At 57.6% G+C, this 70,390-nt stretch overlaps 1 protein-coding gene across 1 annotated transcript; it reads left to right on the top strand.

Moving 5' to 3' along the window:
• The first annotated feature begins 12,473 nt into the window (after nucleotides 1–12,473).
• MUC5AC (mucin 5AC, oligomeric mucus/gel-forming) lies at nucleotides 12,474–53,453 on the top strand. Its single transcript, XM_031653843.1, is given in 56 exon segments — nucleotides 12,474–12,588; nucleotides 14,646–14,738; nucleotides 15,620–15,685; nucleotides 16,025–16,286; nucleotides 16,660–16,774; nucleotides 17,084–17,174; nucleotides 18,011–18,120; nucleotides 18,233–18,446; nucleotides 18,534–18,659; nucleotides 18,986–19,103; nucleotides 19,304–19,442; nucleotides 20,398–20,508; nucleotides 21,003–21,072; nucleotides 21,161–21,298; nucleotides 21,381–21,545; nucleotides 22,986–23,080; nucleotides 24,789–24,831; nucleotides 24,834–24,871; nucleotides 24,873–24,915; nucleotides 25,192–25,447; nucleotides 25,527–25,646; nucleotides 26,766–26,817; nucleotides 27,070–27,091; nucleotides 27,094–27,220; nucleotides 27,483–27,621; nucleotides 27,793–27,831; nucleotides 27,833–27,907; nucleotides 28,017–28,196; nucleotides 29,367–29,606; nucleotides 30,022–30,178; nucleotides 31,474–31,602; nucleotides 31,822–31,984; nucleotides 32,609–32,652; nucleotides 32,741–32,929; nucleotides 33,625–34,821; nucleotides 44,249–44,767; nucleotides 45,030–45,229; nucleotides 45,744–45,918; nucleotides 46,361–46,611; nucleotides 46,742–46,925; nucleotides 47,288–47,525; nucleotides 48,114–48,292; nucleotides 48,626–48,713; nucleotides 48,856–48,959; nucleotides 49,114–49,145; nucleotides 49,682–49,853; nucleotides 50,115–50,216; nucleotides 50,488–50,525; nucleotides 51,125–51,247; nucleotides 51,338–51,436; nucleotides 51,632–51,751; nucleotides 51,955–52,030; nucleotides 52,121–52,235; nucleotides 52,754–52,997; nucleotides 52,999–53,233; nucleotides 53,236–53,453. Coding segments are annotated over 56 exon segments (8,592 nt in total). The 5' UTR covers nucleotides 12,474–12,515; the 3' UTR covers nucleotides 53,295–53,453.
• Nucleotides 53,454–70,390: the final 16,937 nt, after the last annotated feature.

Here is a 70,390-nt window from a genome sequence, read left to right as displayed (position 1 = left end):
TTTACCATGAATGGAAAACAAACCCATTGATTTTCCTTTTTCCTTTTTTTTTTCTTAAATAATTTTATTATCTTTATTTTATTTTTCCATAAGTTACCGGGTGGCATTTGGATACATGAGTACGTTCTTTAGCGGTGATTTGTGAGATTTTGGTGCATCCATTACCTGAGCAGTACACACTGCACCCTATTTGTTGTCTTTTATCCCTCGTCTCCTCCCATTCTTCCCTCCAAGTCCCCAAAGTCCATTATATCATTCTTATGCCTTTGCGTCCTCACAGCTTAGCTTCCACTTATCAGTGAGAACGCACGATGTTTGGTTTTCCATTCCTGAGTGACTTCACTTAGAATAATCGTCTCCAATTTCATCCAGGTCACTGCAAAACCTGTTAATTCATTCCATTTTATGACTGACTAGTAGTCCATCTCATATATATATATATATATATATATATATATATATATATATATATATAAAATTCCATCTCTATATATACATATACATATATCTATATATACACATCCCTCTCTCTCTCTCTCTCTCTCTACATATATATATCTCTATAAAATCACAGAGCAGGCAAACCTGTAGAGTGCAAAACAGATATGTGGTGGTCGGAGACTGGGAGAGGGGATGGAGTCGGCTGCACAGGGCACGGGGGACCTCGTGGGGTGACAGAGCGATTGTCTCTGGGTGTGGTGATGGTTACCTGACTGTGTGCTCATCAAAGCTCCGAGAACTGTAACCCTAACAGGACCGTGGATCTTACTATATGCAAATTACATCTTAATAAAAAATGAAAAATATATGTAAAATTGAGGTAGGAAAAAGTGCAGAGAAATTGTAAAAAGCTCAGTTATAGTATCTCACTCCATGACAGATACAGTAGGCAAGATGTGGAGAGAAGATTTGAATTATGTAATTAATAAGATTTATTTACGCATTTATTTCAAACTTTGTTCTCTAATACAAATAATACTCCTTCATCTTAGGCATCCATAGAATGGTTACAAAAATTAATCTTTTTTACATGTATTTTGCATTTTCAAGGTATAATTTGCATACAGTAAAATTCACTCTTGTTAGCATATAGTTCTGTCCAATTTGTTGTCTAACGAATCGGCTGCAGTTTTCTCTGGGGCCTAACATGAGATTAATTTTTGTGGCTATGGTCTCTAACCAAATACAACTGAAAATTGATAACAAACATGTGAATAAGACAAAAGAGCCTAAGTGACTGGGGGTGGACCCGGCAGGGCTGTCTCTGGCCTCTCTCCTGTCTCTAGTCTCTCTCCTCTCCCCTCCCCGGCCCCTCCTTAGTCTGCAAAATGGGCCATGGGCACTTTCTGGGAAACGCCAGTTTGCTCAAACCATGTATGCGGATCCAGGACCCCTTAAGAGATGTTACTTTGCATAAATGTTTGCCACTTAGGTATTCCCTGAGGGATGCTACGTGTTTAAGCTGCCGTTAAGGTGCAGAGTGGTAAACCCGTTACAGTCATGTGTGGTCCCCAGTCGCGACCAAGACCGTCCTGGCTGGGTGGAGCCTGGCCGCTGCCGTGGCAAAGGGTCACAGCTCTGTGGCTGAGCACAGCACGCTCACTGCCATGCGGTCCGGATGTGCGAAGTCTCCAGGGAGCTCACCAGACTTCGTTCCGTCTGGAGGCTCCAGGGGAGGCTCCACGTCCTTGTCTCTTCCCGCTCTGGAGGCCACGTCTCTTCGCCGGTGGACCATCCTCTACCTGCGGCACCACTGGGAGCCTCTGCTCTCCCCGACTCTGCTTCCCTCTCCTCCCGCTGTCTCTGCACAACCTCTTTCTCTGATCCTCTTGCCTCTTTCACAAGAGCTCTTGTGATTACTTCGGGCCCACCCAGATAATCCAGGACAACCTCCCCACCCACGGTCCGTCCCTCTGTCCACCAGGTCCATTCCACCATGGTTCCAGGTTCCAGGGTTTAGAACATGGGCATCTCTGGGGCCATTATTCAGACGAATGCTCAGTCTCAAAAAAAAAAAAACAAACAAACAAACAAAAAAAAAAAACTGCATTTCTATATGCTAGCAACAAACTAGTAGAAAAGAGCACCAAAAAACTTCTACTGTGTAGAAATAAATTTAACAAAATGTCCCCATGACCTTTACACTAAAAACTGCAAAGAACTGCAGAAATCCAAAAAGACCAAAATATATGGAGATGTAGTAACAGAGTTGAAGACTCAATATTGTTAAAACGTCATTTTCCCCCAAACTAATCTGTAAATTCAATCCCAATAAAAAGTCTAGTTACTTTGTGGGAGGACATTGACAAGTGCATTCTAAAATTTATATGGCCATGGAAAAGACCTGGGATAGCCATGACGATCTTGATGAAGCAGAAAACAATTTCCAAGACTTAGAATAAAGCTCTGTTAGTCGAGACAGAGTGACATTGATATAAACGTAGACATTTGGATTAACGAGACAAACTGAGAGCACAGGAATAGGCTCTCACCTGTACTGGGCAAACACACCGAGGAAAACCAAGAGGGCCAGTGTGTGTGTGTGTGGGGGGGAGGGGGGGTGTTCACAGGGTTGTGTGTCTGTTTGCATGTATGTTTACATGTGTATGTATTTGTAGGCTTGTGTATGTGTTTCTGTGTTTGTGTGTTTGCAGGGTTCCATGTGTGTGTGCATGCATGTATATATAGGTTGTGAGTATGTGCTTGCGTGTTTGTGTGTTTGCATGGTTGCATGTGTTTGCAGGGTTCTGTATGTGTTTGCACATCTGCTTGTTTGTGTGTGTGTTTGCAGGGTTGTGGGTCTGTTTGCATGTGTGTGTGTTTGCATGTGTGTGTTTGCAGAGTTGTGTATGTGTGTTTCCATGTTTGCTTGTTTGCAAGTTTCTGTGTGTGTTTGCATGTGATTGTGTGCAGGTGTGTATGGGCTTGTGTGTTTGCGTGGTTATGTGTGTTGTATGCGTGCCTGTTTGCATGTGTGTTTACATGGGTGTATGTGTTCATAGGGTTGTGTGTATTTGCATGTGTGTGCTTGCAGGGTTGTGTGTGTGTGCTTGCATATGTGTGTATGCAGATTGTGAGTATGTGCTTGTGTGTTTGTGTGTTTGCATGGTTGTATGTGCGTTTGCATGTGTGTGTACGCAGGTTGTGAATATGTGCTTGTGTGTGTGTCTGTGTGTTTGCATGGTTTGTGTGTGTGAAACTGCATGGTTGTGTTTGTGTTTGCATGGTTGTGTGTGTGTGTTTGCAGGGTTGTGGGTCTGTTTGCATGTGTGTGTGTTTGCATGTGTGTGTTTGCAGAGTTGTGTATGTGTGTTTCCATGTTTGCTTGTTTGCAAGTTTCTGTGTGTGTTTGCATGTGATTGTGTGCAGGTGTGTATGGGCTTGTGTGTTTGCGTGGTTATGTGTGTTGTATGCGTGCCTGTTTGCATGTGTGTTTACATGGGTGTATGTGTTCATAGGGTTGTGTGTATTTGCATGTGTGTGCTTGCAGGGTTGTGTGTGTGTGCTTGCATATGTGTGTATGCAGATTGTGAGTATGTGCTTGTGTGTTTGTGTGTTTGCATGGTTGTATGTGCGTTTGCATGTGTGTGTACGCAGGTTGTGAATATGTGCTTGTGTGTGTGTCTGTGTGTTTGCATGGTTTGTGTGTGTGAAACTGCATGGTTGTGTTTGTGTTTGCATGGTTGTGTGTGTGTGTTTGCATGTGTGTATGCAGGTTGTATGTGCTTGTGTGTGTTGCCATAGTTGTGTGTGTGAGTTTGCATGTGTGTGTATGCAGGTTGTGAGTATGTGCGTGTGTGTGTATGCAGGTTGTATTTGCTTGTGTGTTTTTGTGTTTGTATGGCCGTGTGTGTGCATTTGCATGTGTGTGTATGCAGGTTGTGGGGATGTCCTTGTGTGTGTGTGATTGCATGGCTGCGTGTGTGTGTATGTATGCAGGTTGTGGGTATGTGCTTGTGTGTCTGCATGGTTTTGTGTGTGCATTTGCATGTGTGTGTATGCGTGTGGTTGTATGTGCTTGTGCTTGTGTTTGCATGGTTTATGTGTGCATTTGCATGTGTGTATATGCAGGTTGTATGTGCTTGTGTGCTTGTGTTTGCATGGTTGTATGTGTGCATTTGCGTGTGTGTATGCAGGTTGTGAGTATGTGCTTGTGTGTGTGTGTGTTTGCATGGTGTGTATTTGTGGACTGCTACTGCTGCCATGTCACAGTTCAATGGGTTTGTGTGTTGTGATCACACGGTCCTGCCCGCAGAGCTAAAGGGACTATTGTGGTTTCCTTGGGTGAGTCCCAGGCCGTGTGTGGGGTGAGTGTGGGGCCTTCTTGCACCGTTCAGCCTGGCACGGGCACCACCCTCTGTCTTTCTCCCAGGACCACGTTCAGGTGCCAGGGCCTTTAATCCTGTGTCCCTGGTCCTACTTACTCCCTCTCCTCAGACTCTGGGACAGGCACCTGGGGCGCACTGTGGGGGCTCTGAGATGCAGGTGGGTGGGCCAGGCCTGCCAAAGGGAGGTGAGGCGAGCAGAGCCCTTTGAGGGTGATGGAGCTTGGCTGGCCCCGTGGCCGGAACCCACCTGGCCTAGGGGTATGTCTCAGGGCAGGTGCACACAGGGCTTATTCACCTGCACATTCTTCAAACAGTCCAGGTGTGAGCATGAGGCTGTGAACAGTGGGTGTCCCTGGGCCTGTCTGCTCCTGGAGCTGGGCTCGCACCGGCCCTGGGAAAACTCAGCCTCCCGCTGGGCATTCTGGGGACGCTGGGCCCAGCCCAGACCTCGCGGCTCAGCTCCCCTCAGGCAATACTTTCGAGAACATCCCTGGAGACATGGCCAGTGTATTTGTATTTTATATGAACCCAGAAGGCTGGACCTGAGGAGGCCCCCCTGGGCGAGGGGTCGGGCTGAGCTCGAGTTCCCCAGGGCCTCCAGCAAGAAGGGCACCCAATGCTTCCTTACAAGAGGAGCAAGTGTGTCCACAGAAGATATGAAAAGACTCCATCAAAATATTAGTGGGTGTTTTCTCAAGATGCGGGGGGCGATTTTCGCTTCAAATTTTGTTCCAATTTTTTGTTGTTGTAAAAAACACATAACATAAAGTTGACCATCTTTGCCACTGCTGGGTGCACAGGGCAGTGCTGTCAGGACATTCACACTGCCGTGCAGCCCGCAGAACCACCGTCTCCAGCACATCTTCGTCTTGCAGAACTGAAGCTCTGTCTTGTTAAACACCAGGTCCGCACCCCCCGTGCCCAGCCCCTGCCCAGCCACGGTGGCCACCATCTGCATTCTGTGTCTATGGATTCAGCAGCCCCAGACCCTGCCCAACCCTGGCAGCCTCTGTCTGCTTTCTGTGTCTGTGGATTTGGTGGCCCCAGCCCCTGGTGTGGTGGAACCGAGGGGCATTTGCCCTTCTGTGGCTGGCTTGTCTCTCCGAGTCAATGTCCTTGGGTCTGCCCGCGCGGCCGCCCATGCCAGGGTCTCCTTCCTTTTGGTGGCTGCCTGGTGCTCCCTGGCATGATGGGCTTCACCTTGTTTTCCCGCAGATCTGAGGACAGACACTAGGCTGCTTCCGCCTCTTGGCTCCTGTCAACATGACTGTGGACCCTGCTCTCAATTCTTTGTGATTTTGCACTGAGAAAAATATCTTTTAAATGCATTGTCAGCATTTGGTGGGAAGGCACCCCACCGTGCGCACGCATTTGGTGGACGATGCCCCACCCTGCGTCGATGCCCCTCTGTCCTCCCAGGGGTCAAAGGTGCTAACCTGTGCCCCAGTGCCCTGGTTGATCTGGGCCCCTGGAAACTGCAGCGAGGGCAGCATGCTCTGGCTGGTCCTATCCCTGAGGCCAACCAGGATGGGAATCCATGGTGCACACAGCCTGGCAGGGCCCCCCACCCAGGAGGGGCAGTGTGTGCACGGCGGAGTTGAGGGGGGGACTTGTTGGCAGTGTCCCCTGACTCTCATGGGCCTTTGGGGCTACCGGAGTCAGGGGAGTGGCAGGATCCAGGAAACTGGCTGGGTAATGGACTGAGGGGGATTTGGGGTCCACAGATCTACCCCATAATCTGTGATTCCCCCCAGCCCCCAGCCCCAAATTACTCACAGGCGTGTGTGCACTCAGGAGCCCTGCTGAAGGTGCCTGGGGTCCAGGAGGTGTGAGGGCAACGGGGGAGCCAGAGGCATGGGGCTGAGGAGTGGGGGAGGGGGATGAGGAGCTCCCAGGAGCCGAGCTGGACCCAGGCACAGGAGGGCCCCCAGCACGGAGCATCACCCGCCCGTGCGGGTGCAGATGAGCGGCTCTGCCACGTGGGAGGCCCACGGAGCCAACGGCCACTCCCGGGGGTCAGTGTGGCCCTTGCTGTGGACACGAGTGCAGGGAACTGACGCTTTGGCCAGAACCATGGGCCTTGGGGACCAGAGCTTCAGCAGCCCCGGCCAGATCTTGGGAGGAATTCTGTTTGTCCAGTGATTCAGAGAAAATAAATAAACGTAGGAAGGCTCCAGATCACGCAGCCCCGCCACAAAATCAAATTTACTCTGCCCCTTCCCCGCCCAGAGGGCCCAGCGGGGTCTCAGCTCCCTCCGGGCAAGGGCCACCTAACCCTGCCATGGGCACGGCCGCCACGGCTCTCCCTCGGGCCCCCTGGGAAAGCCAGGAAGAAATTTAAGACTCCTTCCTCCTTATTGTGTAAGTTCCTGGCTTGGTAAAAATCCGCCGCCGAAGCCCGCTCTTCCTGTCAACAACCTTAGATAATTCCTGTGTCAGTTTCCCGGCCCCGCCCGGGGCACCTCCCCTTCCAAAGCCAGACCTACCCCGGTCCCGGCGCTGAGAAACTCTGTTGTCTTTCTGTGAAATCATTCTCCAGTTCCCACATGAAGCCTGATCAGGCTTCCTGATTCTGCCACATCCCCCAGAACACGGACTGTCAGAGGCCCAGTCAGGGCTGTCCTGGACCCCATGGCCCGCCCTGGCCTCAGCGAGACTGAGGGTCACAGGTGCTAAGTTACCGTTTTCTGAATCACCAGGCACGAGACAGGCTACGTTCAGAGCGTGGAAGTAGCAGAAACGGCCGAACATGGTGGCTCCACCCGTTTTGTGGGTGAGGACACAGGCGCTTTGCAGGCCCCCAGTGGCCCCAAGTCTAGGAGGAGGGTGGGGAGGGCTGGCACCGAGCTCCCATCTGGACCCAGCATGCCTGGGTGCTGTGGGGGTGCATGGCTGGGTTCCTCCTAGGGCAGCAGGGCACTGAGCAGTGGGCTCTAAATGAGCCATTTTACAGCTAGTACAGGAGGGTAATGGTGGGCTCAGGGCCCCACAGCAGGTGCTGTCCAATGCCACCCCCCCACCTGGAGGGGGAGATGTCTGCTCCACAGAGCCCTGGGGTCCCCTGTGGGCAGGGTGTGTGGAGCTGCCCTCCCCTGGTCTCCCCAGGACAGACCCCCACCCTCCACTCTGGGTGCCTTAGCGCGGGTGTGGCCTCCCCAGGTCCTGCCAGCCAGAGCCAGGCTGACCGCAGTGGCCCTGCAGGTGACCTCCTGGGGGCTGCGCCCAGAAACTGGGATGGAAGTGACAGGCTAGGGGCAGGGTGTGAGCCCAGCCCAGGGCTTGCGATGTTGAAACCAGTGATTCCCTCCCCTGCTCACCTGGCCAGTAACCACTGATGCTGCTGGAAGGCAGACTGGGCCAGGTGCCCCGAACAGTGTGCGCTGGGCCTGGTGGGGCTGAGGAACCCGGGACATACACACCTGTGGGAGTCTTTGAGAGGCTCCCAGGGAGTTCTGGGGTTCCTGGGGAGTCCTTGGGAGCAGGACCCTCTTCACTCCCTCCTCCAGGGGAGGTGGCCCCGGGCCACCCCAGGCTGTTTCCCCAGCTCTGTGGGGTCGAAGCCATCCCCAGGGGGCTTTCCCCACTGGGTGTGGTGCGGATGTGGTGCGGGCCGGGGTTAATCTCACATGAGTTAGTCACCCAGGGCAAACTGTCTGACGCAATTCCTCCCAAGTCCGGGGGGCTGGAGGTGGGGTCAGCACCTGGTGGCAGGAGACAGCGCGGTCCTGGGATGTGGCCGGGCCTCCCTCCGCTCCTTATCCTGTTGTCTCTGTGGCAACACCTGGCTGGGAGCTCCTATCGGGGCCGTGACCCCCGCCCTTTCTGCAGTGCCCTCTTGTCTGCATTCACCTGTCAGACCCCGGGGAGAGAGGGCACTGGCGGCCACCGAGGACCAGAGCTGTGGGGCCTCTGGCACCAGAGTGCAGAGGGAGGGTTTGTGGGCTGCGGTCCCAGCGGAGCCCACGTGCCGCCACCATGCACAGACTTCCTCCTGCACATCCCACAGAAGCAAGCTCCCACCGCCCGGCACTGTCCCTGCTCTGGCAACCCTCCTCCTGCAAGCACTTTCCAGATGACAGGCAGCTGCTGGTCCCGGGCACACACCTTCCCTGAAGGTGCCTCTCACCTGAGCATGCAGGCTCAAGTCAGGAGGGTGGACTCCTGCCCCGTGGGGTCATCACCGTTCTCAGGGGCTGAGGCAGGGTCTGCTTTAAGGGATGCACCTGCTTTTCAGATCACCGGCCCCCAGGCCCCTGCTGCAGCCCCACCCGGACTGCACATGCAGCCATGCCTGCTAAGTGGTCGGTGCTGCGGGCAGGGTGCCCGGGGCATCAGGGTTCCGAGATGCAAGTGCCATGCTCGGCTACCTCGGGAGGTCGGGAACTCATGGGGGAAGAGTGATCCTGATTTTGAGACCAAGTCACTGGCCTTACACCTGTGCTGGCTGCTGGTCTCAGAGCTGACACTGGCCCCAGACTGGGGGAAGGTATCCAGCCGACCTGGCCAGGGCCCCTGCTGGGAGGCAGCAGGAGTTACTGTGCAGGCTGGGGGGCTGGGAGCTGAGGGGGCGTGGAGCCCTCCGGTGCGTGGGACTCCTGGGCATATGCTGAGAGCTTTAGGCCTCAGGGAGGGTTCTCAGGAGCCAGGCAGCTGCGCCGGGGCTCGGCCGACCCTGCCTGCACCTTCTGAGAGGTCCCAGGAAGCCTGCAGTGACCCTTAGATTCCCCTCTGAAGCTGGTGGCGTGGCCGGGACCTCACTGCCCCTGGGGACAGACGGAAACCCCTACAGGGCTCGGAAACAAGGCCCAGTGGGTTTTCTGGAAAGTTCTGGGTGTGTGGAGCTTGGGGCTGTAGGCTCTGGAACTGTAGGCACTGGCTTAAGGCCTCCTGAGGCCTTGGCCTGGTGGGGTTTTCATGGGACCAGGCGGTCGGCCCGTGGCCCATGCCCAGAGGTTTGGGTGCCGGAACCAAGGTCCCAAGAGGAAGCCCAGCACAGCCAGGGGTCACCAACACTGGCGGGGGGAAGTCCCCCCCAGCCTGGACCACAGTAGCGGCCCTGGGTGACATCTGGTTGAGGGAGGAGAAAGCTGTGGCTGGGGCTGCAAGGCCTGGGTGGCCAGTTGGCCAGGTGCCCTGGGGCTTGGCCCAGCCTTAGACACGCAGGGGGCACTCCCCTCTGAGGCCCAGGCTGGTGACTCAGACTGTTCAGAGGTCATGGTATGAACTGGGCCAGTGACTCAGGGGAACCCTGGCTATACCTGGTCAGGTCAGACCTCCTGAAGCACCAGTGGCTGGGGTGGTCCACCTAACCCTGTCAGCCACTCAGCTTCCAGTGTGATCACTCGCTCAGTCAGTCATTCACTCACTCACTCACCCACTCACCACTCATCCACTCACTCACTCACCCACTCACTCACCCATTCACCACTCACTCACCCACCCACCTCATCTCACCACTCACCTCATTCACCAATTTTTCACCCATTCACCTCACCACCCACCCACTCCACCTCTGCCTCACCACCCACCGCTCACACACCCACCCACCCACTCACCTCACCCGCACCCACCACCCACCCACCCACCCACCTCACCACCCATTCACCTCCCACTCTATTCACCCATTCACCACTCACCCACTCACTCATCCACTCCACCACTCCACCACCTGCTCACCTCACCCACTCACCACCACCCACCGACGGCCCACCCACCCACCACCACCCACCCACCTCGCCTCATCCACCACCTCACCCACCCATTCACCTCACCACCCACCACCTCACCCACCCACCTCACTCTACCCACCTGCCACTCACCCACCTCACCCATTCACTCTTACCACTTTATTCACTCACTCACCCATTCACCTCACTCATTCATCCATTCACCCATTCACTTACTCACGTACTCACCTTACTCACTTGCATTCTCACCTCACTCATTCATTCATTCACCCCATCTCACTCACCTACTCTATTCACCCAAACCACTCACCTGCCTCATTCACTCACCTTCACCCACCTCACCTATCCATCACCCATTCACTCACCCACTCACCCACTCACTTATCTACCCACTCACTTATCCACCCACTCACTCACCTAATTTGTTTCATCTACTCATCACTGTTCATTAATTCACCCATTCACGCAGCTCACTACCTACTCACTTATTCATCTATACACCTTTATTCACTCTCATATATTCATTCATTCTATTCATCATTCACCCACTCACTCACTTATTCACTCACTCACTCATTCACCCATTCACCTCACCTTCACTTACCTATAGACTTCATACACCTGTCTACCGCTCACTCATTGACCTACCTACCTATTCACATTCACTCACCCATGTACCACTTCATTGACTCACTCACTCACTCATTCACTTCCACGCGATCCACCTGGTCTTACCTATCTACTCACTCATTCTCTATTCACTTACTTCACCTATTTACCATCTATTCACCCATTCACCCACACTCATTCACTCACTCACTCACTGACTCATTGACCTTTCACTACCTCATTCATCCATTCACTTAATGTCACCTATTCACTCACTCACCATTTACTCATTCATTCACCCATTCATTCACTCACTGACTCATTGGATCTATTCACCTACTCATTCTCCTATTCACTTCTATCACCATTTACTCATTCATTCACCCATTCAATTAATCACTGGCCCACTCATTCATTCACTCACCACCCACTCATTCATTCACTCACTCAATCATTTTCCTTTCCCACACTCCTGCCACATATGAAGTGCTCTTTCAGGAACCTTGGGCCAAGACAGGACCTGGGGAAGGAAAGGCACAGAAATGGAGACGTAGGTGATCAAGTAAGGAGCTTGGGATGGGTCCTTGAGAGCTGGAAGCAAGTGCTCAGAACAGCCTGGAGGCACCTCTTCGATCCTAATCCCTCTGCAGCAGGGCAGATCGCCCAGCCCAGCCTCTCCCTTTCCTGCCATTCCTCCCATGGGAGACTTCCTGGTTGGACCCTCCATGTGGGCAGTGGAGCTGCTGACCTTGGCTGGGGAGTATGTGGCTGCCTGCGAGGGAGAGTCCAACCCCAGTGTCCTACCACACACCCGTGATCTGGGCGAGTGTTCATCACACAACAGCACCTTTTCAGCCAGAGCCCTTCAGGCCAAAGACTCACTGGGATCTTTCTGTACTGGGACTGCTGGGCCCAGTCATCAGCTTCCTGTCCGGAGGGTACTGAGCATTTCTGGATCTGGGTGGCCCAAGACCATCATGTGAATGGAACTGGCCCTGCCCACCTGGGACCAGGAGACTGAAGCACAGGTGGACTCCTGGGCAATGCTGGGAGGGGCTGCATGGTGAGGGAGGGGTTCTGACACTTGCCTGGAGGCTGCTGCCAGTAGCCTCTCTCTAGGAAGGGTGAGGCTGGCTGGCACCACTTCAGTGGCAGCATGTGGCTGGCTTGAGGGACGCCTTGGCTCACTCACTCACTCATTCTCTCATTCATTCACTCACTCAATCATTTTCCCTTTCCCCACACTCCTGTCGCATATGAAGTGCTCTCTCTCCAGGCACCTGGGCTAAGACAGACATGGGGAAGAAAAGGCACAGAAAAGGAGACATAGGTGACCATAAGGAGCTTGGGACTGGGCTGGGGCTGGCCTCTCCCTCCCAGGCAGCCACACATTCCCCAGCCAAGGTCGGCAGCTCCACTGCCCACATGGAGGGTCCAACCAGAAGGTCTGCCATGGGAGGAATAGCAGGAAAGGGAGAGGCTGGGCTGGGCCCCCCGTCCTGCTGCAGAGGGTTTAGTGTCAAAGAGGTGCCTCCAGGCTGTTCTGAGCACTCACTTCTGGGCACCGGGAACTCACAGGTTGCTGGGCATGGCACGGTGCCCAGGAAGAGTCTAGGGTGGGGTATGTGGGGAGAACCCCTGCAGGCCAGGGCTTGGGGGAGCCCTCGGAAACTGGCAGACACACCCATCTCTGCCTGCCACCGGCCGCGGGCCAGCCCGCAGTGAGCACCCACTGTTTACTCGGGTGAGGGGGAACCACAGGCCCTGCCCCGCCCACCCATGTGAAGCTCGGGGCCGGAGCCAGCTCTGGGGCTACAAAAGGCTCCTGCAACCTTGGGTCCCTCCTCAGAGGCTGCCGAGGGACAGGGCACTCTTCCCCGCCGTCCACACGATGGGTGTCGGCCAGAGGAAGCTGGCCCCACTCTGGACCCTGGCTCTTGCTCTGGCCTGCACCCGGCACACAGGTACGGCTCGGTCCCTGGCCGCTCTACTAGTCCTGGGTGGCGCGGTACTGAGTGGGCCTCGGGCAGCTCAGTCTTTGCCCTGGGTTCCGGGCATGTGCCATGAACGGCGCCCAGCAGCAGAGCCCCTGCTTGTGGCCCTGGCCACCAACGAGCAGTTTCCACCTCGTGGGGTTGCTAAGGGATCTCCGGGCTTCAGGGACCTCTGAGGCTGGGCCATTCCCTGAGGCAGGGAAGCAGGAGCTCAGGTCTCCGGCTTCCCCTCCCCGCCTGGATCCCTGCACTTATCCCCGGCAGCCGACAGTGCCTGGCCCACAGTATCTCCAGCGGCTCACGGCCCCCGCTGGGCCTGGTCAGGGCATCAGCCCCAGGCACCTGCCCTTGCACACCCCACACGTGCCCAGTTTACCAGCTCATGTTCCCTGTCTGGGCCTCTATGGGGGTCTCCTGGGGGGGTCTCAGCCTCTGAGCAAGGATGTAATGATGAGGTCCACAGGGGAACTGTTTCACCCCCGGCCTAAGGCTAAGAGGGTGATGGGGGCTAAGAGGGTGATGGGGGCTAAGAGGGTGTTGGGGGCTAAGAGGGTGATGCGGGAGGCTCCAGGCCCTGTGATCTGAACGGCCCCTCGCTGGGCCAGTAAGTCCCTGCCTCTGCTTCTAGGGGACACCTGGGCCTGGGTCTGCTGGTGACCATGTGCCCCTGTCAGGGGAATGCCTGGGGTTGGGTTGGGGGAGTGGGTGCTCCTGGGCTCCTGGAACAGCAGGGCAGGGACCTCAGCACTGCTGAGACGGCCACATGGCCCACCCAGGTCCCTCGCCCAGCCCTGTCCCCAGCCTCTGGCCCTCTGCCAGGCAGTCCCAGAGCAAGAACTGTCTCCTGGTGTCTCCGTGCTGCCCTTGGCTGTGGCCCAGCCGGACTCTGCACCCCCCCCAACCCTCGTCTGTACCACTCTCATCTCAGAAGCAGGAATTCTCTCCCAGGGCTGCTCCCAGGAGAGGGCAGGGCTGGGGCTGGGCCTGCGGGGCTCAGAAGATGGGGGCAGGCCTGGGCCAGGACTGGGTAAGTGAGGCTCAGGCCACTGTCTCTGTCTCTCCAATGGGGCTTGCAGATGCTAAGGGCCCCTCTGCCCACTGACATTTGATGCATTGGGCCCCACTGGGGGCAGAGGGTATGGGGGTGAGGGGGGTCTCCCAGCCTGGCCTGAGGACCCCACGTCAGGCGTGGGAACTGGGAAGCTGGGGCTGGGATGCAGGCGAATCACAGCTTTCCCCAAGACCCCCTCTCTGCAGGGTCCTGGGCTGGGCCAGGCGCCCCTCCCACCATGCTGGCACTGTGTGGGGCTGTGCGAGGCTGTGCGGGGCTGGGGGCTGGTCCCACCATGCTGGTTCTGTGCGGGGCTGTGTGGGGCTGGGGTCTGGTCACCATGCTGGCTCTGTGCAGGGCTGTGCAGGGCTGTGAAGGGCTGGGGTCTGGTCACCATGCTGGTTCTGTGCAGGACTGTGCGGGGCTGTGCGGGGCTGGGGGCTGGTCCCACCATGCTGGTTCTGTGCAGGGATGTGTGGGGCTGTGCGGGGCTGGGCTGGGATCTGGTGACATTCTGCACAGTCTCCATGGACCCTGGAGATCAACCTCCTGCAAGATCTGCTGCTTGTAGGGAGGCAAGGTCCTCCAGGCGGTCTTGGGGCCGACCCCTCCCATGCGTTTGACTGCTCCAGCCCCTCAGTGGGATCACTGTACTGGGTGGGGGTCCCGAGTGTGGAGGCCAGGGCCTGGCATGCTCTGCAGTGAGTGCGAATGAATAGATGGGGATGCCAGCTTGGGGCAAAGGGTCCCGACACCACCTGCTCCATGGGGCCAGGTTGAGGGGATGCTCCTGGAGGGTCTGGGCTCAGACTTCTGACTCACATGGACAGAGGCCCCCTAGGACCTCCAACCCAGCACAGAGAGAGCCCTCGCCACAGCCACCTGCACACACCATGGCCTCCCGATCCTCTGGTGTCCGCGCTGCATCTGTTGGTCGCAGCCTGAGCCCCCTCAGCCACCCTGCATCTGGGCTCAGCCCCCCTCCTCTTTCTGCAGGCCATGCCCAGGACGGCTCCTCCGAATCCAGCTACGAGCACCACCCTGCCCTCTCTCCCATCGCCCAGGGACCTGGTGGTGAGTCTGAGCATCCGGCCCCCACCCTAAGCCTGTCAGATTCCACCCTCCACTGAGTGGCACGGCTCCCAGGGGCACTGGTTTTAGGGAGGCTCCCCAGTTGGCCACCGCTGAGGACCAAACCTGGGAGGACAGGAGGACACCCCACATCCATGACCCTGGTCGGTCACACTACCTGCTTGTCCTTGGGCCAGCCCTCTGCAGCGCTCAGACTCTGAAGGAGTTGCAGGGCGGGGCAGGCTGGCTGTGCCCATGTCCTGTGGGTGCCAGCCACCCTCCAGGGATCTGGAGCTGGGTCCTGCCTCAGTGTCCCCCCGTTCACCTCCTGGCACTTCAGCAACACAGGTATCTCCCTTGGCGCTGGCCGTCCCGGTGTGGATTGTGCTAGCGGGAGCCCGTGGGGGCCCAGCAGCCCTGGCAGAGGCGGGGCAGGCGAGGGCAGCCAGAGTCGGGGGCTTCTGGCAAACTCTCAGATTGCATTTCTCCAAATCGGGCCAGATGTGCCTAATCTCAGCACCCAAGAGACTGACTTGAGCCGCTGATGCAGACTCAGGTTCTGAGGCCCATGGGTGTGAGAGAGCTGGCAGCCCCTGAGGGCTTCTTCCTGGTGACAGCCGGGAGGAAGCAGAAAGTCACACTGAACTCAGGGTGTGCGGCTCAGGGTTCGTGGCCGCAAACACACAAGGTGCAGATGGAACTCAGGGTGTGCAGCTGCAAACACACAAGGAGCAGATGGTGGGGGGGGAGGCAACACGCGGCAGAATCCAGAGTTGGTTTCAGAGCCAGGAGCCGGGACCCACGGACGCTGGAACATCTCTGGCTGCAGAAGCCCCACCCCACCTGGGGGCCGTGTGTGTGTCCTACCAGTCCCTGTCTCCGCAGGGGTCCCGCCCCGTGGGGTGACTCTCTTCCCGCCTCTGAGGACCATCCCCGTGGTACGAGGTGAGTGGAGCCCCGAGGCCTGGGTGGGGAAGGGGCCTAGCTTTGCTGAGCTCCCCGCTCAGGCCTGGAGGTGCCTGGTGGAGAGGGGCCCCAGCTTTCCAGGTGGCCACTGGGTAGGTATTGGAGCCACTGGGTAGGTATTGGAACCAGAGGGCCTAGCACCTCCCTGCACACGTTTCTGGGACTTCTCAGACACAGGAAGGACCCCTGGGTGCCCTGTCCAGGGCAGCAGCACCTCCTGCAGGACGCTGGGGTGGGGCAGAAAGTGCAGGGCAGGGGAAGGGGTACAGGACGAGGGTGAGGGCGACGCTCCCAAACGCCATGCTGCTTCCACCGTAGCCTCCAACCCGGCACACAACGGGCGGGTGTGCAGCACCTGGGGCGACTTCCACTACAAGACCTTCGACGGCGACGTCTTCCGCTTCCCCGGCCTCTGCAACTACGTGTTCTCCGAGCACTGCGGCGCCGCCTACGAGGACTTCAACGTCCAGCTGCGCCGCAGCCAGGAGTCAGCAGCCCCCACGCTGAGCAGGGTCCTCATGAAGGTGGATGGCGTGGTCATCCAGCTGACCAACGGCTCTGTCCTGGTCAACGGCCGCCCGTGAGTCTGGGCTCTCGGATGGTGGGGGCCACGCGGTGTGTGGGGACGGCATTCCTGGGGGGTCACGGGGGCATGGCAGTCCTGGGGAGGATGTGTACTTCTTGGCAAGCCCCTGAGAGTGGAGCTGGACATGGGTCCTCCCTGGTCCCCCGAGCTGGTCCACCGAGCTGGATCCCCTCCTGGGATCCCCAGGTTCTTATTCTGCCCCTTCCTAGCTTCTTGTGACCCCAGAGCTCCAGAAGTCACTGTCCCCATCCCAGACGTGACTTCATGGTCACGATGACCGTGTCCCATTTGCGACCACAGGCATCTCCCCTGCCTGGGATCTCTCCTCACCGTGCTCCCAGCCCCTCAGCCCTGCCTCCCTCCGCAGGGTCCTGCTGCCCTTCAGCCAGTCTGGGGTCTTCATTCAGCAGAGCAGCAGCTACACCAAGGTGGAGGCCAGACTGGGCCTTGTCCTCATGTGGAACCACGATGACAGCCTGCTGGTGAGGCTGGGGGGTGGGGGTGTCCCGGTGTGCACCTCCAGCCCTCGAGGGCTGACCCGCTCCCACAGCCTCTCCAGAGGGTAAAAGGCGCCCTGGGCCCAGTCAGGATCAGACCCCACCCCACACAGCGGGCAAGAACAGGTGCCCAGACACCAATGCTGTCCCGGGGTCTGTGCCCCCAGGATGGAGGCTGCTTTTGGGGGTGTCTCCTCCGTGGGCCTCGGCCCCTCCTCGGAAATCTCAGGCTTGAGCCTCATCTGTCCATCCGCCCTTGGTGGGGACGGGTGTCTGATGTCTCCTCCGTTGCAGCTGGAGTTGGACGCCAAATATGCCAACGAGACCTGTGGGCTCTGTGGAGACTTCAACGGGATGCCCATGGTCAGCGAGCTCCTCTCCCACAGTAAGGCCCCATGGCGCCATCAGCCCCTTCCTCAGCGTCCCCTGGGGGCTCAGTGTTGTGTGCACACACACCCTCCGACACTCCGGCACACACATGCACAGATGCATGGAGGCAGCTGCCCTCCCTCCCAGCACAGCGCATACACGTGTACACACGCGATCCCGAAATGCTGGCCTGTCTCAGGGTTGCAGGCTGGGAGCAAATCGCCCGTTGAGCCCCTTGCTCTGTGTGGCTGCTCTGGGTGGCGACCCCTGACCGCACGCCCTCTCCTGAAATGACAGACCTGCCTCCTTCTTGGTCTTTGAGTCTTTGCCGTCAGGCTGTGGCCTTGCAAATGTGACCTGCACCAGCCAAGGCCCCACTCCCCACCTCCCCCTGCCAGGCCTGTGAAGCCCCATACAAGCCCCGAGTACAGGGTGTCCCTCTGTGGGGAACTGAGTCTGCCTGGGTGTCCAGCAGCCCTTGGCAAGGCAGGCCCAGAGCTGGGTTGGCTGGGTTCTGTGGACTGGGAGGTACTCAGGTTCCCGCCAGCCTGGCAGGAGGAGACCAGGGTCCTGGGTCAGTTGAGGACTCAGCCGGCAGTCCCCTGTGACTTGGACACCAACCTCCTGGGCTGTTTCTCTCCATCATTCCAGACCCCCTGAGGGTCCTGCAGCATGCATGGGGTGGCCAAGCAGGTGCAGCCAGGACAACTCAGGCATCCAGAGGGGACAGGAGCCACCGATGGCCCTTCTAACCCCACCCCAGGGATCCAGCCGTGGGGGCTCTGCTGCTTGGGTGCTGGGCTGAGGGGTACCGGGACCTGCAGGCAGAGCCCACCTCCGTGCTTCCCGCAGACATCAAGCTGACTCCCATGGAGTTTGGGAACCTGCAGAAGATGGACGACCCCACGGAGCAGTGTGAGGACCCTGTCCCTGAACCCCCGAGGAACTGCTCCACTGGCTCTGTAAGCCCTGGAGGGAACAGGGGCCCGGCACGGTGACGAGGAGGGGTTGTGAGCCCGGAACCGGTCCAGATTCCCCACTGAGGACTCAGTCGGGCTGTGGCCTTTGTTCTAGGGCATCTGCGAGGAGCTCCTGAATGGTCAGCTGTTCTCCAGCTGTGTGGCCCTGGTGGATGTCGGCAGCTACCTGGAGGCCTGCAGGCAAGACCTCTGCTTCTGCGGAGGCACCGACCTGCTCAGCTGCGTCTGCCACACCCTCGCGGAGTACTCCCGGCAGTGCGCCCACGCCGGGGGGCTGCCCCAGGACTGGCGGGGCCCTGACCTCTGTCGTGAGTGTCCCGGCGCCCTGTCCCCCAACCCCTCTGGCAGGGAGGGCCGGGGCGGGCGGACGTGAGCCGTGTCTCTGCCTCCCGCAGCCCAGACGTGCCCCAGCAACATGCAGTACCATGAGTGCCGCTCCCCCTGCACAGACACCTGCTCCAACCAGGAGCACTCCCGGGCCTGCGAGGACCACTGTGTGGCCGGCTGCTTTTGCCCTGAGGGTGAGGCTCCCCCGCCCCTGGGAAACACAGATGCACCCTGGGAACTAGGGGGCTGTGCTCCCATGGCCAAGCCTCAAAAGAAGGATCCCAGTCCTAGTGTCCTGGGCCCCTGAGGCTGGCTGAGGCCCCTGTCCCGGGCCCCTGAGGCTGGCTGAGACCCCTGTCCCAGGCCCCTGAGGCTGGCTGAGACCCCTAGCCCGAGATGTCCCGGGCCCCTGAGGCTGGCTGAGGCCTCAGCTTGCTGTAGGGCTGCCATGTTGTTCCCCTGCACCACCCACCACATGGGGACAGCAGGAGCCCATCACCGGCCTGCCTGACCCATGCAGGGACGGTGCTCGATGACGTCGGCCAGACCGGCTGTGTCCCTGTGTCACAGTGTGCCTGCGTCTACAACGGCACTGCCTATGCCCCGGGGGCCACCTACTCCACAGACTGCACCAACTGGTAGGTCCTGGCCCCCCTCCAGGCCCCCAGGATGTGCTATGGGACGGACCCGCTGGGGGCTGTGACCCAGGCTGGCAGGCGTCCCTCATCCGGGCTGTGATGTAGGCAGGCCTGGGTGAGACCCGGTCAGCCTCCAACATGGAGGCTGGAGGCTGGTCTCCTGGGGCCAGCAACCACACGGCACCGTCTCTTGCTCTCAGCACCTGCTCCGGAGGCCGGTGGAGCTGCCAGGAGGTTCCATGCCCGGGTACCTGCTCTGTGCTTGGAGGTGCCCACTTCTCGACGTTTGACGAGAGGCACTACACGGTGCACGGGGACTGCAGCTATGTGTTGACCAAGGTAGGCACTGGCTGCCTGGGGTGCTCGCCGGACAGACGGGGCCCACAGCCAGCCTCCCACAGGCTCCCGCAGCTTGGCTGCATGTCACTGCTGCCCCGGGGTGACCCTTGGGGGTCACTGATGGTGAGACCTCAAGGAAGCACCCCAGCTCCCCAGCACTGGGCCCCACAGGGGCACAAAGGCTGCAGACCGGAGCCTCCAGCCCCACCCAGCGCTGGTTCCCACAGGGGCACGAAGGCTGCAGACCAGAGCTTCCAGTCCCACCCAGCACTGGGCCCTCCACACCTTGGGCTATTTATTTAAGACTTTACTGTTGAGAATAGTTTCAGGTTTACAAAGAAACTGAGCCCAAAGTACTCCCGCTCCAACACAAAGTCTCCCCAGATGATACCTAGCACCCAGTACACAGTCTCCCCAAGATGAGACCCTGCCTTGGGGTAGAGCCTGCACTGGCGCCCTCACCTCCCAGGTCACTGGCTCCCTCACCTCCCAGGTCACTGGCGCGCCCTCACCTCCCAGGTCACGGTTGACATCGGGGCCCCTTGTGGTGGTGAAATTCCGCAGCTTCGGACAGACGTGCAGTGTCCTGTTCCTGCCAGGCAGTTTCACGCAGTCGGCTCCACTGCCCTCAAACCCCTTGGAGCTCGGCCTCCTCACCCCTCCCTCACCCAGCCCCTGCCATCCACTGGCATTTGTGCCTTCTGAGAGCTGTCCTTCCCAGAGGGTCCTGTGGTTGGCGTCGCAGAGTGTGGCCTCCCCACAGTGCATGCAGATTTCTCTGTGTGCCTCGGTGTCCACACCTGGCGGCCTCCTAGCACACCTCCCCTTCGGGGGCTGGGATGTTGGAGTGGGGGTCTCTAGTGAGGGAGAGGAGCACAGCCGGGTGGAGGGGCAGGGCCAGGTGGGCTGGGCGCTGGGCGGAGTGTGAGGACCCCTGGTGTGTCCGGTTCTGCAGCCCTGTGACAGCAGTGCCTTCACTGTACTGGCTGAGCTGCGCAGGTGTGGGCTGACGGACAGCGAGACCTGCCTGAAGAGCGTGACACTGAGCCTGGACGGGGCGCAGACGGTGAGTGGAGCCTGGCAGGGCAAACCCTGGGAAGAGGGGAAGGGGCCTGTCTCTTCTACAAGTCACCTCTGCCCAAGCCCTCCGTCCTCAGCGTGAACAGCGAGAGGCGGGGATCCTCTGGCAACACTGGCTGCATCCATTACTTATGGGTCCACGTGACTGTCCCTAAAGGAGCAGCTCAGGGCCGGGCTGCCCGAGCCGCCATACCCGACCCGAGGGGCCCCGGGAAGGAGGGACTGGGTGCATCTGCAGCCAGCTTGGCTTCTCCGCTGAAGTCAGTTTACGTTTAGTGAATAACTTTGGTTTTTACTAAAGAATATAAAGCATGGTCCTCACAGAAAACTCAGAAAATCAGGGCGAGCACAAAACCACCTTGTAGGACCCACAGCCACAGGTAAAGGCCTCCCAGGCACCTGCAGGCAATTTCACAGCCTCCGCGGGGCTGAGTGCGGCGAGCCTGCCCCGTGCTCACACGTCTGTCTGGCTGCCCTCAGGTGGTGGTGATCAAGGCCAGCGGGGAAGTGTTCCTGAACCAGATCTACACCCAGCTGCCCATCTCTGCAGGTGAGGGTGGCAGCCTCCTCCCCACCCCCGGGCTGCCTGGGGTCCCGCCCCACACCCCCAGCAAAACCCTTGTCCTTTGTGTACCCAGCCAACGTCACCATCTTCAGACCTTCGACCTTCTTCATCATCGCCCAGACCAACCTGGGCCTGCAGCTGGACCTGCAGCTGGTACCCACCATGCAGCTGTTCGTGCGGCTGGCGCCCAAGCTCCGAGGGCAGACCTGCGGTAAGAGGGCCGCCTTTGGGGCCTGGAGCCCACCCACTCTGGCTGGGACACATGATCCTCAACCTGCCTAACCCGCTCCCAGGTCTCTGTGGGAACTTCAACAGCATCCAGGCCGATGACTTCCGGACCCTCAGTGGGGTGGTGGAGGCCACGGCCGCAGCCTTCTTCAACACCTTCAAGACCCAGGCCGCCTGTCCCAACATCAGGAACAGCTTCGAAGACCCTTGCTCCCTGAGTGTGGAGAACGGTACGTGTGTCCGTTCAGCTCGCCTTTGTGCTGGCCGCCTGGCGCTGGTTCTCCCGCTTCCATTTGGCACTGCAGGCAGCGTGGAGGCTGGCCCTACGTGTGCCTGTGAGCCAGGTGGGGTGGCTCACGAAGGGACCCAAGGACAGGCTCATGGTGGGCGCCTCGCCTGGCTTATATGGAGCTTCAGGAATGTGGGGCACCTGCTTCAGGGTCAAAGAAAGGGTGCGAGTCTCTGTTGGTCGATATCGGCCCTGACTGCCTACCCCTGCATGGGGTGGGGTGGTGGGGACGTGGGGAATGGATTCACCCACTCACCTACCCATTCACCCATTCACTCACCCACTCACCCACTCACCCACTCACCCACCCATTCACCCATTCACTCACTCACCCATTCACCCACTCACTCACCCACTCACTCATTCACCCACTGCACCCACTCACCTACTCACTCACTCATCCACTCCTCACCCACTCCAACCGTGCTGTTCACTCACCCATTCACCCATCCACCACCACACCTCCATCCACTCCACCACCCACTCAGCCATTCCACCATTCCATTCCAGTCCCTCCACACTCCACCATTCCACATTCCACCCTCCACCCTCCACCATTCCACCCTCCACTCCACCACTCACTCCTCCATCCATTCCTCCACCCTTCCATTCCATTCCTTCCATTCCACCATTCCAGTCCACTCCACCACTCCTTCCATCCATCCACTCCACCCATTCCACCACTCCATTCCATTCCTTCATTCCACTCCACCATTCCACCCACTCCACCACTCCATTCCCTCCACCATTCACTCACTCATTCCATTCCATTCCACTCCCCACCATTCCACCCTCCACCCTCCACTCATTCACCCACTCACCCCACTCAACCACTCACTCCTCATCCACTCACTCACCTACTCACCCACTCAACCATTCACTCACTCACCCATTCACCACTCACCTACCCTCACCCACCACCCACCCACATTTCACTTGCTAAGCTCCCTCCTCCCAGTCATTCACTCCAGCCCTTCAGAGCTCAGGCTTGTAGGTGGGAGATGGGATCCTCTGGCTCTGGCCTGCTTCCTGCAGCCTGGGAAGCCTGGGTCCAGTGAGCCCAGTGGAGGGGCCAGAAGGGCCTCAGTTTGTCTGTCCAGAGCGGGGGTCACTAGCGTCCCTGGAAGGCGGCACCGTGAGAGGCTGTGAGGGGCTGGAGTGGACTTTGTCTGAGGAAATGGAGAGGCGTTGTGCCCTGCGGCAGGGGAGCTTTCCTGGGAGGGCACCGCACCACCCGAGCTGAGTGTGTAGCAGGATGAAGGGCCCAACGTCAGACCGCCCAGAGAAGCTGGCGCCCCAAACCCCACACCAGGGGCCAAGCTGGGTGGGATGAGTGTGCTGCCTGATCCTAATCCTAACCCTAACCCTCCTCTGTCCACAGAGAAGTATGCTCAGCACTGGTGCTCGCAGCTGACCGATGCCAACGGCCCCTTCAGCCGGTGCCACGCTGCCGTGAAGCCAGACACCTACTACTCGGTAGCATCTGCCGCCTCTTGGCCCAGTGGGGCTCCGGCCACTGAGCCTCACGGCTGCCTCCAGGAGGGCTGGGAGGGCACTGGGGGAGCTCGGCAGTCAGTACCAACCTTTCTAGGCTGTGATGGGCACGGGGTCCTGTCTGTCCATCCATTCCATTCCACCACCATCCATTCCACCCATTCCTATTCCATCCACCATTCACCATTCCTCCACCACCATTCCACCATTCCCCATTCCCTCCACCATTCCATCCATTCCCTTCCATTCCACTCCACCCTCCACCATTCCATTCCACTCCATTCCATTCCTCCACTCCTCCATTCCTCCACTCCATTCCTTTCTTTCCTCCACTCATTCATTCGTTTCTTCACTGACTCATTCACTCATTTACCCACTCACTAAGTTCACTTCATCCACTCCATTCCTCCATTCCATTCCACTCATTCCATTCTTCCACTCCATTCCATTCCATTCCTTCCACTCATTCCACTCATTTACTCCTTCCTTCATTCCATTCCATTCCACCCCTCCATCCACTCATTCCACTCCACTCCCACTCCAGTCCATCCACTCCATCCATTCCATCCACTCCATTCCACTCCACTCATCCACTCATTCCTCCTCCTCATCCACTCCACTCATTCACTCCACTCATCCACTCACTCATCCACTCCACTCATCCATCACTCATTCACTCATCACTCATCCCTCACTCGTCCACTCACTCCATTCCACTCATTCCACTCCCTTCCATTCCACTCATCCACTCCATTCCTCCACTCATCCACTCACTCATTCCACTCATCCATCCACTCCATTCCACTCCCTCCTCCATTCCACTCCATCCACTCCATTCCTCCCTCCATCCACTGTCCACTCCATTCCTCATCCACTCATTCCTTTCCTCCATCCACTCATCCACTCCACTCCTCATTCCACTCCTCCATCCACTCCTCATTCCACTCATTCCAGTCCCCTCATCCACTCACTCATTCACTCATCCACTCACTCACCCACTCATCCATTCCACTCACTCTCATCCCTCCATACTCATCCATTCCATCCCTCCTCATCCACCATTCCACTCATTCCTCCCTCACTCATTCCTCCACTCACTCATCCACTCACTCACTCATCCACTCATTCATTCACTCACTCATTCACTCACTTATCCACTCACTCATCCACTCACTCATCCACTCACTCACTCATCCACTCACTCACTTGTTCACTCACTCATTCACTCACTCATCCACCGTTTACTTATTCCTTCATTCATTCCTTCACTCATTCATTAACCACGTTTATGGTGTTTTTCTTGCACCTCCAGCCCTACACTAGGCACAGGGGCTAAACTTCAGGGGTTTGTTGCCCCCCTGGCCCCAGGGGCCAAATGGAAATTAGGCCAAGGCTGAGCTGATGCGCTGTGTCTGAGGCAAATTGGGCATGGCTGGACCTGTTGGGTCACAGAGATGAAGGACCTGGTCCTCCCAACAACCCCTGCTTTGCACGGTGGTTCTGCTGCATGACATGCCAAGTGGTTCTGCTGAGGGGGTGGGATGCCTGTGAGGACTCAGGGAGGGGTCCTGGAGGCAGGAAGACCTGGGACGGGAGGACCCTGGCTGCTGGACGTGTGGCCTGCAGGGTGTGGGGGGCCACCAGGTGTGGGCTGGGGTCTCTGATGCCCTGATGCCCCCCTTCCCCACAGAACTGCCTGTTTGACACCTGCAACTGTGAGCGGAGCGAGGACTGCCTGTGCGCCGCGCTGTCCTCCTATGTGCACGCCTGTGCCGCCAAGGGTGTGCAGCTCAGCGGCTGGAGGGACGGCGTCTGCAGTGAGTGCCCGCCAAGCCCAGCCCTTTTCCTACACTGGGTGGCTGCGGATATTGGGGTGCCCCCGGGTCTTGGGGTGCCCCCAGTGTGCACAGGTGCTTTAAGGGTCCCCGTCCTCTGTGCTGGGCTTGAGGGCAAGGAGCCCCCAGGTCAGTGTGGCCTTGGACCTGGCCGAGGAAGGGAGGGGAGGGTAGCTGAGAGGGTTGGGGTCACTCGCTGCTGGCTGCCCACCGCTGGGCTTTGTGTCCTGAGAATTCCCTCTTCCTGGCATCCTGCAGCAAAGCCCATGACCACTTGCCCCAAGTCGATGACCTACCACTACAATGTCAGCACCTGCCAGCCCACCTGCCGCTCTCTGAGTGAGGGGGACATCACCTGCAGTGTTGGCTTTATCCCGGTGGATGGCTGCATCTGTCCCGAGGGCACCTTCCTGGACGACACGGGCAAGTGTGTGCAGGCCAGCAACTGTCCCTGCTATCACAGGGGCTCCGTGATCCCCAATGGGGAGTCGGTGCACGACAGTGGGGCTGTCTGGTAAGAGCTCCCGCTGTGGACTGGGGGTCCCTGGCACCTGCTGGCCCAGGGTGAGGCTCTGACCACCGTCTCCTCACAGCACCTGCACACATGGGAAGCTGAGCTGCATCGGAGGCCAAGCCCCCACCCCAGGTGAGTGCCAGAAAGGAGGCACTGGGGACCCCAGCCTCATCATCTCCATAAGAAATCCTGAAAAACGGCTTCAGGGTTAGTCCCACCGCAAGTCAACGGGGCTGGTGGTTGTTGATCAGCCGCTCGGTGTCAGGCATGGTTTGTGCCCTCTGGGCATGGCGGGGAAAGAAAGAAAGGAGGTGTGGGCGCTTTACATGGCTTACGCGTCACTCCGTGCATCGGTCGCGCGTCGCGCGATCCGTCAGCCGCGCCGGTATCGCGCCCGCTCGTGTGGCGGTATCGCATCGTGCGCCGCCTGCATGGTTCATTCTGCTGCCATCGTTAACGTCTTGCATGATCGTGCGCTTATCGCACCATCGTGCGCATGCGCCAGCAATCTGACCTGCGCCATCCGCACGCCAGCATCATTGCGCCATCGTGCGCGATGCCGCTCCGCCATGATAACGCCGCCGCCGTTCGTGCTGCGTGTCGCGATGTCCGCCGCCATCGTGCCTGATATGCTGTATCGGATCCGTGATGGAATACCGCCCATCGTGGACGCGACCGCCCATCGGTGCATCGGCATCCGCCATCGTGCTTATCGCATCGTGGCATCCGCCATCGTTAGATCCGCCCATCGTTAGCGATCCATCGTGGATCATCACGCCCATCGTGCGCGTGCATCACGCCATCGTGCTGTATCGCCATCGTGCGCCGCTTATCGTGCTGCCTGCCGTTCGTGCGCCGCGCATCGTGCGCGTGTGGTATCATCGTGCGCCTTATCGCCACATCGTGCTGCGGCCCAGTTCGTGGATGTGGATCCGCCCCCCATTGCGCACTCCGCGCCATCATTACGCCGTTTATTATCGACGATGTCACGCCATCGTGCGATAACATCATGCCATCGTGCTGGCAGCGCCCATCGTGCGCCACGTCGATGCGCTCATGTATCGTGCGCATCATTCTTTGCCTAGACCAATGTGCGGTCACGCCACCGGATCGGATAGCGACCGCCCATCGTGCTGGCGCCGCTCGTGGATGAACTCCGCCGGATGTCTGGTCACCCACTGGTTTCCTCCATCCACCTTCCTTCCTCCCATTCCTTCACTTCCTTCCTTCAGGCTCCGTCCATAACCCAGCCTATGCTTCAGCCCTTCCCCCATTGTGTCCATGGTGTTCCGGCCTGCCACAATGCACCACGCCCGAGGGAACCACGGGGCGGCTGTCAGAAGAGCTGCCACACCCTGGACATGACCTGTGTGAAGCCCTGGGGACTCCCGATGGCCACCCTCCATCACCTGCCTTAACTAGGTGCCTGCCCCCCAGAGATTGAGACGGTGGTGAACCTCTGACCATGGGCTGCCCCACGTCCCAGAGGACCCTGACCCATGGGCTCCCGGACTCTCTGGTCCTGTGGCCCCTCCACTGTAGCATGGGTGAGCTGTCCCTGGGAGGACCTGGCAGGTCCTGTGCCCTGCCCCATCACTCAGCGGTGTCTGCTGGCCCTGCAGTACAGCCCCCAGTGTGTGCCTGGCTGGTGTGCCCCGATGGGCTGGTGGCAGACGGCGAGGGCAACTGCATCACTGTGGAGGACTGCCCCTGCGTGCTCAACGAGGCCAGCTACCGGGCCGGCCAGACCATCCGGGTTGGCTGCAATACCTGGTATGGGGGGGGCTCAAAGCGATTGGGACGTGTCAGGTTCAGGGTACCAGAGGCCCTCCTTAGAGACAGTTGAGACCCCAGCACAGGGGTCCCGGGAAAACACAGGGCACAGACTGAGGGCTGGATGCTCCCAGCAGCCCCAGGCAGGGAGGCCCAGTGGGCGCGTGTCTGTGGTGCTAGGTCCCCCTGGGGGTAGGAAGGCTGCACCCAGCCAGGCAGGCACCCTGTGGGTGCTCTAGCCTGACCCCCAGATGTCCCCCAGCACTTGTGACAGCAGGATGTGGCGGTGTACAGAGGACCCCTGCCTGGCCACCTGTGCTGTGTATGGGGATGGCCACTACCTCACCTTCGATGGGCAGAGCTACAGCTTCAATGGAGACTGCGAGTACATGCTGGTGCAGGTGAGCCGGCACGTTTGGGGTCTTGGGTCTTCACGGCGGTCCCCACGACCCGCAGCTGCTCACTGCCTGTCTGCAGTTGCCCCAGGGTGCACACAGGTTGAACCCGCCCCATCCTCCTTGTGGAAAGGAGGGCGGGGCCGGCCTGGTCCTTGATGGCCTCTGTTTCCCCAGAACCACTGTGGCGGGAAAGGCAGCGCGCAGGACTCCTTCCCGTGTCGTCACTGAGAACGTTCCCTGCGGCACCACGGGGACCACCTGCTCCAAGGCCATCAAGATCTTCCTGGGGGTGAGTGAGGCCGGGCGGTTGCATGCCCTCCGGGAGGCTCCCCTGGCACCGCCTGGCCAGGTGGGCTGGGGTTCTCGCTGGGGGCCCTGAGCGACCCCTTGCCGTGCAGGGCTCCGAGCTGAAGCTAAGCCACGGGAAGGTGGAGGTGACTGGGACGAACGAGAGCCAGGAGGTGCCATACACCATCCGGCAGATGGGCATCTACCTGGTGGTGGACACCGCCATCGGCCTGGTTCTGCTGTGGGACAAGAAGACCAGCATCTTCATCAACCTCAGCCCCGAGTTCAAGGTAAGACTACGCCCCTCATCCAGGCCAGGGCCAGCTGGAAACCTGGAGGTGGAAACCTGGAGGTGGGGTGCATGGAACAGGTGGGCAGAGACGAGAGGCACAGAGACACAGAGATGGAAGGGGGGGTGGGAAGTGGGGGGGACGGAGGCCTTGGCAAGGGCAGCAGGTCAGGAGATTCCTTGGCTGGGTGTCCGTGTTCTGGGGCCAGAGCAAAGGCCTGCACCCTGGCGGATTTGCTTGCAGCCTGGACACTGGAAGTCCAGCAGGGCATCCACTGGGCCGAGTTCTTTCAGAAGGCTCTGGGGGGCTCCTTTTGGCCCCTTGCATCTGCTGGGGACCCCAGCACTCCTCGACTGTGGCCACACCACTCGGATCACCGCCCCTGTCTTCATGCGGCCTCCTCCCTGTGACTGGGTCTAAGGTTTCCTTTTATAAGGACACCAGGCATTGGATTCAGGACCCAGTCATTACCTCAACCTGCAAGATCGCATCTCCCAGTGAGGTGCCATGCACAGGCACCGGGATCAGGACTTAGGCAGGTCCTTCGAGGCCACATCAGCTCCTTTTTCTCCAGGAGGGACTTGTGTCTGGCCCCGGCCCTCGGTGCTCAGCTGCACTGCCCGGGGCCTCCCCAGGTGTAGCTGGAGGTGGGAAAGAGGAAGTAGTGCCTGTGGTCGCTGTCAGCTGCCTGGGTGGGAGGTGGCGGCTGCAGGGCAGGGGTCCCTGGGTGGGAGGAGAATAAACCTCGATCGGAAACGTCAAAGGAATCGTCGGGCAAAGAACAAAGATCACGTCAGGCAAAATTTCGAGAGTCGTCAGGCAACAAAATTTCAAAGTCGTCAGGAAAAATTTCGAAATCGTCACGACAACAAAACTCAGAATCAAAATCGACAACAAAACAAAAACAATCCGGAAACAACAAAATTTCAGAATCAATCATTTCAGAATCAATCGAAAGGCAGCCGAGGGGCAGGGTCCCTGGGTGGGAGGAGGCCCGAGGGGCAGGGGATCCCTGGTGGGAGGGGCTGACCGAGGGCAGGGGTCCCTGGGTGGGAGGAGGCGGCCGAGGGGCAGGGGGGCCCTGGGTGGGAGGAGGCGGCCGAGGGGCAGGGGGGCCCTGGCCTTCTGGGTTTGCTGCACCCACCTCCACCTCTCCCGGTGCCTCTGCAGAGCAGGGTCTGTGGCCTGTGCGGGAACTTCGATGACATTGCCGTCAACGACTTTGCCACACGGAGCCAGTCTGTGGTGGGGGACGTGCTGGAGTTCGGGAACAGCTGGAAGCTCTCCCCGTCCTGCCCGGATGCCCTGGCGGCCAAGGACCCCTGCACGGCCAACCCCTTCCGCAAGTCCTGGGCCCAGAAGCAGTGCAGCATCCTCCACGGCCCCACCTTCGCCGCCTGCCACGCACACGTATGCTGGCTGGGGGGCGTTTCTCAGGGCCCAAGGGGGTCATGGAGACCCAAGGAGGACCCAGAAGGGCGAAGGGAATGGGGGCTGGGGGACAGCTGCCAACCAAGGGTGTGGGCTGCTGGGGCTGACGCTGGCGCTGGTGTGGACTCGCCTAGAGGGGCTGGGCGTCCAGCTCTGACACCTGTCAGCTGTGGTTTTGGGGCCCTGGGGGGTGTTAACCCCAAGGGCTGCCAAGGAAGCCCCGGGCCCTGTGGATATCCAGATGGGCCCAGCTGGCCACTTGGGGATGGACATTCGCCCTCCCTGAGCTCCACTGGAACTCGGTCCTGGTCAATATCCCAGTGTGGGCCCGGTCCCCAAGAGCCCGCGGGGTGGGTCAGGGGGTCCCTGGAACCTGAAGCCCCGTCTCCCTCAGGTGGAGCCAGCCAGGTACTACGAGGCCTGTGTGAACGATGCATGTGCCTGCGACTCAGGGGGTGACTGCGAGTGTTTCTGCACGGCTGTGGCCGCCTACGCCCAGGCCTGCCATGAAGCGGGCCTGTGTGTGTCCTGGCGGACCCCGAGCATCTGCCGTGAGTGCGAGCGGGCGCCCGGGGCAGAACAGGAAGCGCCAGCAGGGTGTGCCCCACCACCCTCACCACTGGTGGGTGGGGAGCCGGGGAAGGTTTCCAAAGAAACAGAAACACCTGGGCCCAGAGAGGAGGGCGTGGCCGACGAGGGGTCGCTGGTGTGATTGAACGTTCAGAGGGACAGCGTGGCCGACGAGGGGTCGCTGGTGTGATTGAACGTTCAGAGGGACAGCGTGGCCGACGAGGGGTCGCTGGTGTGATTGAACGTTCAGAGGGACAGCGTGGCCGACGAGGGGTCGCTGAGGTCTGGCGAGGGTCGCTGGTGTGATTGAACATTCAGAGGACAACATGGCCGGCGAAGTGCGCTGGTGATTGAACATTCAGAGGGACGAAAGCGTGGCGACGAGTCGCTGAATGATTGAACATTGGAAAGGTTTTCGCGATGGCCGGCGAATTATGGATGGGATTGAACGATAGAAGGGACAACATAGCCGGCGAAATTGCTGGAGAATTGTCTGGCGAGAATTAGCTGGTGTGATTGAACAGAGGACAGCATGGCCAGCGAAATTAAGCTGAAGCGTGATTAATTTATTCAGGAGGAGACGAAGCGTGGCGGCGAAAGTCGCTGGCGTGATTGAATTTCAGAGGACAGCGTGTACGGCGAGGGTGCGGCTGGTGATTGGTGAAGGGACAAGTGGCGGCGAAGTCGCTGGTGATGATTGAACATTGAAGGGACGGCGTGGCGGCGAAGTCGCTGAAGCGTGGTATTGAGGACGGTGGCGGCGAGGGTATGGCGTGGTCGTTGTCAGGAAGGTTTTCAGCGATGAAGCCGAAGAAGTCGCTTCAAAATTATTGATTGAACATTCAGAGGGACAGCGTGGCCGACGAGGGTGCGGCTGGTGTGATTGAACATTCCAGAGGGACGAAGCGTGGCTGGCGAAGTGCGGCTAGTGTGATTAGCAGACATTCAGAGGGACAGCGTGGCCGACGAGGGGTCGCTGCTGTGGTAGAACGTTCTGGGCAGAGGGGTCAGCAGAGCTACCCAGCTCTAGCCCACACGGAGCCTTGCCAGGAACAGGCACTGCTGGAGCTGTTCCGGCTGGAGACCCCCACTCTGCTGGCAGCCTCCGTGGCACCCTGATAACTGGGGGGTGCCGATCTGGCCCCCTCTCCCCGTCCCCATCTTGCGATGGCTGGGAGGCGCAGGGGAGGGAAGCGGCTTTAGAGCAGCCCCGGGGTGCGGGGCCTCCCCGCGTGAGCGCCTGGGGCCCCACCGAGCTCTTCCCTCCTCCCTGCAGCTCTGTTCTGTGACTACTACAACCCGGAAGGCCAGTGCGAGTGGCACTACCAGCCCTGCGGGGCGCCCTGCCTGCGGACCTGCCAGAACCCCCGCGGAGACTGCCTGCAGGACGTCCGGGGCCTGGAAGGTGGGCTGGGGCTGGCTGGGAGGGGCTGGCCTGCGCTCCGCCGCCCTTGGCCTTCTCCTGGTCCCTTCTCCTGGTCCCTCGAGGAGCCTCTGTGGCCCCAGCTTCCAGCACATTCCGGTGCTGTCAGCGAGGCCCACTGCTTGGGGGCTGGGCGGAGCCCTCCAGGGCGAGGCGCCTGACGCTGGGTCTGGTTGTGACTCTGGCCTCTCTGGCCCGCAGGCTGCTACCCCAAGTGCCCACCAGAGGCTCCCATCTTTGATGAGGACAAGATGCAGTGTGTGGCCACCTGCCCAACCCCACCTCCGCCACCACCGTGCCACGTCCATGGGAAGTCCTACCGGCCAGGCGCAGTGGTGCCCTCGGACAAGAACTGCCACTCCTGGTGAGTCCTTTGGCGGGAGGAATGGGGAGCCTGCAGCACGCAGGGGAATTTGGCCACGGCCTGGGCTTTGGGTGCGGCTGGGAGCAGCAGGGCTGGGGGCTTTCCCGTTACTGGAGTTGAAGCTGTGGGTCCCATCCTGGCCCCGGCGACTGTGACATAAGCTTCTCAGGGGCCAGCACCCCCGTGTCCTGAGTCCCAGAGGCAGGGCTTGGTGTAGGGCTCCTTTGGGCAGAAAACCAGCACAGCCTCTGGGGAGCAGGATCGAGGGGCTCAGGGGGCGGCAGCGGGAAGCTGGGCCAAGATGGAGCCCCAGGGTCCCCACAGGAAGGACGCCCGTTAAAATCACCCCTGGGGAGTAATGGCTCCACTCTGGCACCCACCTCCCCTGGCCCCTGACTGGAGGGGCCCCACAAGGGAGGGACCTTGGGCTGACCCTGGAGGGACAACTGCTGGGGCCCGGGTGGGGCTGGCCTCCCTGTTCCCCAGTCCGGGGGTGCAGTGCAGTGCCCAGGGAACTCCACCCCTGTTGGAGCTGCTCCCTGCCCGCCCTTGGTAGCATGGGATGCCCGTGGAAGGCACGCAGCCGCCCCCATGCACCAGCCTGCCCTTCTTCCTTGTCTCCAGCCTCTGCACTGAGCGCGGCGTGGAGTGTACCTATGAAGCTGAGGGTAAGCGGCCGGCAGCCCCTGGGGCTGGGATCTGGGGGTCTCTGCCTGCGCCCAGCCTCTGATGGGCCCGGCCCCTCTGTTCCCACAGCCTGTGTCTGCACCTACGACGGACAGCGCTTCCACCCAGGGGACGTCATCTACCACACGACGGACGGCACGGGTGGCTGCATCTCTGCCCGCTGTGGGGCCAACGGCACCATTGAGAGGAGGGTCTACCCCTGCAGCCCCACCACCCCCGTCCCCCCAACCACCTTCTCCTTCTCCACGCCCCCACTCGGTAAGGCAAATGTGGCCGAGGAGCCCCAGGGTGAGCCCCTCCCACTGCCTGGCACAGCTGCCCTTGCTGGACGCTGAGGTCACAGCAGCTCTGGGCATGGGCAGCAGCCCCTGAGGATCAGGAAGGGACCGAGGAGCAGGGTGTTGGGCTTAGGGATGACCTGCTGTTTTCCCACCAGCCATCTGCAGTGGGGAGGGCTCAGCCTCCAAGTCACCCTGGCAGGCCTGGCGTCCAAGTCCTGCCCTCAGCAGCCTCCGGGCCTGGCCTCATGGGAGTGTCGGGGGTCTGGCAGCCCTGCCTGGCCCTGGGGATGCACGGCTATCACTTGCCTCACACTGCTCAGGGTTCAGGTACCCCCATGTCCTCGCCCTCTCCTGGGGGATGTCTCAGGGCCCCAAGGCATCATCTGAGCTTCTCTGAGAGTAGAAAGCTCTGGAACTCTGGCGTTCTGGGGCATAGATGTGTGGACGCTGCTCAGGGCATGGCCTGGGAGCCACTTCCCTAAAACTCAGTCAGTTGGCCTGGCTCTTCAGCAGCTGTGCCACTCATGTGGGTTCTGAGCAGGGACCGTGGGTGGGGACAGGCAGACAGGCCTGCTGGTGCAGCCTCGGATCGCTGACAGGGCCGCAGGGAGGGGTGGGGGCAGCCCCCAGTGCCAGACCCTCGTGCTCAGCTGCCTTATCTTCTGCCCACAGTCGTGAGCTCCACGCACGCCTCCAGCCCTGTCCCGAGCAGCATGCACACAGGCCCTCCAAGCAGCGCCTGGCCCACCACAGCAGGCACTTCTCCCAGGACGAGGCCGCCCACAGCCTCTGCCTCGCTGCCGCCGGTCTGCGGGGAAGAGTGCCTGTGGTCACCTTGGATGGACGTTAGCCGCCCTGGACGGGGCATGGACAGCGGTGACTTTGACACGCTGAAGAACCTCCGCGCCCATGGGTATCTGGTGTGCGAATCACCCAGGTCGGTGGAGTGCCGAGCCGAGGACGCCCCCCGAGTGCCGCTCCGAGCCCTGGGGCAGCGTGTGCAGTGCAGCCCGGACGTGGGGCTGACCTGTCGTAACAGGGAGCAGGCATCGGGGCTCTGCTACAACTACCAGATCAGGGTCCTGTGTTGCACGCCCCTAGCCTGCTCCACCTCTAGCAGTTCAACCCAGACCACTCCTCCAACAACCTCCAAGACCACTGAAACCCGGGCCTCAGCCTCCTCAGTCCCCAGCAGCACACCTGGCCCCGTGTCTCTCTCTACATCCAGGGCAACACCTGCCCCAGGTACCGCTACATCTGTCAAAAGAACTTTCTCAACTCCCAGCCCTCCGCCAGTGCCAGCAACATCAACATCATCCGTGTCGACCACGGCCCCGGGGACCTCTGTGGTCTCCAGCAAGCCCAGCCACACCGAGTCCATCACACCCTCCTGTGTACACGAGCTTTGCACCTGGACCGAGTGGATCGACGGCAGCTACCCTGATCCCGGAATAAATGGCGGAGATTTTGACACATTTCAAAATTTGAGAGATGAAGGGTACAAATTCTGTGAAAATCCTCAAAGCGTGGAGTGCCGGGCAGTGGGCTTCCCCAACACGCCACTGGCAGACCTGGGGCAGGACGTCATCTGTAGCCGCACGGAGGGGCTGATTTGCCTGAACAAGAATCAGCTCCCACCCATCTGCTACAACTACGAGATCCGCATCCAGTGTTGCAAGACGGTGAACAAGTGCAGAGACGGCACCAGAACGTTGAAGACCATCACAACTATACGGCCGACTCCACACCCAGCTGGAGCTCAGACCCAGACCACCTTCACCACACACGTGCCCTCGGCCTCCACGGAGCAACCCACAGCCACCTCCAGGGGTGGGTCCACAGCAACCAGCGTCACACAGGACACCCACAACAGATCGGTCACCAGAGATTGTCATCCCCAGTGCACCTGGACAAAGTGGTTCGACGTGGACTTCCCATCCCCTGGACCCCCGCAGTGGAGATGAGAGCCTACAACAACATCATCAGGAGTGGGAAAAATCTGCCGCCCAGCAGGGGAGTCACCAGGCTCCAGTGCCCGGGCAGCGAGCCACCCGGAGGGTGAGCATCGAACACCTGGGCCAGGTGGTACAGTGCAACCCCGCCCGAAGAGGGGCGGTGTGCGGAACCAGGACCAGCAGGGACCCTTCAAGATGTGCCTCAACTACGAGGTGCGCGTGCTCTGCTGTGAGACCCCCAAAGGCTGCCCTGTGATGTCCACACCTGTCACAGCTCCTAGCACCCCAAGTGGGAGAGCCACCAGTCCAACTCAGAGCACCTCCTCTTGGCAGAAACCCAGGACAACCACTTTGGTGACAATTAGCACAACCTCCACTCCACAGACCAGTACAATCTCTGCCCCTACAACCAACATGACCTCTGCTCCTACACCCAGAACAACCTCTGCTCCGACAACCAGCACAACCTCAGTTCCTACAACTAGCACATCCTCGACTCCTACAACCAACACAACCTCTGCCCCTACAACCAACACGACCTCTGCTCCTACACCCAGAACAACCTCTGCTCCGACCAAAAGCACAACCTGCACTCGAAAGACTAGCACGACCTCTGCCCTACAACCAGCAAGACCTCTGCCTCTACAACCAGCACGACCTCTGCTCCTATACCCAGAGCAATCTCTGCTCCTACAAAAAGCACAACCTACACTCGGAAGACCAGCACAACCTCTACCCCTAAAACCAGCACGACCTCTGCTCCTACACCCAGAACATCTGCTCCTACAAAAAGCACAACCTGCACTCGAAAGACCAGCACAACCTCTGCTCCTATAACCAGCCCATTTCCCACAGCTTGCCCGCGACCTCTGCTCCTCCACCCACAACAACCTCTGCTCCTACAAAAGCCACAACCTGCACTCGAAAGACCAGCACAACCTCTACCCCTAAAACCAGCACGACCTCTGCTCCTACAGCCAGCATGACCCTCTGCTCCTACACCCAGAACATCTGCTCCTACAAAAAGCACCAAGTGCATTCGAAAGACCAGAACAACCTCTGCCCCTATAACCAGCATGACTTCTGCTCCTACAACCAGCACGACCTCTGCTCCTCCACCCACAATAACCTCTGGTCCTACAAAAAGCACAACCTTCACTCGACAGACTACAACAACCTCTGCTCCTAGAACTAGCACAACCTCTGCCCTGGTCCTTTGTCTCCTGGCACAACTACCCCTCTACAACCAGCACAACCATTGGTCCTGGAAATACTCCCACCCTGTTCACCTGCTTCAATCTCTGCTCCTACAGCCCTTTCCAGCTCTGTTCCACCACCAGGCAGCTGGCCTCTGGTCCTGCTGTATTCCCCGGCCTGTTCCCACCACCAGCACAGCTACTGCTCCTGTGGAACAGCCTCTGCCCTTACAAACTGGCCTGACCTCTGGTCCTGGAACTGTTCCCCGGCCCAGTTCCTGCCACCAGCACCATCAGCTCTGCTCCTACAGCCGGCATAGTTTCTTGCTCCTGTGGCACAGCCTCTGGTCCTGGAGACTATTCCCAGCCCTGTTTCCCACCACCGGGTTGACTACTGCTCCCTACAGCCAGAACAGCCTCTTAAGCTGCCACAGCCTAGCACCAGCCTCTGGTTGGAACTACTCCCAGCCCAGTTCCAATCACCAGCCCCTCTTCCACTTCCTTCCTGCTCCCTTTCTTTCAGTTCTGCTCCACTGGCAGCACAACCTCTAGTCCTGGGCTACTCACCCAGCCCTGTTCCCACCATCCAGCTAACCTCTGCTCCCATACAACCAGAACAACACCTCTGCCCCTACTTGCCCACAACCTCTGCCTGCTTCTGGTCCTGAGAACCTCCCAGCCTATTCCACCAGCACAACCTCTGCTCCTACAACCAGAACAACTTCTGCCCCTACAAGCAGCACAACCTCCTGCTACTGCTTTCCTTTTAACCTCTGGTCCTGTAAATACTCCCAGCCTATTCCACCACCACCCAGCACAACCTCTACTTCTACAACCAGCACAACCTCTGGTCCTGGAACTACTCCCAGCCCTGTTCCCACCACCAGCACCACCAGCTCTGTTCCTACAATCAGCACCACCAGCTCTGCTCCTACAACCAGCACCAGTTCTGCTCCTACAACCAGCACAACCTCTAGTCCTAGAACTACTCCAAGCCCTGTTCCCACCACCAGCACAAACTCTGCTTCTACAACCAGAACAACCTCTGCTGCCACAACCAGCACAACCTCTGGTCCTGAGACTACTCCCAGCCCTGTTCCTACCACCAGCACAACCTCTGCTCCTACAACCAGCACAACCACTAGTCCTGGAAGTACTCCCAGCCCTGTTCCCACCACCAGTACAACCTCTGCTCCTACAATAGCCAAAACCTCTGCTTCTACAATAGCCACAACCTCTGGTGCTGGAACTACTCCCAGCCCAGTTCCTACCACCAGCACAACCTCTGCTCCTCCAACCAGCACCAGTTCTGCTCCTACAACTAGCACAACCTCTATTCCTGGGTTCTCCACAGCCCTGTTCCCTGTCAGCACAACCTCTGCTCCTACAACCAGCACAACCTCTGCCCCTACAAGCAGCACAACCTCTGCTATAACCAGCACAACCTCTGGTCTGAGGACTGCTCCCACAGCCCTGTTCCTACCACCAGCACAACCTCTGCTCCTACAACCAGCACAACCACTAGTCCTGGTACTCCCAGCCCTGTTCCCACCACCAGTACAACCTCTGCTCCTACAACCAGCAAAACCTCTGCTTCTACAACCAGCACAACATCTGGTGCTGGAACTACTCCCAGCCCAGTTCCTACCACCAGCACAACCTCTGCTCCTACAACCAGCACCAGTTCTGCTCCTACAACCAGCACAACCTCTATTCCTGGAACTACTCCCAGCCCTGTTCCCACCATCAGCACAACCTCTGCTCCTACAACCAGCACAACCTCTGCCCCTACAAGCAGCACAACCTCTGCCACTATAACCAGCACAACCTCTGGTCCTGAGACTACTCCCAGCCCTGTTCCTACCACCAGCACAACCTCTGCTTCTACAACCAGCAGTCTCTGGTCCTGAGACTACTCCCCGGTCAGTCCCTACCACTAGCACAACCTCTGTACTCCAAACCCAGCACCAGTTCTGCTCCACCTGACCAGGACAGCCTCTATTCCTGGACTACTCCCAGCCCTGTTCCCACCACCAGCACAACCTCTGCTCCTACAACCAGAACAACCTCTGCCCCAACAAGCAGCACAACCTCTGCCACTGGCCACTTCAGCCTCCTGGTCCTGAGACTACTCCCAGCCCTGTTCCTACCACCAGCACAACCTCTGCTCCTATAACCAGCACAACCTCTAGTCCTGGAAGTACTCCCAGCCCTGTTCCCACCACCAGCACAACCTCTGCCTACAACCAGCAAAACCTCTGCTTCTACAACCAGCACAACCTCTGGTGCTGGAACGCCTCCCAGCCCTGTTCCTACCACTAGCACAACCTCTGCTCCTACAACCAGCACCACCTGCTCCTACAACCAGCACAACCTCCAGTCCTGGAACTACTCCCAGCCCTGTTCCCACCACCAGCACAACTTCTGTCCTACGAAGCCAGCACAGCCTCTGCTACAAACAGCACAACCTCTTATACACTATAGCCAGCACAGCCTCTGGTCCTGAAAATGCTCCCCAGCCCTATTTCTAACCACCCTTTAACCTCTTCCACCTCCACTCCCCTTCCCCTTTCCCTACTTTCTGTTCCTAATCACTTCCAGCTCTCCCTTCCCTTCCATTCTGCTCCCTTCCCTAGTCCTGTTTCTCCAGCCCCATTCCACCACCACTGACCTCACTACCATTTCCTCTACCCCCTACCTTCCTCTGCCTTCCTGCTTCCAACCTCTGGTCCTGGGCTTCTCCCCATGCTTGTTCCTACCACCAGCACAACCTCTGCTTCTGTGGTACAACCTCACTGCCTTCTAAGCAGCATAATCTCTGCTCCTACAACCAGGACAACCTCTAGTCCTGGAACTACTCCATCCCTGTTCCACCACCAGCACAACCTGCTCCTCCTGACCAACCCAAAACCTCTGCTTTCACAACCAGCACAACCTCTGGTCCTGGACTACTCCCCAGCCAGTTCCTCTACTCCTTCACTACTCTTTCACCTATTCCATTCCAGCCCTATTCCCACCATCTGCTTCAACCTCTACTCCATAGAACAACCTCTGCCTAACCTCTGCCTTCCATAACCAACCTCTGCTTCTACAACCAGCACAACCTCTAGTCCTGGGGCTGCTCCCAGGCCTGTTCCACCACCATACAACCTCTGCTTCTACTACCAGCACAACCTCTGGTCCTGGAACTACTCCCAGCCCTGTTCTTACCACCAGTACAACCTTTGCTCCTACAACCAGCACCACCAGCTCTGCTCCCTGCACAGCCAGTACCCAGTTCACCAGCCACCACAGCCAGCACAGCCTCTGGATCCTGGAACTACTCCCAGCCCTGTTCCCACCACCAGCATAACCTCTGCCCCTACAACCAGAACAACCTCTACCCTACAAGCAGCACAGCCTCTGCCGCTATAACCAGCACAACCTCTGGTCCTGAAACTACTCCCAGCCCTGTTCCTACCACCAGCACAACCTCTGCTTCTACAACCAGCACAACCTCTGGTCCTGGAACTACTCCCAGCCCTGTTCCTATCACCAGCACAATCAGCTCTGCTCCTACAACCAGCACCAGCAGCTCTGCTCCTACAACCAGCACCAGTTCTGCTCCTACAACCAGCACAACCTCGAGTCCTGGAACTATTCCCAGCCCTGTTCCCACCACCAGCGCAACTACTGCTCCTACAACCAGAACACCCTCTGCTTCTACAACTAGCACAACCTCTGGTTGCTGGAGCTACTCTGGCCTGTTCCTGCACCACCAGGCACCCAGCCTCTGCCCTGCAGAGCAGCCTGGCCCAGGTCGCAAGGTTCTCCCAGCCCTGTTCCCACCACCAGCACAGCTTCTGCTCCTACAACCGGAACAGCTTCTGCCCCTACAGGCAGCACCCAGCCTCTGCCCAAATAGCACAACCTCAGGTCCTGGGCCCCTACTCCCAGCCCTGTTCCTACCTCCAGCACAACCTCTGTTCCTACAACCAGCACCACCAGCTCTGCTCCTACAACCAGCACTAGTTCTGCTCCTACAACCAGCACAACCTCTAGTCCTGGAACTACTCCCAGCCTTGTTCCCACCACCAGCTGCTCTGCTCCCTACAGCAAGACAGCCTCTGCCCCTACAAGTAGCCTGTAACATCTGCTTCTACAACCAGCACAACCTCTGGTCCTGGAACTACCCCAAGCCCTGTTCCTACCACCAGCAAAACCTCTGCTCATCCAACCAGCACAACCTCTGCTCCTCCAACCAGCACAACCTCTGCTACTACAACCAGCACAATCTCTGTCCCTAGGTCAGAACAATCTCACCTCCTACAACCAGCACAACTTCTGGTCCTGGAACTACCCAAAGCCCTGTTCCCACCACCAGCACAATCTCTGCCCCTACAACCAGAACAACCTCTGCCCCTACAAGCAGCACAACCTCAGCCACTGCAACGAGCACAACCTCTGCTCCTGAAACTACTCCCAGCCCTGTTCCCACCACCAGCACAACCTCTGCTCCTACAACCAGCAAAACCTCTGCTTCTACAACCAGCAGAACCTTTGGTCCTGGAACTACTCCCAGCCCTGTGCCTACCACCAGCACAACCTCTGCTTCTACTACCAGCACAACCTCTGGTCCCTGAAGTCTCCAGCCCTCTTCCTATCCTGCTTTGCTTCTGCTTCTACCAGCAGCACAACCTCTGGTCCTGGAACGACTCCCAGCCCTGTTCCCACCACCAGCACAAACTCTGCTCCTACAACCAGCACAACCTCTGCCACTACAACCAGCACAACCTCTGGTCTCCGGAACGACTCCCAGCCCTGTTCCCACCACCAGCACGACCTCTGCTCCTACAACCAGCACAACCTCTGCTATTACAACCAGCCCAACCTCTGCCCCTACAAGCAGCACAACCTCCACTCCACAGACCAGCACAACCTCTGTTCCTACAACCAGTACAACTTCTGGTCTGGAAGTACCCAAAGCTCTGTTTTCACCATTAGCACAACCTCTGCCCCTACAACCAGAACAACCTCAGCCCCTACAAGCAACAAAACCTCTGCTGCTACAACCAGCACAACCTCTGGTCCTGAAACTACTCCCAGCCCTGTTCCCTGCCTCCAGCTGGCTTCATTCCTACAAGCTAGCACCACCAGCTCTGCTCCTACAACCAGCACTAGTTCTGCTCCTACAACCAGCACAACCTCTAGTCCTGGAACTACTCCCAGCCTTGTTCCCACCACCAGCACAACTTCTGCTCCTACAACCAGAACAACCTCTGCCCCTACAAGTAGCACAACATCTGCTGCTACAACCAGCACAACCTCTGGTCCTGAAACTACTCCCAGCCCTGTTCTTACCACCAGCACAACCTCTGCTTCTACAACTAGCACAACCTCTGGTCCCGGAAATACTTCCAGCCCAGTTCCTACCACCAGAACAACCTCTGCTCCTAGAACCAGCACCAGCTCTCCTCCTACAACTAGCACCAGTTCTGCTCCTACAACCAGCAGAACCTCTATTCCTAGAAGTACTCCCAGCCCTGTTCCCACCACCAGCACAACCTCTGCTCCTACAACCAGAGCAACCTCTGCCCCTACAAGCAGCACAACATCTACCGCTATGACCAGCACAACCTCTGGTCCTGAAACAACTCCCAGCCCTGTTCCTACCTTCAGCCCAAAACCTCAGCTTCTACAACCAGCACAACCTCTGGTCCTGGAACTACTCCCAGCCCAGTTCCTACCACCAGCACAACCTCTGCTCCTACAACCAGCACCAGCTCTGCTCCTACGACCAGCACAAACTCCAGTCCTGGAACTATTCCCAGCCCTGTTCCCACCACCAGCACAATCTCTGCTCCTACAACCAGCACCAGCAACCTCGACCCAGCACAACCTCCCGGTCTGGAATTTATTTCCAGCCCTGTTCCCCACCCTTGACCCCTGCTCCTACTACCAGCACAACCTCTGCTTCTACAGCCAGCACAACCTCTGGTCCTGGAACTACCCCCAAGCCCTGTTCCTACCACCAACAAAACCTCTGCTCAACCAGCACAACCTCTGCTCCTCCAACCAGCACAACCTCTGCTACTACAACCAGCACAATCTCTGTCCCTAGAGTCAGAACAATCTCACCTCCTACAATCAGCACAACTTCTGGTCCTGGAACTACCCAAAGCCCTGTTCCCACCACCAGCACAACCTCTGCCTCCTACAACCAGCACAACCTCTGCTCTCCAGCCAGCACAGCCTCTGCCACAGCCAGCACAATCTCTGTCCACTAGAGTCAATTAATTTCACCTCCTACAGCCAGCACAGCTACGGTTCTAAGACATGCAAGCCCTGTTCCCACCACCAGCACAAACTCTGCTCCTACAACCAGCACAACCTCTGCCACTACAACCAGCACAACCTCTGGTCTCGGGCGACTCAGCCCTCTGTTCCCCATCACCAGCCTGACCTCACCAACCACCTGGCAGCCTGGCCTCTGCTATTACAACCAGCCCAACCTCTGCCTACAAGCAGCACAACCTCCACTCCACAGACCAGCACAACCTCTGTTCCTACAACCAGTACAACTTCTGGTCACAGGAAGTACCCAAAGCTCTGTTTTCACCATTAGCACAACCTCTGCCCCTACAACCAGAACAACCTCTGCCCCTACAAGCAGCAAAACCTCTGCTGCTACAACCAGCACAACCTCTGGTCCTGAAACTACTCCCAGCCCTGTTCCTACTGCCAATTTACAACCTCTGCTTCTACAACCAGCACAACCTCTGGTCCTGGGACTACTCCCAGCCCAGTTCCTACCACCAGCACAACCTCTGTTCCTACAACCAGCACCAGCTCTGTTCCTATGACCAGCACAACCTCCAGTCCTGAAACTATTCCCAATCCTGTTCCCACTACCAGCACAACCTCTGCTCCTACCACCAGCACAACCTCTGCTCCTACAACCAGCACCAGCTCTGCTCCTACGACCAGCACAACCTCCAGTCCTGGAACTATTCCCAGCCCTGTTCCCACCACTAGCATGACCCCTGCTCCTACCACCAGCACAACCTCTGCTACAACCAGCACAACCTCTGCTCCTCCAACCAGCACAACCTCTGCTACTACAACCAGCACCAGCTCTGCTCCTACGATCAGCACAACCTCCAGTCCTGGAACTATTCCCAGCCCTGTTCCCACCACTAGCATGACCTCTGCTCCTACCACCAGCACAACCTCTGCTTCTACAGCCAGCACAACCTCTGGTCCTGGAACTACCCAGCCCTGTTCCTACCACCAACAAAACCTCTGCTCCTCCAACCAGCACAACCTCTGCTCCTCCAACCAGCACAACCTCTGCTACTACAACCAGCACAATCTCTGCCCTGGGTCAGAACAATCACCTCATTACAGCCAGGTACAACTTCTGGTCCTGGAACTACCCAAAGCCCTGTTCCCACCACCAGCACAATCTCTGCCCCTACAACCAGAACAACCTCTGCCCTAGGCGCTTCCAACCTCAGCCCTGCAACCCGCGCTGTCTCTGGTCTGAAACTACTCCCAGCCCTGTTCTACCACCACCAGCACAACCTCTGCTCCTACAACCCTTAAAACCTCTGCTTCTACAACCAGCAGAACCTTTGGTCCCTGGAACTACTCCCAGCCCTGTGCCTACCACCAGCACAACCTCTGCTTCTACTACCAGCACAACCTCTGGTCCTGAAACTACTCCCAGCCCTCTTCCTATCACCAGCACAACTTCTGCTTCTACAACCAGCACAGCCTCTGCTCCTACACACAGGACAACCTCTGTTCCTACAACCACCACTACCTCGGCTCCTACAACCACCACATCCTCAGCTCCTATAACCAGCACTACTTCTGCCCCTACAAGCAGCACAACCTCGGCTCCTACAACCAGCACAACCTCTGCTCCTACAACCAGCACAACCTCTGCCCCTACAAGCAGCACAACCTCCACTGCACAGAGCAGCACAACCTCCGCTCCTATAATCAGCACAACCTCTGCTCCTACAACCAGCACAACCTCTGCTCCTACAACCAGCACAACCTCTAGTCCTGGAACTACTCCCAGCCCTGTTCCCACCACCAGCACAACCTCTGTTTCAAAGACCAGCACAAGCCATGTTTCTGTATCCAAGACAACCCACCCTCAACCAGTTACCAGTGACTGTCATCCCCAGTGCACCTGGACCAAGTGGTTCGACGTGGACTTCCCATCCCCTGGACCGCACGGCAGAGATGAGGAAACCTACAACAACATCATCAGGAGTGGGGAAAAAATCTGCCGCCAACCTGAGGAGATCACCAGGCTCCAGTGCCGAGCCGCGAGCCACCCAGAGGTGAGCATCGAACACCTGGGCCAGGTGGTGCAGTGCAGCCGCGAAGAGGGCCTGGTGTGCCGGAACCAGGACCAGCAGGGACCCTTCAAGATGTGCCTCAACTACGAGGTGCGCGTGCTCTGCTGCGAGATCCCCAAAGGCTGCCCGGTGACTGCTGTGACCCCATATGGGACTTCTACCAATACCCTGTATCCTTCCCTGTCTACCTCCGTGGCATCCACCTCTGTGGCATCCAGCTCTGTGGCATCCAGCTCTGTGGCCTCCAGCTCTGTGGCTTACTCCACCCCAACCTGCTTCTGCAACGTAACTGACCGGCTCTACCCCATGGGTTCGTGAGTGTTTCTGGTGCAATTGTTTCTGAGCTCACCCTGGTCAGTTTTTCATCCAGGAATGCCAAGCTGTGATGGAGATGAGAGGAGTCTCTGCTCTTTGTGGCACAGGCTCATTGTCACAGAGTGGCTGCTGGCATTCTCTGAAGTTTGTTCCCATTACACGGGTGGTAGATAGTGCCCCTCTGGCCCACAGAGGGGTTTGTGCCTCTTCTTTGAGCAGGGCTCCACTAAAGGCTATCATGTCCCTTCCTCCTGTAGGATCCACCATATACCGCCACAGAGACCTTGCCGGCCACTGCTATTATGCCCTGTGCAGCCAGGACTGCCAAGTGGTCAGAGGAGTTGGCAGTGACTGTCCATCCACCACGCTGCCTCCTGCCCCAGCCACGTCCCCTTGGACATCCACCTCTGAGCCCGTCACTGAGCTGGGATGCCCAAATGCAGTTCCCCCCAGAAAGGTAACCCTCTGCTTCTCACCCTTCTGAAGGCTCAGGGGCCACTGCAGGGAACTTGAATGTCTTTGCAATTAGGCTTCAGCTGCAAGGTCTTGAGAAGGTCACTGGCCCTAGTGGAGGCAGCCTGGCCATCAGGAGAGGGCTGTGCTATAGCCCAGGGTCTCTGATCCCCCTGGACTTCCCAGACACGGGATTTCTAGGCACTGGGTGTGTGGGCCCAAGGCTGAGGCTGTGCTGAGGCCAGCCAGGGCCAGAGCAGCGGGATGAGGCTGTGGCCGCGGCTGCACAGCCAGGAAGTGTGGCAGAGCCAGGGAGGAGCAACTCTCACACCAGAGACCCCTGCCCCGGGCCAGCTCGGTGTCTGGGGTGGGTGCTGAGGATGGGGCGGGAAGGAGACTGGGGCACAGCCACCCTCCCGTGTCCCCATATGGGACTCTCGGGACTGTGACCTCAAGAACCAAGGGGTGCCCTGGAGACCAGGAGAGGCCGGACCCTGCAGCTCTCTGTGCTTCTGCAGAAAGGTGAGACCTGGGCCACGCCCAACTGCTCCGAGGCCACCTGTGAGGGCAACAACATCATCTCCCTGCGCCCGCGAACGTGCCCGAGGGTGGAGAAACCCACCTGTGCCAATGGCTACCCGGCCCTGAAGGTGGCCGACCAGGACGGCTGCTGCTATCACTACCAGTGCCAGTGTGAGTGGAGCACCGGGCGGGAGCCGGGGCAGCCGGGGCAGCCACTCCCCACCCAGGTGGAAAGGGGTGGGGCAGAGGAGGGGGCTTGGCTGAAGCAGAAAGGAATCAGGTGGGACAGCAGGAAGGATTTCCCATCATCGAGGCGGGGATGCACGGGGCCGAGCCTCCCCACTTAGGGGTGCGGAGTGAATCCCTGTGAGCCTCCGAGCAGCCTGGCTGGAGAAGGTGGAGGGGTCTGTCCCTGCCTTGCTCCAGCCTTGTCAAGCGTCCGCTGGACGGAGCTCTGTGCAGGCGCTGGTCACGTGTGTTCTGATGATGTGGAGGGTCTCGTGCGCCCTGTGAGGGGAGACGGTGGGGGGTCAGGGACAGATGTGACCTGTTGGGAGAAAACCCCGGGGCCATGGTGCCACCATTCCATAAGGCTGCCCCTGGGGCCTGGCAGGTGTGTGCAGCGGCTGGGGTGATCCCCACTACATCACCTTTGATGGCACCTACTACACCTTCCTGGACAACTGCACGTATGTGCTGGTGCAGCAGATCGTGCCCGTGTACGGCCACTTCCGCGTGCTGGTGGACAACGACTTCTGTGGCGCGGAGGATGGGCTTTCCTGCCCGAAGTCCATCATCCTGGAGTACCAGCAGGACCGCGTGGTGCTGACCCGCAAGTCAGTCCACGGGGCGATGACCAATGAGGTGGGGGTGCGCCCGGTGTGCTGGGTAGAGGGTGGGGGACGTGGCTTTCCTGGCTAGAGCCTGAGCAGTGGCTGACCACCCGCCCGCCTGCCCGCCTTCTATCTTCCCATCGACTGCGCCCCGCGTCCAGATCATCTTCAACAACAAGGTAGTCAGCCCCGGCTTCCGGAAAAATGGCATCGTGGTCTCGCGCGTCGGCATCAAGATGTACGCGACCATCCCGGCACTGGGCGTCCAGGTCATGTTCTCCGGCCTCATCTTCTCGGTGGAGGTGCCCTTCAGCAAGTTTGCCAACAACACCGAGGGCCAGTGCGGTGAGGCCACAGGGCTCCCAGGCATCGTCTGGCATTCACGGGGGCAGGGGGTACTGGGCAGGGGGCGAGGCCGCCACGTGCTGCGCGTGCTGGTGTCTCTGCTTTCTGGCTGCTCTGCCGAGCGCAGGCCACACGCATGAGGCCTACACCTGCCCGTACCTGCAGCTCCCCGGTGCCATGGGGACTGTCCCAGGGTTGTTCTTGGGGGACAGTGAGGCACAGGCAGGGTCCACTGCGGTCCACCAAGGTGTGACCCTGAGATGCCAGGGTCCTGTCCCCCAGCTGGGGGTGCTGAGCCCCATGTGGACTGGGGCCGCCTGGCTCTGCTGTCCAGCAGCCTGACCCCCACCGCATCTGTCCAGGCACTTGCACCAACGACCTGAAGGATGAGTGCCGCACGCCTGGGGGCACGGTGGTCGCTTCCTGCTCTGAGATGTCTGGCCTCTGGAATGTCAGCATCCCCAACCAGCCAGCCTGCCACGGGCCTCGCCCGCTGCCCACCACGGTCGGGCCCACGACAGTTGGGTCCACCACGTTCGGGCCTACCACCCCGCCTGCTCCGTGCCCGCCATCGTCCATCTGCCGGCTGATTCTGAGCAAGTGAGACTTGGGTGCAAGGGAGGGAGGGTCAGCGTGGCCGCCCCACCCCCACCCTTCCAAGGGCTCGCGGGGAAGAGGTACGTTTTCAAGGGGCTCCTGAGAGGAAACAAGAGCTGCTGGTGCCACAGGCCAAGGAGGGGCAGGTGCTGGGGAGGAGTGGGTGCTGGGGACGGGGGGCAGGTACTGGGAGGGGTGGGTGCCAGGGAGGGGTGGTCATGGCTGGAATGCTGCCAAGGGCTGGCCAGGCCAAGCAGTCTCTGAGGCTCCCTGCTGGCTTAGGCGTATGGACGGGGGCATCGGTCACCACCCCCAGACAGCTCCCAGGTTTGCAGGGCGGCAGTGGGGGGCCCAGGAAGAAGAACTTGCAGAAATAAGTGTATGATGCCATCTGGACCCCCAACCCCAGCCCCCAAGCCCACAGAATATGTGGAAGGAGGCTTTCCGGACACAGACAGGAGGGCGGCCGCACACCAGTGGCTGCTCAGGGACTCACCTCTCCTGGGGACTGCCCTGAAGCCTGGGAGCCTGACATGGAACAGCAGGTGGCCAGAGAGGCTGCACCCAGCACCCCGCCCATCCCTCCTACAGGGTCTTTGAGCCGTGCCACGCTGTGATCCCCCCACTGCCATTCTATGAGGGCTGCACTTTCGACCAGTGCCACAAGACCGACCTGGACACAGTGTGCTCCAGCCTGGAGCTGTACGCGGCGCTCTGCGCGTCCCAAGACATCTGCATCAACTGGAGAGGCCGGACCAACCACATGTGCCGTGAGTGCCCCCACTGTCCTCAGGGTCCCAAGTCGCTTGTGAGGGGCACAGGTACGCCAGGCAGACCCTCAGGGTGGGCTCGGGCAGTCTGGGTGGGACCTGGAGGAGGAGGGGTCAGCCCCAGGACAGAGTGCTCCCGGTTCCCTGGAGAGAAAGGAGGGCATCCACATCAGGGAGCCCATGGCGGGGCCCCGGGGTGTGGCAGGCCGTGGCCAGGCCCAGGCCCACGGGTGGCTGCGGGCAGCTCTGGAGAAGATGTTGGTGCCCAGCGGCCCACGTTGTTCGGGGTGGGTGCCCTCCCTCCCTCTCAGGTATGGCTTCCCCTCCCCACAGCATTCACCTGCCCAGCCGACAAGGTGTACCAGCCCTGCGGCCCGAGCAACCCCTCCTACTGCTATGGGAACGACAGCGCCAGCCTCGGGTAGGCGCCGTCCCTCCTGGCCCTGCCGTGGGCCACTGCAGCCACCCGGACCCCAGCCTCCTGCTGCGTCTCCCACTCCCAGGCTGGGGCCCTTCCCACCTGGAGGGAAAAACGACATCCACCAACCCTATGCTCTCCACAGGGCCCTGCCGGAGGCCGGCCCCATCACTGAAGGCTGCTTCTGTCCGGAGGGCATGACCTTCTTCAGCACCAGTGCCCAAGTCTGCGTGCCCACGGGCTGCCCCAGTACGTGCCCCAGGCTGGGGCTGGTGGGGTGGCAGGACTGGGCCTGTGACTGTCGGCCAGGTCCTGGGGTCCGCCTTGCCCCAACACGGGACCCTGCCCCTCGCTCCTGTCATGGCAGCTGACCTCCCGTGACCTCAGATCTCTCTCCTTCCAGGGTGTCTGGGGCCCCACGGAGAGCCAGTGAAGGTGAGCGGGAGGTGTGGCCCGAGAGGGCACCGGAGTCTAAGAGCCTGAGGAGGGAGGCTCTGGAAACACTAGCCCCAGAAATGGTCAGAGGGGGCTCAAGGGACGGGGTGTCCTCTCTGTGCCAGAGGCCCAGGGAAAGGGCCGTGGGAGGAGCTAGGCTCCCAGAAAGACTCGGGGATCTCCCTTCCCAGGTACTCACTGTCCGCACTGGGGACCGTGCCAGGGCCTCTGTCCTGGTGTTGCTGTGTGGGTGCCAGCCCCGAGGCTGGCCATACTCTTCCCTTCCTTGGGACCCCCTTCTGCCCAGCTGAGACTGAGGCAGTGTGAGGTGGGGGGCGCAGGCCAGTCACCCCACAGCCTGCCCACCTTGCAGAGCTTCCTGCCCATGCTTGGCCCACACTGCACTTTAGAAGCTCTACTCCTGTGGGGTCCTCAGCTGCAGGCCGCACGGCCTCCACACTGCATGAGCCGGCCTGGCTGCTGCGCCCCTGGGTGGAGCCGCTGTGGATGCTGGACCTCAGGCCTCTCCCTCGCAGGTGGGCCACACCGTCAGCAGGGACTGCCAGGAGTGCACGTGTGAGGCGGCCACGTGGACGCTGACCTGCCGACCCAAGCTCTGCCCGCTGCCCCCTGCCTGCCCCCTGCCTGGCTTCGTGCCTGTGCCTGCAGCCCCACAGGCCGGCCAGTGCTGCCCCCAGTACAACTGCGGTAAGCCCTTGGCTGGGTGGGGGGCACGGCGTGGCAGGCAGGTGACCCGGAGCCCACTCGGCCCGGCCTTTGCTGCTGCCTTGGGGCACGCACCTGGGGGCAGTGCCTATGAGGGTGCCCCCTTCTCCGCTCCTGCAACAGCCTCATCTGGAGACCCCCCAGCGGGCTGTCCGGGCAGTCCGCAATCCTGGAGACCCCGGGGGTGGGCCTTTGGGCGGGGGCAGGGGACAGACTCCCAATTGCCTCCCTCCGCCCCCACAGCCTGCAACACCAGCCACTGCCCTGCACCCGTGGACTGTCCCGAGGGTGCCCGTGCGATCCCGACCTACGAGGAGGGGGACTGCTGCCCGGTCCAAAAGTGCAGTGAGTATCCTGGACCAGACCTTGTCGTGGGCCGTGGGCTGGGGTCTCCACCCAGGATTTTGGGGGGCCATAACCAGATAACCAGATGCTGCTGCGGCTTGTCCACTGCCAGTCTGTGGCTCCGGACTGAGCCTTCTGCAGGGACAAGGCTGGACAAACCCCAGTGGCGAGCCTGGGAATGAGGCGCCCAGGAGGCTGCAGGGGCGGGCATGCCGAGGGTGAGGGGAGGATGGGTGGCAGGGGGTGCAGCTGCTTGTCTTCTCCTGGGCAGACTGGACAGAGTGCAGCATCAACGGGACCTTGTACCAGGTAAGAGCCGCAGAGCCCAGACCCCCGCAGCCACAGGGACGGAGCTTCCTGCTGACCCTAGGGCCCAGGTAGACTTCGGAGCACCTGCCAACCCCCGCTGGGGCCAGGGACTTTAGTCTCTGCGGACACAGTCCACTATTAAGTGTGGCTGAGGCCTGAGGTCGGTCCCAGGCCCCTGAAGTGTGGACGTCTACACCCTGGGCTGCCTGGCTCCGGGGGCTCCAGGGGGCTCCGGGGGCTCCGGGGGCTCCGGGGGGCTCCGGGGGCTCCGGGGGGCTTTGCCTCTCCTGGCACCACAGCACAGCCAGCCTTGGATCCCATGGCTCTGTCCTGAGCCGGCTGAGCATGTGGCCCCCATCCATGGGGGTGCAACGTGGGGCTCTGCCCTAGGGATGGGGACCCTGGGCTGTGGCCTCTGTACCAGGAGGTGCCACCAAGAGTCACCCCAGGGGTGCAAGTCAGCCTGATAGGAAGCGGCCTGGAGGCGGATGTCTGGGAAGGTGGGGGCAGCAAACCAGTGAGGAGGCAGGGGGCGGGTCTCCTCAGGGCCCAAGCTCATGGGCCCTCAGCAGAGTGTCTGCTGCCCTGGCTCTTCCCAGCCCGGCGCCGTGGTCTCCTCCAGCCTGTGCGAAACCTGCAGGTGTGAGCTGCCTGGCGGCCCCCTGTCGGACACGTTTGTGGTCAGTTGTGAGACCCAGATCTGCAACTCACACTGCCCTGTGGTGAGTGCCCCTGCCCTGCCCCTACCCCCTCCCGGCCCCTGGAGGGCAGTGGTCCTCTGGACTCCGGCCACATGCCCATCCCTCCCACAGGGCTTTGAGTACCAGGAGCAGAGCGGGCAGTGCTGTGGCACTTGTGTGCAGGTCGCCTGTGTCACCAACACCAGCGGGAGCTCCACCCACCTCTTCTACGTGAGTAGCGGCTGCCACAAAGAAGAAGGGCAGGGTCTGGGAGTACTGAGGCATTTGGAGACCTGTCGTTACCCCCCGGAGCCAGGCATGCGTCTGCCAGAGGCTGGGGACCCTCTGGAAGCCCACAGGCTGGGGTGCAGATAGACGGACAGATGGAGGGAGGGTCACTCACCCCGGGGCCTGGCCTCCCTCCAGCCCGGCGAGACCTGGTCAGACCCCGGGAACCACTGTGTCACCTATGAGTGTGAGAAGCACTTGGACGGGCTCGTGGTGGTCACCACGAAGAAGGCGTGCCCCCCGCTCAGCTGTTCTCTGGTGAGGTCCAGGATCCCTGCCCCAGCCAAGGGGGCTTCAGCCCCAGATGGGTTTGGGGGGCTGTGATCATTGCTGCAGCGCCAGCAGACACTCTCTCCTGCTTGGGGCTGTCCACTCCCGAGCCTGGCCCCATGTGCCCGTCCCCCACTTCTGCGGGGGCCGCCGAGCGCCTCAACACTGAGGGCACCCCTCTGTTGGCACAGGACGAGGCCCGCATGAGCAAGGACGGCTGCTGTCGCTTCTGCCCGCCGCCCCCGCTCCCACCCCAGTACCAGAACCGTAAGTGCCGAGCCTGCTGGGCAGGGTGGGCTCCACCCTCAGAAGTCCAGGAGCAGCTGGGCTGGTCCTAAACCCTGTATTCCTCCCCAGAGTCGACCTGTGCTGTGTACCATAGGAGCCAGATCATCCAGCAGCAGGGCTGCAACTCCTCGGAGCCCGTGCGCCTGGCTTACTGCCGGGGGAACTGTGGGGACAGCTCTTCCATGTACGTGCCTGGGCAGTGGGCAGGGAGACACAATTGACTGTGGGGTGCAGTCGAGGCCCCCGGGGCTCTGGGTGCCAGAGAGATGAGGGGCAGGACCATGAGGGGCCAGGGAAAGGGCTCTGAGGGTGAGGTGGGAAAAGGGTCCTGAGATGGCGAGGGTGGGGCTGGGGCGACCACAGTCCCAGAGCCTGTGTTGGCATCACGCGCCTCTGTTTACTGAGCTCCGTCGGTAACTTGCTGCAGCTGCCCCGAGTCTCCCTCCCTCCCATCAGCACGGAGCTGGAGTCGGCCCTGGTGGGACTGTTGGCGCCTGGGGAACTGGCAAATGAGAGCTGGTTGTCAGACACTGGCAGCACGCCTCCAGGAGTAGGGAACACGATGGGGTCGCCCGGAGCTCCGCACGGTGCCAGCTTGCAGCACGAGGCTGGGATGGTCCCAGCACAGCAGCTGGTGGGACCGCCCGGAGCTCCGCACGGTGCCAGCTTCAGCAGGAGGTGCTGAGCAGTCCCTGCCCACAGGTACTCGTTCGAGGGCAACATGGTGGAGCACAGGTGCCAGTGCTGCCAGGAGCTGCGGACCTCGCTGAGGAATGTGACCCTGCACTGCGCCGACGGCTCCAGCCGGACCTTCAGCTTCACCGAGGTGGAACAGTGCGGCTGCAGGGGCCAGCGGTGCCCCACGCCGGGCGACACCCAGCACTCGGAGGAGATGGGACCCGAGCAGAGCCAGGAGGCGGGGAGTGGGAGCTGGGAGAGAGGCACCCTGGTGTCCCCCGTCCACTGACCAGCACCGCTGCCCTCCTGACCCCCAAGGAGAACCTCCCATATGTCCTCCGAGTTCGGCTTCCAAGGCCAGTGGAACTTGTGCCCTCATCCAGGCAGCTGCAGCTTTGAACGCACTGTCCACGCCCGCTTTCTTGTGGAGGGTGTGGGCTGTGGGTCACCCACTGCCTGGAGGAGGGGCCCTTACCCGCCCCGCCTGCAGCCACCTCTCAGGACCAGCCCAGGGCCGGTGGGGCTCCTCTGGCCATGTGTCCAGTCTGCTGTTCTCGGGACTTGAGTATCACCTGAGGGTCTCAGCAATGATGCTTGGATGTGGTGATAGGCTGCCCAGTGGCTGCAGGAGGAAAAGCCTCACTCCTACGTCAGCCCTCAGCCTGCACTCCCCTCCTCAGGACATGGCCAATCTGTTGCATAAATACACTTGAGCATTTTGCAATTTGTGGACTGTACATTTTTTGAGCTTGTTCATAAAACCCAGGAACAGGGTGGGGATAGACCTGGGCTCCAGGGGGTGCACACTTCAGGCCAACCACCCAGCACTGGGCAGCCCTGCTGCCTCTGTGGGCTGGGTGGGACAGTGTCCATCTGCTTAGAGAGGAGAGGCCAGAGCTTGGATCTGCCCCAAGAAGAGACCACCACTCTGCAGAGGTCATTGAGGGCTTGGCTGCAGTCTACAGTCCAGGATGCATCTGTCAGAACACAGAGAGTGAGTGAATGAGAATGAGAGAATGATTGAGTGAATAAATGAGTGAGTGAATAAGTGAGTGAATGTGTGAGTGAATGAGTGAGTGCATGTGAGTGAATGTGAGTGAGTGAATGTGAATGAATATGTGACTGAATGAATGACTGAGTGAATGAGTGAATGAATGAGTTAGTGAATGAGTAGGTGAATGAGTGAGTGAATGCGTGAGCAAATGAGTAAGTGAATGAGTGAATGAGTGAGCGAATGAGTGAATGAATGAGTGAGTGAATGAATAAGTGGATGAGTGAGTGAATGTGAGTGAATGTGAGTGAACGAATATGTGAATGAATGAGTGAGAGACTGAGTGAATAAGTGAATGAATGAATGAGTGAATGAGTGAGCAAATGAGTGAGTGAATGAGTGAGCAAATGAGTGAATGAGTAAGTGAATGAGTGAGTGAATGAGTGAGTGAATGAGTAAGTGAATGAGTGAATATGAGTGAATGTGAGTGAATGAATATGTGAGTGAATGAGTGAGAGACTGAATGAATGAGTGAGAAAATGAGTGAGTGAATGAGTAAGTGAATAAGTGAGTAAGTAAATGAGTGAATGAGTGAATGAGCAAATGAGTAAGCAAATGAGTGAATGAGCCAATGAGTAAGTGAATGAGTGGATGAGTGAGCAAATGAGTGAATGACTGAGTGAATGAATGAATGAGTGAAGGAGTGAGTGAATGAGTGAATGAGTGACTGAATGAGTGAGCGAGCAAATGAGTAAATGAATGAGTGAATGAGTGAGCGAGCAAATGAGTGAGCAAATGAGTGAATGATGAGTGAATGAGTGAGCGAATGAGTGAATGAGTGAGCAAATGAGTGAATGAGTAAATAAGTGAGTGCATGAGTGAGTGAATGAGTAAATGAATGAGCGAATGAGTGAGTGAATGAGAGAATGAGTGAGTGAATGAGTGAGTGAGTGAATGAGTGAATGAATGAGGGAGTGAATGAGTGAATGAATGAGTGCATAAGTGAGTGAATGAGTGAGTGAGTGAGTGAATGAGTGAATGAATGAGTGAGCAAATGAGGGAGTGAGTGAATTAGTGAGTGAATAAGAGAATCAGTGAATGAATGAGTGAACGAGTTAATGAGTGAATGAATGAGTGAATAAGTGAGTGAATGAGTGAGTGAGTGAATGAATGAGTGTGTGAATGAGTGAGTGAATGAAGGAGTGTGAGTGAGTGAATGAGTGAGTGAATGAGTGAATGAATGAGTGAGTGAATGAGGGAGTGAGTGAATTAGTGAGTGAATAAGGGAATTAGTGAATGAATGAGTGAATGAGTGAATGAATGAGTGAATGAATGAGTGAATGAGTGAGTGAATGAATGAGTGAATGAGTGAGTGAATGAATAAGTGAATGAATGAAGGAGTGAATGAGTGAGTGAATGAGTGAAAGGGAGTGAGTGAATTAGTGAGTGAATAAGGGAATTAGTGAGTTAATGAGTGAATGAGTGAGTTAATGAGTGAATCAGTGAGCGAATGAATGAGTGAGTGAGTGAATGAGTGATGAATGAATGCGTAAGGGAGGGAGTCAGCAGGGAATGGGGCCAGCCCGGGCATCCAGGGCACCTCATGGCCCAGGCGAGGGCCTCTGACACGGGTAGGCTGCCCCTGCTGATGGAGGCATTCTGGGATGGGGGGTTCCATCTCTGCGCAGCTCCTAGACGTGCCATCCCTGGGGCTGAGCTTGGGGTGTGCGCACTCCTGAGTGTATCTGCAGGCAAGCGGGAGGTCAGCAACCCCACAGAGGGTGCCGGACGCTCTGCAGAGGGTGGGCTGGGCCCTGGAAGCTTGTCTGTCTCTTAGTTCTTTCTGACCACCGCCACTGCTCCCCGGAGCCTCCATGTTCCTGATGCCCAGCAGTCTCTCCTTGGAGGGCTCCAGGGAGCCCGCAGATCCCCCAGGACACTGACTGGGCCCTGCCTCGGCCACAAAGCCGCGCCAGGAGAGCGGGCAGCACTGGCTCCACATCCCAGGAGTGGGCAGAGGGGTCTGGAAGAGCCCAGGCTGAGCCTAGCGGGGCTGGGGAGCCCACTGCCTAGACAGGGCCAGCACAGGGCGGCGGAAAGAAAGGGAGGGCTGTGGTCAGCCCTGGCTAGGCCTGTGGCCCACACAGGAAGGCTCAGGAACGTCTGGAGCCCTCCACGCCTGATGGTGGGACAGGTAGGTGGGAAGCTGCGCCCAGAGTGGAGGCGGTGACTTTCTGGGGCTCAGGGTCCTCCCTGGGCCTCCCATGGCTTCAGGTGGCCTCAGTGTCCCTCTGGGCCAGAGAGGGCCTCAGGGACTTGTGTACCCTGGGCGTGGTGTGGAGTGGTTGAGGGGCTGGCAGGGGAGTTCACCATCAGCAAGGTGGACGTAGGGGCCCGGCCTCGCGTCCGTGTCTGGGTAGGCGCTTTTCCCAGCCCTCTTGGACTTCGGCCGCGCCCATTGCTCCAACCTGTCCCTGCCTCGGTTTCAGGCTCCAGGCCCGGCAGCGGGGTGGGGTCTGGGGAACCCACCGACCTTCCATTCTCAGGCGTGCAGTCGCGCTCCCTGCAGTCGCCACGAGGTGGCAGCACAGTCGGCCCCGGCACCTGCCCGCTCAGGCCCAGGTTTCAGGCACCGCAGAGCCAGGGGGTCCCGGGACTCGGCCCACATCCCTCAAGGCTGGCCCATGGCCCTGGGAGGCTGAGGACACCCCTCATGGCTTACAGGCACATGGCGCCCTGAAGGGCTTGGGCTGGGCCAGAAGGCCGCGGCCCCTCGCACCGCTTTGTGCCTGGCCCTGTGAAGAGGCCGGGTCGGTCCCAGAGTCCCTCCTGCCCGTGGGCCATGTCTGCAGGTACTGGGAGGTCGGAGGGCAAGGCCGGCCCAGTCCCTGCACCAGGATTTTTGACCCAATGGCAGGCAGCGAGGCCTCCGGGGCTCCAGCCTCGGCTCACATCTGGGGGTTACTCTGACAGGTCTCGGGGCTGGGGTGCCCAGGACCCCCCAGGTCCAGTTCCCCAGCTACCCACCTGCCCTGGCCCAGTGTGTGCTCCCAGGCAGCTGGGCAGTGGGGCTGCCTCCAAGCCTGACTCCTGGGGTGAGCAGGTGGGGTAGAGGGGGCTCCCCAGCCTCGACCCGTATCCCCTTGGCGGCCAGGCAGGAAGCACAGCCCGGGAGCTCCCGCTCCAAGAACCATGGGATCCAGCGCTCAGCTGACCCCCTGACCTCACAGCTGCAGGGCACCCTAACCAGCACCACTGTGCCCAGGGTGGATCAGGTATCCTAGAAAGCTGCCAATTCCTCTCAGGGTGGGGTGGGCACTGCTGACTAATCCTCCACCTCCTGGGGTTAGCTTGGCCCCACGGCCTCCCGCCTGGCCCTCCCTGCCTGGAACACGACAGAGTGGCTGGAGGTAACCGGATAGCAGGTCCCTGGGAGAGAGCAGTCGCCTCCCTGCCGCACCCCCCGCCCCGGTCGCCACAGCCCCTGGCCCTGGTTATGCAAGTCACCATTCCGGAAAGAGCCACAGAGCTGGGCGTGGCCCCAACACCTTGGCAGCTGCCAGCCTGCCCTTGTTCCCCACTCCTGGACGTGAGCGGGAAGAGGCCAGGGCTGGCCTGGGTGGCCCCTGCCCCGCCCCCCATGCTCCCGTGCCAGGAGGCCACCTGGAGTATGGCCTCAGCGGAGGCGTCACGTCAAGGCTGGATGCTCATGACTCTGGGCCCCCCTCCAGGAGCCAAAACTTCCCCCAGGCTGATGGAGAAGTGGTGTCCCGCCATGTATCCAGGGGTCCATATCCGGGCCCATACTGGGGCCGGCTTCTGCCCAGATGAGGGGACCTGGGAGGCTCCCGGCCATGGGGAGCAAGATGGACAGAGAGGCAGGGCTCAGGGGCCCGTGACCACGGAGGGTAGGCCGTGCTCTCAGCCCCCTCCCAGCTCTCCCCAGCATGGCGGCACCCAGGGCTCCTGGGGAGCCGGATACCCGTGGTCGGCCATGTCCTGGGGCATCCCAGGCAGCAGCTCTGAGCTCCGGGCAGCAGGGTGGGTCCCTGCAGTCGGCCACGTCCTGGGGCGTCCCAGGCAGCAGCTCTGAGCTCCGGGCAGCAGGGTGGGTCCCTGCGGTCAGCCACGTCCTGGGGCATCCCAGGCAGCAGCTCTGAGCTCCGGGCAGCAGGGTGGCTTCTTGGAGCAACCAGAGATCCAGGGCACCTGCCTGGCCCAGGCGCAGAGAGATGGACGCTGCAGTGTCAGGGATGCCAGCTGAAGCCCTGGGAACAGAGAGACCTGAGGATGATTTTAAGGAGGCTGGGGCCAGCGTGGAGAAGCAGAGCAGCTGCCCCGGGGCTGGCCACGCACCTGGGCACAGCTCCTGCTGGACGCTGGACACGCATCCTGCCCCCAGGTGTGCCTGAGTTCAGGACGGGCACCGACTGTGTGCCTGAATGTCCCTAGGCAGGACCCGGAATGTGTCTGACCCAGGGGCAGCCTTGTGGGGGACAAAAGACTGCAGAAGAGATAACCCCCTATGTAGAGAATCCAATTGAACCAACAGAGGAGCCGCGGGCGCCGACGGGACAGCCCCACAGAGCCCTGGCTAGAGCGGCCCGAAGTCAGCGCCGCTCTTCCACACGCTGGACCACCACCGGAAAACGACCGCGTCTCCGGCTGTGTTGAAGCTGCGCGGTGAATACTCACGTCTCCAGCAGCGGGCTGGAGGGATGCAGAGGAGGACTCAGAGAGGGAAGGGGCGTTGCACACACAGGCGTGGCTCCCCCAGGCTGACGGCAGCTGGTGAGAGCTTTAGAGGAAGTTGGCAAACTCATTGTAGAATCTACCCAGAGTGAAAAAGGTCCTCAAATATCCAGGTGGATTTGGAAAGGGATGAGCAAAGAGTGCAGTGCCCTGCCACCCAGGAGGGCTTGCCAGCAACCATAGCAGGGAAAGCACCCCTGCCCCCAGGTCACAGTGGCTTCCGGCAGCCGTGCTGCGTGGACCGGCCCACGCAGGCCAAAGAGACCCACTGAGGGGCCGGTGAGGTGCCCGTGTCCCTGGGGCCTCATCGTGTTGCAGGAGCAGTGTGCAGGGCTGTTGGCGCCTGAGCATCTGCCGGGAGGCCTGCAGGGTTTGGGGGCTGATTGTTCACGCCCAGAGCCCAGGGATGGAGCCCGGCCCTCACAGTGAGCAGAGCAGACGAGATTACCTGGTGGAAGGCACCACACACTGGAGCCACAGGGCAACATGAAGCAGAAAAGGAGAATTCAAGATATTGGGGCTAGAACTGTGGGTGTGATGACCAGAGCCTGCGGGAGCCCGGGGTGCGTGTGGGGCCGGGGATGACAGGACAGACAGTCCCGCTGGGCGCGGGGCTGCGAGGGAGCCCCCGGCCACGGTGGCTGGACCAAGGTGGGCCAGCAGGGGCGGATGGAAAGGTGGCCAGGCCAGGCCGAGTGCGGGGGGCTTTGGAGGTCCCAGCAGAGGCACCTCGAGGTCTGCCTCAAATCCTGCTGCCTCTCACTCACCCTGGGGCTTTCTGAACGCTCATAAAACCCAGCCGGAGGTCACATCCAGGCGGCTGCATTTTTACAGAATAGAATAAAAAATAAAACGTCAGAGGTGACCGTGAGAGAGCATGTGCGTCCTGGGCCCTGGAGAGACAGTTTTATGACTGAGGTTCTGGGAGGCGTCGACACGGCAGCCCGAGGACGTGGAGAGCCGCAAGTCCGGGTCCGAAAGAAGATGCCTGCAGGCGGGACTGCGTGGCTGGGAGGCTGCGGTGTGTCCGGCGGCCTCGACACGGGCCCTGTGGGAAGGACGCGCCGGTGCTGCACTCTCTGCTCTCATCCGCCCATCGTCGTCCGGACTGTTTACCCGAAGGTGGCATGCACCCCTCACGGCACTCACCCCACTCCCTGCCTCGCACAACCATCCCTGCCCAGCCCGCCCACTTCTCCAAATGTGGGGCTCCTCAGCCCTCGGAGCCCACCCCTGGGACCCCCCCAGCCTCGGGCCCTTAGTGGGGACTGTGGGGTGGGGGCTCCTGTGCTGGCCCTGCCCTCACCAGATGAAGGTAGACAATGAAGACTGAGCCAGCTGAGCTGTGGGGCCTGGGGGACTCAGAGGCTCCTGGCTGGGCCCCTGCCAATGGTGGGGGCGGCTCTGTCACCTCCGGGAGCTCGCCCTGCTCACGACCCACCACATGCCACCCTAGTCCCAGACCCTGCAGGGGCCCCGAGGGCAGTGCTTACCAAACCAGAGGCAGAGGTCCTGCACCCCAAACCATCCAGACCCGTCCCAGGCCAGCGCCCACTGGCTCCTCCCTGGCTGGGCTGAGCCAGAGGCTCATTCCCACCCGGGCAGGGTTGGGGGCTGCTCCTCTGACCGTCCTGCCCAGAAGGGGGCCCAGCCCTGAAGAACCACCCCTGCAGGCCCCGGGGCTCAGGACCCTGCCTCGCCCAGCACCCACCCGGGGGGCCTCAGAGGCCAAGCAGAGGCTGCCTGGGCAGGGGCCGGCAGGAGGGTGCCGGGGAAGGGACCCCAAGCCGATGTCCCCAGCCAGTGGCTCTCAAGCTTCCACCCTCCCACAAAAGGGTGGTTCAGAATTGAGGGAAAACCGAGAACCCACGTCCTGCCGGGAGGGACCCTGGCAGGCCGGCTCCAGTTCACAGGGTCCCAGAAGAAGCCCCTGGGGGCAAGGAGGTCACCAGGCCACACCCTGCTGGCAGGATGTGCCTTAGGTCCCCAGAGCCAAGACGCACGATGGCCTTGCTCCTGGCACCCCACTCCCCTGCCGTGGACCTGCGCACCTGTGCCCAGCTCAGGAAGCCACTGGTAGCTCCACTGAGACCAGCCTCCTCGCCCGGGGTGTCTCAGCTGTCCCCAGGGCCATGTCCCCCGCCCCACACTTGGGTCTCCACAGCAGCGCCGGCCGGGCTGGTTTGCAGACTCTGCTTCTGGAGAATCGTGCGGTGGCTCCTGTTTGCCTACGTGATGCTGCACGGACAGAGCTGCAAGGCCCTGGGCGGACATGCGGACATATGGACGTGGACACACAGAGGCTTGGAAATGCCTCCTTCATCCCTGCTAAGAGCTGGGCCTGGGGCTTCGCCCCTACCCTGGAAGCAGAGGGTGGGTCTGCTCAGCTGGGCAGAAGCCTGTCCATCCAGAGGCTCAGTAACTTCAGGGCAATGCCCCTGCCAACCCCAAGCCAGTCCCACCATCCTCCTGGTGATAAAGGGTCGGTGCTGAGTGACCTTAAGTTCTGAGAAAGGGGCCTGGCAGCTGCTCTCACCCAAGCTCTGCCAAGGCCTCAGGCCGGCCATGAGCGAGTCTGCCCCTCGTGTCCCCACAGCTGGGCAGAGCCGGGCATGAGGCCTTGGTCAGACCGCCAAGCCCCCCGCCACAAACAAGTCCTCATCGTGCCCCTTGAGGCTCTCTGACCACTCTGACCTCTGAATGGGGTCGTAGGTCAGAGTTCAGAGTTCACTAACCACTGTCCTTGGAGCAGCTCAGACTCTGTACCCCACAGGGGTGTGGGCACGTTCGCCGCCATCTGCTCAGACCACACAGGCTGTTGGAACATCACCTGCATCCCAGATGTAGGGCAGGCAGGGCCCTGGTGAGGCTGAGTGCACAGACAGGGCGGCAGGGCCCGAAGGTGCAAGGGGCAGGGATCACGCCTGGGCCTGTGTCCCATGAGGGTCGGGCCCCGCAGGTAGGCTGCTCCTCTGCTGCTCGGCCTGCCCCATCCCAGCGCCAGAGCCAGGACCACGGTGAGTCCCTTGGGCTGGGCCTGGATCTCCCTCTCCCAGTTCCTGCAGGGGCCCTGGGGCCAGGTGGGGCAGGAGCCAGCGGTAGCAGGAGCCTGTAGGGCTTGGGTGTGAGTGCTGGCCTTGGTATCAGGTGCCTCACCCAGCACCGGGCCACTGGGGAAGGTGGCGTTGGCCACACGGGGCCATGCTGGCCCCTCTGCCAACCCCGTAGGCTCTAAGTCAACATCGGGGTTCCTGGAGGGAAGGGAGGGCCTGTTTGCTGCGGACACTTGGCAGGGAACCAGGACAACGTGCACCCCACTCCTGTTTGCTCTGACTCCAGTTGTCTTAATCCTGAGCAAACGCGGCCAAGGGGCCTGCCTCTGCCTTGTCCTCTGTCCACACCTGCCCGCATCCTCGCCTGCCCGCCACGCTGAGGCCACGCCTGCCTGCCACTGCGAGCCACCCCAAGACTCTGGCCCTGCATGGGGGTGTCGCTTCCCCAGGAGACTCTCAGGGCTAGGGAGCCACGAAGCACCCACAGTGCAGGGGCCAGGACCCCTCCCAACACTGGCCTTAGCATCTGGCCATGGCGTGCCTGCCCCTTGCATCCCTGTTGCCTGCTCAGGCTGGCTCTGCCGTGTCCCCCTCCTCCTCCTCCTGCACGTGTGCCCTCTACTTCTCCCTTTGCCCTTTTGTCCCCCTTCACTACTGCACCCCTGCATTCCAGGCCCCACTGGGCTACTGCAGAGGACCTGCTCTGGCAGCATTATGCCTCTGGGGAAAGTCCTCCTTCGCTGTGGTTCTGAACTCACAGGTAAGTTGAATGAGTGGAGCAGAGACCTCCTCCATGCCCTTCCCCAGGCTCTGGGGCTTGCATTTTGTTCCAAGGACTTTGCTATTTGCTCTCTGTAGCTACATATTTTTCTGAACCTCTTGAGTTTGAGAAGCATGTCCCTTTACCCTTATATATGCAGACATGTCTCCCAGAAACAGCAGAGGTCGCACCCAGATGGGTCAGTGACGTGACATCACAGCCCAGAGGCAGACCCCTCTGCTGTCCTGCCCACGTCCATCACAGCTCTCAACTTTCCCACCCCAGGATTTGGCGCAGGACCACCTGTCCCACCATTGCCTGCTTTTCAGTCTCCTTGTATCTGGAACCTGTCCTCAGCTTTTCTGTTTCTTGACCGTGGTCTTTTGAGGAGCACAGGCTGGTTATGTTGCGTGGCACCCCTAAGTCTGTCTGAGGTTTGCTCGTGCTCCGGCTGGGCTGTACCCTGGCAGGGTCACCACGGGGAAGCTGTATGTGTCTCCAGAGGATGTGATGTCGGCTGGACCCAGCACTGGGACGCCAGCCTTCATCACTTGGTTCAGGGGTGTCTGCCAGTTTTCTCCACTAGAAAGTTGTTGGGAACAGGCCCCCCCAAATCTGGCCATAAACTGGCCCCAAAACTGGCCATAAACAAAATCTCTGCAGCACTGTGACATGTTCGTGATGGCCATGACACCCACGCTGGAAGGTTGTGGGTTTACCGGAATGAGGGCAAGGAACACCTGGCCCACCCAGGGTGGAAAACCGCTTAAAGGCATTCTTGTTTTTTTTTTGTTTTTTGAGACGGAGTCTCGCTCTGTCGCCCAGGCTGGAGTGCGGTGGCGCGATCTCCACTCACTGCAAGCTCCGCCTCCCGGGTTCACGCCATTCTCCTGCCTCAGCCTTAAACCACAAACAACAGCATGAGCGATCTGTGCCTTAAGGACATGCTCCTGCTGCAGATAACTAGCCCAACCCTCCCTCTATTTTGGCCCATCCCTTCATTTCCCATAAGGGATACTTTTAGTTAATCTAGTATCTATAGAAACAATGCTAATGACCGGCTTGCTGTTAATAAATATGTGGGTAAATCTCTGTTTGAGGTTCTCAGCTCTGAAGGCTGTGAGACCCCCGATTTCCCACTCCACACCTCTATATTTCTGTGTGTGTGTCTTTAACTCCTTTAGCGCCGCTGGGTTAGGGTCTCACTGACCGAGCTGGTCTCGGCAGAAAGTTGTCATCTCCTCTCTTGGAGCTAAGGAGTGTCTTGTGGGAGATGCTTCAGGACCACGTAGTTATTCATTCCTCCCTGGCTGCTGTGCCTTAATTAGTGTCAATATCCATCAATGACTCTAATTCCTTCCACTTTTCTTAGTCTTTCTCTCCAAAAACTGGGAGAGCTCAGGGCATTCAAGGAAATCTCTGTCAAAACCTCAGCTGAACACAAGCTAAGGAACAGAGACTTTGTGATCACACATGACAAGAAACAGTCTTTTCCAGCCAGGCACGGTGGCTCATGCCTGTAGTCCCAGAACTGTGGGAGGCTGAGGCAGGCGGATCCCCTGAGGTTTGCAGCTCAAGACCAGCCTGACCAACGTAGCGAAACCCACCTCTACTAAAAATACAAAAAAGTAGTCAGGCGTGGTGGTGGGTGCCTATAATCCCAGATACTTGGGAGGCTGAAGCAGGATAATTGCTTGAACTTAGGAGGCAGAGGTTGCAGTGAGCGTGCCGTTGCACTCCAGCCTGGACAACAGAGCAAGACTCTGTCAAAAAAAAAAAATCAAGAAATAGCCTTTGCAAAATTCACTTAAAAACATCTCAAATGGATCACTACAGGCTTCAGTAATAAAAAAAAAAAAAAAAAAAAGAAGACACAAAAACCCAGCCAACACTAGAAAAAGGGGGAAATCTGATTTCCAGAGTTACCACATTATAATAGTTAAATCCCCAATTTTCAACAACAACAACAAAAATCACAAGACTTACAAAGAAACAATACAGCCCATTCAAAGAAACAAAATAAACTGGGAGAAGTTATCCCTGGGTAAATTCAGACATCAGTCTTACTAGCCAATGATTTTAAAGCAACTGTCTTAAGTTGCTGAAAGAGCTAAAGCAAAAGATGGACAAAGAACCAAAGGAGGTCAGTAAAACAATGCCTGTGCCTAAAGATAATACCCACAAAGAGACAGAAATCATTTTTAAGAAGAACCAAACAGATATTCTGTACTTGGAAATTATAATAACTGAAATGAGTAAAAATCGCTAGAGGGGCTCAACGACATACTTGAGCAGTCATAAGAAAGGCTCAGCCAAACTTGAAGACAGGGCAATTGAAATGGTCAAGTCTGAGGAGCAGAAAGAAAAAAAGATTGAAGAAAAGTAAACAGAGTCTAAGGTAGTTGTTGACAACCAAGTAGGTCTTACAGGAGGAGAGAAAGGGGGAAATTATTCAAAGAAACTCAAAAAAATTCAAAGGAACAAAAATGGCCAAAAACTTCCTAAAATTGATGAAAAACATGAATCTACAAATCCAAGGAGTTCAAGAAACTCCAAGTAGGATAAACTCAAAGAGATCCACACTGAGACACATTATAATCCAACAGTTGAAAGACAAAAGCAAAGAAAGAATCTCAAAAGCAACAAGAGATGTTACTTGTCACAGTCAAGGGATCTTCAGGGAGACTGGCAGCATAGTTACCATCAGAAACCTTAAAGGCCAACAAGGTAGTGGACGATAATATTTAAAGTGCTGAAATTAAAAAACAACAACAATGCTGTCAACCAAGAATTCTATATCTGGCAAAACTATCTTTCAAAACTTAGGGTGAGATTAGGACATTACTAGATAAACAAAAGGTAAGGGATTTGTTGCCACTAGCCAAGCCCTGCAAGAAATGCTACATAAATAAAAGGACACTAGACAGTAACTCAAAGCTGTAAAAAGAAATAGATCTTCAGTGAAACTACATACATGGACAAATATAAAAATCCAGTATTACTGTAAATTTGATTTTACTTCACTTCTTCTTTTCTACAGGATATAAAAGGCAAATGCATAAAAATAACTATAAATCTATGTTATCGACTACACAGGTATAAAGATGTAATTTGTGACATCAATGACATAAAGGGAGGGAGTGGAGCTGTGTAGAAGGAGGGTTTTGTGTGCAATTAAAGTTATGTTGGTATCAATTCAAACTAGATCGTTATGACTTTAGAATGTTGTATGTCATCCCCAGGGTAACCACAAAGAAAATGCTATAGAATATACACAAAAGGAAATGAGAAGGGAATAAAAATTTGTCACCCCAAAAAATCAACTGAACACAAAAGAAGGCAGTGATGGAGACAATGAGAAACAAAAAAATTAGAAGACATATAAAAAAATAGTAAAATGGTAGTGGTAAGTGCATCCTTATCAGCAATTACTTTAAATGCAAATAGACAGAGACTTTCCCCCTTAAAATGCAGAGACTGGTTAGAATCAATTTTTAAAAAACCATGATTGGCTGGGCATGGTGGCTCACACCTGTAATCCCAGCACTTTGGGAGGCCGAGGTAGGTGGATCACGAGGTCAGGAGATCGAGACCATCCTGGCTAACATGGTGAAACCCTGTCTCTACTAAAAAAAAAAAAAAAAAATTAGACAGGCATGGTGGCGGGTTCCTGTAGTCCCAGCTACTTGGGAGGCTGAGGCAGGAGAAAGGTGTAAACCTGGGAGGTGGAGCTTGCAGTGAGCCGAGATTGCCACTGCACTGCAGCCTGGGTGACAGAGTGAGACTCTGCTGTCTCAAACAAAACAAAACAAAAAAGTCATGATCTAGCCATATGCTGTCCACAGCAGAGTCACTTTAGAACTAAAGATACAAATATGTTGAAAGTGAAAGGATGGAAAAAGATATTTAATGCAAATAATAATCAGAAGAGAGCTGGGGTGGCTATGCTGTAAGACAAAACTATTTATATTTTAGAAAGTTTACAAGACTGGGCACAGTGACTCATGCCTGTCATAATCCCAGCACTGTGGGGGGCCGAGGCAGGTGGATCACCTGAGGTCAGGAGTTTGAGACCAGCCTGTCCAACATGGCGAAACTCTGTCTCTACTAAAAATACAAAAATTAGCCAGGTATGGTGTCAGGCACCTGTAATCCCAGTTACTTGGGAGGCTGAAGCAGGGAGAATTGCTTGAACCCAGGAGATGGAAGTTGCAGTGAGCCGAGATCACACCACTGCACTTCAGCCTGGGCAACAGGAGTGAAACTCCATCTTAAAAAAAAAAAAATTTACAAGAGACAAAGAAAGACATTATATATTGATAAAAGAGGCAATTTTGGTACTTTGGGAGGTGGAGGTGGGCAGATCATCTGAGGTTGGGAGTTCAAGACTAGTCTGGCCAACGTGGTGAAACTCCATCTCTAATAAAAATACAAACATTAGTCAGGTATGGTGGTGCACACCTGTAATCCCAGCTACTCAGGAGGCTGAGGCATGAGAATTGCATGAACCCAGGAGGCAGAGGTTGTAGTGAACCAAGATCATGCCACTGCACTCCAGCCTGGGCAACAGAGTGAGACTCTGTCTCAAAAAAAAAAAAAAAAAAAAAGTCAATTCAACAAGAAGATATAACAACTATAAATATATATGAACCAAACAACAGGGCCTCAAGATATACGAAGCAAACATTGACAGAATGAAGGGAGAAATAAATAGTTCTACAACAAATAGCTGAAGACTTCAGTACCACACTTTCAATAATCAATACAACAACCAGACAGATCAATAAGGAAACAGAGGACTTGGACAACACTAGAGACCAATTAGACATAATGTACATGCACAGAACACTTCACCTACCAACGGCAGAAGACACGTTTTCTTCCAAGTGCATACGAAACATTCTTCAGGATAAACTATATGAGAGGATCCAAAACAAGTCTTAATAAATTTTAAAAGATTGAAATCACACAAAGTATTATGCAAAGGAATGAAGCTAAAAATAAAAAATAAAAGAAAAACTAAAATGTACAAATATGAGGAAATTGAATATCACACCCTTAAATAACAAACAGGTCAAAGAAGAAATCACCAAAGATATTAGGCATTCTTAAAGCTTGAATGAAAACAAAACCACAACGTATCCAAACATATAAGACACACAAAGGCAGCAATGAGGGGGAAATGTATAGCTAGAAGTAACTAAATCAAAAAAGAAGAAATACCTTAAATCGATAACCTAATTGTACACCTTAAGGAACTAGAAAAAGAAGAGAAAACTAAACCCAAAGCTACCAAAAGGGAGGACATAATAAAGGTTAGAGTAGACATAAATAAAATAAGGAATTTAAAAAAATAATAGGAAAAAAAAAAGCCTTCAATGAAACCAAAAGTTGGTTCTTTAAAAAGATCAATGAAATTGACAAACTTTTAGCTAGATTGGCTAAGAAAAAAAGGGAAGATTCAAACTGCTAAAATCAGAAATGAAAAGGATACTACTACAAATTTTTACAGGAACAAAAATGATTATAAGAGAATGCTATGAATGATTATCTGCCAACAAATTTGATAACTTAGAAGAAATAGGCAAATTCCTCAAAAGCACTCTATCCTAGCAAAACTGCCTCATAAAGAAATAGGCAAACTGAGTAGATGTAGAAAAGGAAGTTAAGTCAGTAATCAAAACCCTCCTAACACAGAAAATCACAGGACCTGATGGCTTTACTGGTTAATTCTAACAGACATTTAAAGAAGAATTAACACTGATATGTATCAAATTCTTCCATAAGATTGGAGGAAAAAAGGGCAACACTTTTGTATTAGTTCATTTTCATACTGCGAAAGAAATACCCACGACTGAGTAATGTATAAAGAAAAAGAGGTTTAATGGACTCACAGTTCCACATGGCTGGGGAGGCCTCACAATCATGGTAGAAGGCAAAGAAGGAGCAGAAGCACATCTCATATGGCAGCTGGGGAGAGAGTGTGTGCAGGGGAACTGCCCTTTATAAAACCACCAGATCCCTTGAGATTTATCCGCTGTCCTGAGAACAGCACCCATATCAACTTCCTAAGTCATTCTATGAAGCTAGCACTACAATGATACCAAAGCAGAGAAAGACAAAACAAAGAAAACTAAAGACCAATATCCCTTAAAAACATTGATGAAAAAAATCCTCAGCAAAATACTAGCAAACTCAATTCAGGAACTTTTTAAGAGGATTCTATGCCATGATCAAATGGGCTTTGTTCCTGGACTGCAAGGATGGTTCGAGATACGAAAAGCAACCATTGAAATACACCACGTTAATAGAATGAAGGGGAAAAAACCCATGATCATTTCAATTGATGCAGAGAAAGCATTTGCCAAAATTCAACACCATTTCATGGTTAAAAATAAACCAAACCCAGACAAAACAACCAAGTAGAAATAGGAGGAAACTACTTCAACATAATAAAGGCCATATGTAAAAAGCCCACAGCCAATCCCATATTCAACAATGAAAGACTGAAAACTTTTCCTCTAAAATTGGGAAAAAGACACCAAGGCTTGTGTTCACCATTTGCATTCAACATAGTGTTATTCAACATTGTTCTAGCCAGGGCAATAAGGCAAGAAAGAGAAATAACAGAAACTAAAATTGGTAAGGATGATGCAACATTACTATGTTCACAGATGACATAATATTATATATAGAAATCCCCCAAAATTCCACCCCAAAACTATTCAAGCTGATTAAAGCATTCAGCAATTGCTATACACTAGCCATGAACATTGGGAAAAGGATATTAAGAAAAACAGTTCCCACTTTGGGAGGCCGAGATGGGCGGATCACGAGGTCAGGAGATCGAGACCATCTTGGTTAACACGGTGAAACCCCGTCTCTACTAAAAAATACAAAAAACTAGCCAGGCGAGGTGGCGGGCGCCTGTAGTCCCAGCTACTCAGGAGGCTGAGGCAGGAGAATGGTGGGAACCCGAGAGGAGGAGCTTGCAGTGAGCTGAGATCCAGGCACTGCACTCCAGCCTGGGTGACAGAGCGAGACTCCGTCTCAAAAAAAAAAAAAAAGAAAAAAAAGAAAAAAAGAAAAACAGTTCCATTTACATAGCATCAAAAAGAATAAAATGCTTAGGAAATAAACATAACCAAAGAGGCAAAACATCCGCACACTGAAAACTACAGAACATTGTTGAAAAAATTATTTAAAGACATAAAGTGGAAAGCCATCCTGTGTTCATGGATTTGAAGACAATATTGATAAGGTAACAGCACTACCCAAAGGTAGTACAGATTCCATGCAATCCTTATCAAAATTCTCATGGTACTTTTGTAGAAATAAAAAAATCCATGCTAAACTTTGTATAGAATCTCAAGGGACCCTGAAGAGCCAAAATAGTCTTTCAAAAGAACAAAATTGGAGGACTCATACTTCTTATGTTTAAAACGCATAACAACGCCACAGTAGTCCCTGTACTGGCGTAAGGACAGATATATGGACCAATGGACTGGAACAGAGAGCCAGGAATAACCCTTGGCATATATGATCAATTGATTTTCTTTTCTTTTCTTTTTCTTTTCTTTTTTTTTTTTTTTTGAGACAGAGTTTCACTCGGCTACCCAGGCTGGAGTGCAGTGGCACAATCTTGGTTCACTGCAACCTCCACCTCCTGGACTCAAGTGATTCTCCTGCCTCAGTCTCCCGAGTAATTGGGACTACAGGCACCTGCCACTAAGCCTGGCTAATTTTTTGTATTTTAGTAGAGATGGGGTTTCACCATGTTGCCCAGGGTGGTCTCGAACTCCTGAGCTCAGGTGATCCACTGGCCTCAGCCTCCCAAAGTGCTGGGATTACAGGCGTGAGCCACCGCGCCCGGCCTGAATGGATATTTTTTCCAGAGGAAATGTACAAATGGCCCATAGGCACATACAAAGACACTCGACATCACTAATTATTAGGGATGTGCAAATCTAGACCACATGGAAATATCAGGTGGTGATTTTTTTTTTAAAAGATAACAAGTGTTGGTGAAGATATAGAGAAATTGGAACCGCTGTGCACGGCTGGCGGGAGCGTAAAATGGCACAGCCGCTGTGGGGCAGTCCAGC

This window comes from Papio anubis, chromosome 12 (genome assembly GCF_008728515.1).
Source record: "Papio anubis isolate 15944 chromosome 12, Panubis1.0, whole genome shotgun sequence".
Taxonomy (NCBI): Eukaryota; Metazoa; Chordata; class Mammalia; order Primates; family Cercopithecidae; genus Papio; species Papio anubis.
This window is presented reverse-complemented; position numbering and strand designations above follow the sequence as displayed.